Raw genomic sequence first — 72089 nt, forward strand, 5'->3', positions numbered from 1 at the left:
TGTTGTTACTGACTTTTAGCCCCAAATATCAGCAGTTCAGGCTATCACTCTCTCCTTGCTATTTTAGGTGATGCAGTGCGGGGGCTCCAAAAGGATCCAATATCCACAGCAGAGCACAGACAATATTCCTTCCAGGTTTCCATTTACTTCTCCGCCCTGGCATCAAAAACTCCTGGAATTCTAAAGACGTTCTAATGGCGATCACCTCTACTGGGCCTAAGGGTCACATGAACATCCACTTTGTTTCACTGAGGTATGACTGAAAAAGTGGAAGCAGAGTGTACACCATAATCATTTATGTATGCACTGTGAAAGGGTTCCTGGCTATCTGCTTTATTCTCATGCAAGTGCAGGAGAAATGCTTGTTCTCAAGAGAGTGGAGACAAAAATGGAGTTTTTCAGAATAAATGTTTATTTAAGAATTAAGGAAAAACAAAAACATTAAAGCATAGGAATACATTGACTGAATACAAGTGTCTCGTTTGGTCTTAAATCTTGAAAAAGTTACTCTAACTACTTACCTGAGGTAGATTTAGGTCGGCACTGTCTCAAGAGAACCTCCATCCATCCCAGAAGTTACCTTCTAGTTTTGGCTACAGGCTCCCAAGTGGTCTCTCCAACCTCAGGTTATGCTCTATGAAGAACACCAACACCTTTTTCCCCATGGCTAAAGCCCTCACACTCGGACCTGTCTCAGAACCCCAACTGTTCTCCATTGGAGGGATGGTCCATCCTTAATTTACTTAAAGACTAGAGACAATGACCAGTAAGATTAGTTGAAAGAAGGGGCAAGTCATTGCCCTACCAACGATACAAACTCTGTCCCCTTCTCCAAGTTCTAATGACTAACAAGTAGCCATAAGGACTAACTTTCGTCACCACCATGCCATATACCCAATACTATTTTAAGTATTACAACCACCAAACATATACTAGTGACAGGCATGACCTGCACCAAAGAGAAACAAATACATCTTGCATGTTTTAGCTCACTGGGCAACTTCTCGTGGTATAAGAGCTATTTTATGAAAATTACTAAAACACAACAGATCAAATGAACTTCCAGCATTTGTTTTCTAAAAAGAAAAAAAAAAAGGACCAAAAAAACCCAAGAAAACCCCACCCTAGAACCAGATTCCTTATTATCACTATAAGCTATATCCACTGACCCTAAGATTATCAAGCTCATCAACCAGTCGTTAGGATCAAAGCTTAGAGCCATACACAGGCAGCAGTTGGCCACCTCCTTAAGTCTGATGCCAACACTCTCTCGAGTGCAGGGATTTGTTAAAATAAACCAGAGAACCCAGACTAGCAAGAGTATTTACTCACCAGTCTATCGCCCCAAATACTGTAGGAATCTTAAGCATTTATATTAAATGTCTTTTAATCTGAGGGAAGAAAAAACCCCTCAGAATTGTCCATCTATAATCACTGGATTAATTATAGTATTTCTAGAGAATGTTACAGATAATCATTAATTATTCTGTTAAATCGGAGATAAGTGCTTATCCTTAAATGTCTGATAAACCTGACCACTCCTTTTCCCTTCTAGCATTCAGAACTCTACATTCCAAGCCACACAGATACCTTATGTTGTGGTGACTGCAATCCTTTCCCTGGGAATAAAAAGTATTTTCTTTCCTTGGAAGAACTGAAATAAATGAAAGACATATCATTATGGGGCTTGATTCACTAAAAACAGCAGGAAAATGGAGTGAAAAGAACGCCAGCTTTGGAATGTGGGATACTCAAAATCACGAAGTTTTAGCTCCTTCATGAATGACGCATCTTTACGTGTTTTACTTTGTGCCTCCTCAGGCTTAAACCTTTCTTTTGGTTTCCCTTAATCATTCTGCAAGGAGCTGAAGAGCATTTTATCAGTGAAAGAGACAAGTTATAAAAATATGGGATGCTAGCTAGCGACATCAGGACACGACTGTTAAACTGAAATCTGCGTTTCTGAGTTTAAAAGAAATGAATCTCTAAAGCTGAAATTTCAAATGCCAGTGATCCTCTCAAAGATGTTTGAGGAAAAGGAAATTTTTGAGGGCAATGCCTTAACTCACACTAAGTAAAACGCGGAGTATTCTCTTTATGAGGCTGGCCCTCCAAAGGGGGAACTTTTGGGAAGAGTTCTGATCTAGGGGAACTACTCCCTAGCTGTTCAGTTCTTTTCACTACCAGTAAAAGATTCCCAGACTACTGTCAACACACTAGTCCCCATTCTAGCCAAGAATTAAAAATCGACAAAGGCCGAAGCAATATAATCCTTTTCCCCCAATAGGAACACATGCCACACCTTCTATCACAAAGTTACAGTCCTTTTCTTTATTGGATTTCCAAATTTTAAAAAGTGAAAAGTAAAGCAATCATTAAGTGGTTCAGATAAAAGAAAAGCATCTTTACCTGAGTTACCCATCAGGCCTACTGTGACCTGCCCTAGCTCCTCCCAGAACAAGTTTCTGGGTATCTGAACAACGGTTTACATACTGCCTCCACTGAAAGTCACCTCTACCATATGGGTCAACTGTTACCTATTATATGTACACAGTCCACAGCTCGAGCACTCACTGGCACAGAATTCTCCACAGAGCACTTTCTTTGGGACCCAATGAGGGAGGAGTTTCTAGCAAGGCTTTTTTCAGATTCAAGGGGGTTTTTCACTAATGTGAGTTCCCCGGTATACCACGAGAGCTGTTCATTGACAGAAGTTTTTCTCACTCAGAGACCCTGTAAGGTCTTTCCTCAGATTGGGTTTCTTTGGTGCAAACCCAAGGCGGCTCTCCAACTCATGTTTTTGCCACATTCAAGACAAATATACACGTTTTCACCAGTAGGGCTTCTCTGAAGAGTAAGAAAGTCATAAGAAGCCTTTTACACACTTGCTGGGGTTTCTCCCCATTGTGGGCTTTCTGACGTCCATTGTGGGCTTTCTGACGTCCAGTGTGACGTGCATACTGTCCGAAGCTCTGTTGACACTGAGGGCATTTAAGAAGTCCTCTGGTGTGAATTCTCTCGGGATGCGGAGGGCTTGAGCACTGCTAGAAAGCTCTCCCACACTCACGGCATCTGTAAGGTTTCTTACCTGTAGGAATCCCCCTGTGGGTGATCAGATACAAGCTTGGACTAAAGGTTTTTCCCAAGCCTCAGGGCATCTGTTCAGGTTTCTCACTGAAGTGACTGATTTAAGTGTTCTGTGAGGGTCACTCTCTGGGCAAACCATTTCTCGACTTCCCACAGCTGTATTCTCTGGTCCCCACGGAAGTCCGAGCTCTGAGGAAAGTCTGAGATTTGCCCAGAGCTCTTTACTGGGTCCTCTGACATGTTTTAAGTACATTTCTTAGGGTGTTCTAACTTCTGGTCTGTTCAAGACATTTGTGAGGCTTCTGATGCATGGGGAGGACTGAGCTCAAGACCCTTCTCGCCCATATTACAGAGATATGGTTTCTCACCGAGATGGATTGTCTGATGTTGAAGAAGGGCTGAGCTCTGGTGGAAGCTTTTATCACACACACTATATTTGTAATGCAGCTCCTCGGTCTGCGTTCTCATTTTCTGTTGGGCAACAAAGTCCATGCCCAGGAGGAAGCCGCTCTCGCACGCAGACCACTGATGTGGTTTCTCTTCCATGTGAATTCTTTGATGCACAATGAGGTCTGAGCTACAGCTGAAACTTTTCTCATATTCAAGGCATTTAAAAGTGTGAGTGTGAGTTGCCTGATGCCTGATTAGGTTGGCACTCCGGGTAAAACTTCTCATACATTCCAAGCATTTATACGGCTTCTCACCTGTATGGACTCTCTGGTGTACGATAAGGTCGGATTTCTGGCCAAAGCATTTCTCACAGGCACCACACTTATAGGGCTTCTCCCCAGTATGAACTCTTTTATGAACAATGAAGGCTGAACGGTGTCGGTAACTTTTCTCACACTTATTACATTTGTAGGGCCTTTCGCCAGTATGAGTTCTCTGGTGGCTAATAAGATCTGATTTCCCACTAAAAGCTTTTTCACACTCCAGACACTTAAACGGTTTCTCCCCTGTGTGAGTTCTTCGGTGCCTTATGAGGTTTGTGCTTCGACTGAAGCATTTATCACACTCACTACACAGATACGGTTTCTCGCCTGTATGGCTTCGCTGGTGGACAAGCAGATCAGAGCTCTGACCGAAATTCTTGCCACAAATATCGCATGTATAGAATTTTTTACCTGCATGTGTTCTCTGGTGTCCCGAAAGGGCCAGGTGGTGCCAAAAGCTCTTCTCACATTTGCTACATTTATAAGGTTTCTCGTAATTGTGGATCCTCTGGTGTGAAGTAAGATCTGAGCTTTGGACGAAGGTTTTCTCACACATATCACATCTATAAGGTTTCTCCCCAGTGTGGGATCTCTCACACATAATAAGAGCTAAGTTCTCACAGAAGTTTTGCTCACATGCAAGGCACTGGTATATCTGATCATCTATTTGAGTAATCTCATGCACATGAATAAAAATCTTTCTACCCTTCTGAGGGCATCCATGATAGATTTTCCTCTTCTGAGTTCTCTGATTATATCTCTCTTCTGAAGTGAACATTTTCTATGGCTCTCTCCTAGGGAGTTTTCCACTGGTCTTCTTGACCCATCGTGTTCTTCATAGTTGTTTTCTTGGTAAGAACTTGAAAGACACATCTGTCGTAGGCCTTTCAGTCAGGAGCAGCTCGTCTGTAAACGTTTCCAGCATCATATATGCTGATTCCTTACTTGGTATTTCCAACCCTGTGAGACAAAGAAATATGATTAATACTCCTGTAACTAAGAAAAGAATGCTCAAAGTTAAAATTACTGCAGGGAAGACAGAAATTCGCCATCAGACTCCATACGTGCACTACTTTTGACAGGGGTTGAAACCAATTAGTTTTCCTCTTTTCTAATAGTAAACTAGTGGGACGCCTGGGTGGCTCAGTTGGTTAAGCAGCTGCCTTCGGCTCAGGTCATGATCCCAGCGTCCTGGGATTGAGTCCCACATTGGGCTCCTTGCTCAGCCGGGAGCCTGCTTCTCCCTCTGCCTCTGCCTGCCATTCTGTCTGCCTGTGCTTGCTCTCTCCCCCTCTCTCCCTCTGATAAATAAATAAAATCTTAAAAAAAAAAAAAAAATTAATAGTAAACTAGTTAGCAACACATGGGAAAAAGACCAGGAAGAGTTATTTCTTTTATGAATGAGCCCGGGTGATCTCAAAACCAGGGCTCTTCCTCTTTCCCTGGCTTCAACTGAGTAATCAAGGCAGGCCTCATAGTTAGTAGGCTTGCTCAAGAGGAAAACCGCCTTCAAGGAACCCTGGAGAAGGCAGCCTTCTCCTCGGAAGGTTTAGAAGGAAAACGGTAATGGTATTAGAATTCCCATGGGGAGAGAGAAGGGCTTCTGTGGCTCTATCATCCTGGCTGTGTGATGTTGGGCAAGTTATTCAACAACTCTTCCCCACCTAGTTTGCTCCTCCGTAAAATGGGATTTATAACAGAAATTATTTCACATTGTTGACCTGAACAGTAAGTTCAGCGCCCTGCATCTCGCAGTAAGTACACGGGGTTAGCTCTCGCGCTATTATGATAAAGTTCTGATCACGTGAGCACAAACCCTCCTCAAAAAGAAAAATTCTGACGACTACAGATGAAAGCCGGGCTTCAAACCGCTTTTATACCAGGCTTTTCTTTATACAGTGAAGAGATGTGGGAGAATTTCTCTCCTGTCGGAGGCTTACACAAGTATTAAAGTCCCTGGGATTGAGCATCTTGAAGATATAAGGCCATCTACAGAGGAAGATCTTTCTAACTTAACCGGAATCAGCCCTCTCTGCTCAGGCAGCCCGTGCTCCTCTCCTCCTGGGGAAGCGATGCAGTCATCTGCGAAAGAGTCGGAGATCAAGAAGGAGAGCGAGAGGAGATACAGAGATCTTCCAACTGAGGACCTATTTCCACGGAGCTACTCCGGTAGATGAACTAAAGGCGTCAACAGAAATATGGAAAAGCGGGCGGATGCCGTACACTGGGCTGACTCGAGAGCACAGCACGCGGCGTGAAGTGGGCCTTCCATTTATTAGTCGCTCACAATACACCGAAGAAGAAACATCAGAAACAAAAGGAAGAAAAACACCGTTTTCTGTGTCTTTCGTGCTTACTCTTCAATGATCATTTCCATGTCTGACCCTCTCTTCACACATTCAAAGCCCTTCCCTGCATTTAAGGAGTAAAAGCTGATGACGGTGCTTCCCATGCTACTGTGGAAATTTAAGCAAACCAAGAACAACAGAACACAACACACACGCTCAAAACAAAAACATGAACCACCACTTCTCGTGCTCCCGCCACATCAACCAGCTTCTTGTGTGTGTGGTCAGGCACTCTTTCCTTCAGAGGGTCAGTCGTTCTGGATGACGGACTGCCTCTGCTCAGTCTGAGGACAAGCCTTCTGTCAGTGTCCTCGGTTCCATCCCTTTCCTCCAAGAGGACGTCACCCAGCAATTCTACCCTCCCGGTCCCGCACCCGTTCTTTTCTTCCGGATCACACTAACCAGCAAACTGGCTGTTTCCGCTCTCCCGAAGCAAGAGTACAACCAACGTGAAAACCTCTCTTGCCTGCCTCACCCTCGGGCTGTCACCCCACTTCTCTGTTCCTTTTACAGCAAAATTCCTCAAAATAAATAAATCTGTTCATTGTCTCCGACTCTTGCCTTCTAAGGTTTCCAGAACATCCTCCAACCTCACAATCGTCCTCACCACTCTGCCAAAACTGCTCCTGTTGGAAAGCCCCTAAGCCACCTGCCTCCTGCTTTCCGCTCGGACCCCCCTCCCTGCTCTTCTGCTGAGCACACGCCACTTGCCCTGGCCTCCCTGCTGCTGCTCACACCGGCCGGCTCACCCCCACTTCGGGATCTTTGTACGTGCTGCCTCTCCTGGCTAAGGCACTGTCCCCTCTAGATTTCCAAGGTTCCCTCCCTCGCCTTCCTCAAATCTTTGTCTGGCCATCCTACCTGACGCTGCATCCCAGCTGACCCAACCTACAATACTCCCATCCTTCCCTGTTTTATTTTTTTCCATAGCATGTCAGCTCCTACAGGGCCAGGATTTTTGTTCATTTCATTTGCAGTTTCCCTAGAACCTGACACACAGTAGGTGCTCAACGCTAGAATGGAAGTCCTTATATGGCATCTATGGACTCCTAAATAACCTAGGAAAACTGTGAAATTGCCTGCAAATGTTATTTGGTCTGTGTACATTCTTCTAGGGACAGAGTCCACTGTTCTCCAACTGTGAGTGTAGGCCTCTAGGTCTCTGTGTATTCATGTGCAAGCAAACACTATGAGAACGAACTGGACATGACCCTTGTAAGTGTGATGGACCACAACTCAAAACAAAGCAACTATCCAAGCAGCATAAGCAACGGCCACCTGAATTCAGTGGAAACAATGAGCCAAAAGGAACCAGAAGATGGATGACTTTCTGTTTCACCAATCTGCTGACTGGCTTTCCAATTTCCATTCAGCGATTTGTAAACTCTCCATGTGTAAGGCACAGAGACAGTTGTTCTAATAACAAAAAAAAGTTATTTGTAAGTATCAAAAGAAATCCCAAGGCTCCAAGTGTCAACTCAACCATGTTCTCATGTTTTGGTTTTAGGGAATGAGAAAAAACTGGATGGGGTTGGAGTAGTTTGAGTCAAGGCATAGACCATCTACAAGAAATGTAATGCTAAAACCACTAAGGAGGGACAAAAATGAGAGAAAATGGGATATACCACTGGAAGAGGAGTAAAGTCCACAGCTCTGAGAAGGGGAAGCAGGTGAGCTAAACAAAAATGACTCATGTTTATGTTAAATACAGTAACTCTACACGCTAGATTTCAAATATTCGATCACACCACCATGATTGATAAAACTATTAAAGAAATTGCATTTTGGGGTCCAAATTACAAGTTCCAGGTGACTCTTGTAGTATCATACAAGAATCCCTTGCCCTCCAAGATCATTTCTCTCTGTTCATTTGATCATGGATACCCTAGGAAGTAAGTGTACACACCTGAGCTGCCAGTGGACCCCTGCTCCCCAGTGAAGCCTCTTAAACATAAGCACATTTCTGTCCTCATGATACCAGAGAGTGAACACTATTCTATGTATTTATCAAGATGCTGGGTCTCCCAAGTTCGCCTTGCTGACTCACGTCTCTAGTTCTCAGGGGTTGCCTGCCATGGCGGGCACCGACAGAACACACACCTTGATTACTGAGGAACCATGGGTCTCTGGACCAAGAGTCATTCAAAAGCTACTAACAAAAAAAAAGAAAACAAAAAACTGACAACTGTTAAAACAACAGATGATGTACTAAGTACCAAAGTACATTCTGCGGCTGTCACAATCAGCCCCCAAAGCCTATAGTGTCATGAAGAACCCAGCAGCGCTTCGAACTCAGTGCCCTGCGTCTGCTCTCGCCTTACTTCCAGTCAAACAGGAGGTGAGCAAAGCAGCTGCCTGCAGCTAAAATCCAGACCAACTCCGCCACTCCTCTGCCTGATCTCAGTTCTGGGCAAATCCATCCTCTCCTAAACCGTAGAGTCACCCTGTAATCTTCTTGCTCACTTGCCACTTGAGCCATCCCCAAATTCATTCATTCATTCATTCTCAAAACCAGAATGCAACCACCTCTCACGGTGTCTCCTGCTGCAACCCTGGTCTGGATCACACTCATTCTCACTTGCATGATAATAAAACCTTCCTAACTGGTTCCCACCAGTTAAGGGCTGAGTGGGTTCTCCTCCAATCTGTATGCTGAAGCCTTAACCCCCACAATCTTGGGATGTTACTGTATTTGGAAACAGGATGATCATTTATTTTTTTAAAATATTTCTTAAGTAATCTCTACACCCAACGTGGGGCTCGAACTCACAACCCTGAGATCCAGAGTCACATGTACTACTGACTGAGCCAGCTGAGACCTCTGAAGACAGGACCTTTATTTTTATTTTTGGAGACAGGACCTTTAAAGGGTATAGTTGTCTAATCCAATCCAATGTGAATGGTCTTGTCCTGAGATCAGGACACAGGTATCAGGGATGGCATGCAGGGGGAAGACCACATGAGGACAGAAAGTGGCCATCTGCAAGCCAAGGAGAGATCTCAGAAGAAATCAAACCTGGCACTCTGATCTTGAACTTGCAGCCTCCAGGACTGTGAGGAAATAAATTGGCTGTTTAGAGCACTCAGTCTGTGGCGTTTCACCACGGCAGCCCCAGCACCACTGCCATCCTCCAGTCACCACCCTCTTTACACTCAAACCCTCCACCCTGCTGCCAGTGAACTCCAGATAAAGTAGGAGAATAGGTTCTCCTCTGCTCCCTTCGGTGGCTTCCCCTCCTCCCCCCGCCACCAGGTCCTCACGATGGCCTCAAGACACAAGGGCTGCTCTGCCACCCTGACCGCTGTGCCTCTCATTCACTCTTTCACTGTTCTCCCCGCTCGCTGCGAGGACAGACCCACAATGGCCTTCTGGCTGTCCTTGTTCAAACACTCCCCTTAGGGCCTTTGCCTGTCCTTTCTGGAGTCCCCAGCTTTCTTCCTCCAGGGAAGTGCACAGTTATCTCTTAATTCCCTCAACTATTTCTTCCAAGGTCACTTCTCAAGGACACCTCTCCAGACCACCGGATTCAGAACTGACCTGCCCCCACACCTCAGTGGTCCCTAGCTGGCTCTTCTGCTCGGTTTCCTCCACAGCATTTACTACCTTCTGATACACAGAATAATTTGTTTATTGCCTGAAACACTGCAAGGATGTGTATCTGTTTTGTGTGCTGCTCTTTCTTTAGTACACAGGGCAGCACCAGGCACACAGTTGGTGCTTAATAACCACCTGCTGACTGCACCAGTTGGTCCTTGTCATTCCACTTGCGTCCCTACGGTACAGGAAAAGGATCGGATGCCAAAGGCACGGGAGCTGCTCGGTAGGCACTGGCTCGGGTATAGTCGAGGAGACGGAGGGCACAGCTCTGAAGGCCAGAGGAACTGTAGCTTACCCAGAAGCTAACTGGAAGGAACACAGCCTTGACTTCCTGGTCCTAAGAATTTGGTTTCTCAAGGAAGAGCGAGTTCTGTAAGACACAAGAATAAGAAAAGGATAAATAGTTTCACAGGAGCAGATTTAGCCCCAGGTCGTTTCCCCCAAAGAACCTGAAAATGGGTAAACTATTTTCCTTAAAAGAGCAGTTGGGTTTTCTTATATAATCCCTCAAATTCAATTCTAAGGAGGGTGACCGTAGTCTTAAACCTTCCCATAGAACTTTCCAGAAAAGGGCGAACAAAGAACTTCAACGCCATCCGCACCACCTATAGCTTCTCGGGGCCCGTAACAACATGGAAGGCAGCGCCACAGTCCTAACTCTCAGGGGAGCCTGCACAGGCCGGGGCGTCCGTCTCCCCGCGGGAGCCCGGGCGGCTCTCGCCTGCGGGGCCGTCGCGGCCACAGAACGCACCTGCGCGCTCAGACCCGCGGCTCGACCGTCGGCAACGGCCCTTGGCTGGAGCGCACGCACGGATCGCGCTTCCGGTCATTCACCATGTACGACGGCCGAGGGGACCTCTGCGTCCGCGCGAACAGTTCGGGAGGCGGCCAACGCGGGGCCTAAAGGCGGTTCGCGCCCTCAGACTTGTCCGCCCGTTCGCTCTCGCAGCAGCGTGAACCTGCCTTTTCCAGGTCGCCGAGCCTTCCGTTCCCTCAAGGCCCTTTTCTGCTACGGACGATCCGAAGCGAGAGGAGCTGCTCAGCCCCAGACAGCGCGCGGGGACACGTGGCTGGGGCCTCCCGCGCAGCCGCAGAGCGAAGCGGCCGTGGTTCACGGCTCTGGCGCCAGAGTGAGGCGCAGCAGCCGCGGGCCGTTCTCGCGCTCCCTCACGGGGCACCTGGGACACCTGCACAGAACCTCGGGCCGGCTGCGTGAGGACGCCGACAAGTGAACAGCGCGCAGGCCAAGAAGACCAGAATTCAAGCCCAACGCGAGCGGCGGTGAGGGGCTGCCCCGTGCTTGCTCAGGACGGCGCCCGCCGGACCGCCGGACGGCCTGGAACGAGAAGTCAGGAACACTAAAGCTTCATTCAACGGGGATTTTCCAGAAAACCTGTGAGCTTCCATGGCAATGATTTAAACCTGACTTCAGTGCATAGAAAATGGACTCAAAGATGGAAGAACAAACTCCCTCTGGAGGAGGGACAGGGGACACGGTCAGAGAACAGTTCGGAAGGCGGTAATGACGGCTGCAGCAGTCGGGGCTCCGGGCCCAGCCGGGAAAAGCTGTGAGAACAGGAGCAACACAGCACAGCACAGACCCCAGCGGGCCGGCTCTCGCCGCGGGCTCTGCGGGCTACGACTGAGAGCAAGAACCTGAAAACGGGGGACAGAGGAGGGCTCGTGGCACACCAAACCAACCTAGAGTGTCTGCCAGAAAGAGAAAACCCACTCTGAGTCCCAAGACGTGTTTAAAGTTCTGAGCCGAGCAGGACATCCGAAGGGTCTTAACTCCCACAGACTTACAGGCAGTCCTGGAGTGGCAATTCCTCAGGAAAGACAGTAAAAAGGAAGGAAGAGGAGGAACGCTTTGGACTGCACAGTGAAGGAGAAAAGGAGGAGAGAGAAATTTAAGGTCCTTTAAGATGAAGGGAAAAAAATTTTTTTTAGAAAAAAGGAAAATAAAAAAGGCACAATCCTTGTCTCCACTATCTTAAAAAACATGCCATCTAGTTAAAAAAAATAAAACAAAAAATCCACAAGACTTTACCAAGGTGTCACCGAATTAGCAGTCTTATTAAACATGTTATGTTCTGATAAAACGGACACAATCCAACTGAACACCGGGAGGAGGAGAGAGAACAACTGAAATAACCGCATCAGCCATTAATGGCAGCAGGGGCTAAGGGATACCACTAAAAACTGAACACCAGACAACTGCTGAGTAAGAAAATGGGACTAAGGCATTACAAAAGATCTATGCTCAAAGGTAGTCATGGTAACAAAAATCAAACATTCTAAAAAAGTTTTTAATGAAAGAGCAATGAAAACACAAGTAGCTGAATAAACAGGACAAATAAAATAACATGATCTATTGAGATAAAACATATCAAGTGTATCAATTACATGGGAATGGGTTTGGCTCACCTATTCAAATTTTTCTCACTCAGGCTCACAAAGCAGGACCCAACTATATGCTAAATACAAGAGACACTTAAAGATTCAGAGAGACTCAAACTAAAGGGAAGGAAAAAGGAATACAGGCAAATAGAAATAAAAGGTCTTATATTCAAGATATCAGGAAGAGAAGAATTCAGCCTGAAAAACATAACATGATAAAGGACATTTTTTAATGTTGAAAGCCATTATCATAATATAGTAATGGTCATGATTTTAAACCAAACCACACAGCACTCACCCTTACAAAGCAAAAGCTACAATAGATAATAAGAAATACAGACAAAAACATTAATAATAAAACATACCACTATCAGTAGAAAGACCTATAAAATAGAAGAAAAATAAGTAATGATACAGAAAACCTAGAGAATCTAACCAGTAAATCTTATGATAGCTACTGAAACTTACAACCTAATAATAGGAAGTGAACGTTCTTCTCAAGCACACATGAATCAGTCACAGAATTGTCATATATTATGGCATAGAAACAGCATCAGTAAATTCCATAAAGTGACATGAAACTAAAAATTCATTAGAATACCAAATTTAAAAAGCTCCACCTAAATGGGGAAAATAAAACAACTCTTTAGCAAATGGGGAAATGAAACAAAATTTCTAAATATTGATAATTAAAACTATTACTGATTATAATCTATGGAATAAACTTAAAGCAGTGATCAAGGCTATTCATGGTCTTAAATGATTTTATATCAATAAAAAGAATTTATATCAATAAAAAATTTATATCAATAAAAAGAATAAAAGGAATTAAATGAACAAACTAGATTCTCAGATCAAGGAGCTAAGAAAAAGGTACACCAAAAGAAATTAAGGAAGAAAATGAAAGTAAAAATGGAAATCAGTGAACTAAAGAGAAAACAACCTAATAATAAACCAAAATTCTACTTATTTGGAAAAACTTAAAGAAGTGATACACTACTAGCTAACTTAGTGCATACATAATTTACATAATTATTTAATGTATCTTTAAGTATTTCATATTTTTTGTTGTACAGGAGTGTTCTCCATCTATACTATAGTACAAAGTACAAATTTACAAAAAAGAAAAGGATAAATAAGACATATAAAAAGCCCTACATACAGATAACACATCACTTTGCAGATATCTATACAAATAAATGTGATAACCTATGAACTGTGTTTTTTACCAGACTGTGTTTTTTACCAAAATCACCCCACCCGAGACAGAAAGTTTTAAAACACTAATATGCACAGAATAAACAGAAAGTTGTTAAGGAATCAGCCCACAAAAAGCACTGGATCTAGATCATTTCATAAGGGTATTCTAATAAACTTACAAAGACCAAATAAACCCAGTGCTTCAAAAATGTTTTCCAGAGCACTAAAAATGAAGAAAAACTTCTAGTCTTTTGTGAAATAGTTTAAAGTTGACAACTAAACCTGATGAAGAGTATAAAAATGTTTATAGCCCAGTATTAGTGTGAAAAATACTAATAAAAATCTAAAAGCACATTAAAAAAGTGATGTACCATGACAAAGTAGAAGTTATTCACAGAATGCAAGATCTTTCAATATTAGACAATCCATTAATATAAGATCACATATTAACAGATCTATGTGGAGAAGAATCATAATTATCTTTATAGATGCTGAAGGACCTCACAATAGAAATCAACATCCATTCCTGAGGAAAATAGTCAAGAAAATAGGAATTAATGAATTCTTCCTTTCAAATGATAAAATATATCCTTCAGTCTAAGAGCCAGTACCTAAGTGAGAAAAACTAGTCATTTCTGATAAGATCAGGAACAAGTCAAGAATGACCCAATGACCCCTATCTCTTGTTATTAAACTCTGAACTGAAGTATTAAGCAATGCAATTAGAAAATAAAAATCAATTAGCACTGTAGGAATAGAAAAGAAAGAAAATTATATTTCTTTGGATATAGGAGGGTACAATTAGGAAACCCTAGAGAGAATCAACATTAAAACTGACTCAAAGAAATTCAGTAAGGGAGCAGGATATAAAACTTACATACAGAAATGAATAGCCCTTTTCTGTACACAAATAACAACCAACTATAGTATAGATGGAGAACACTCCTGTACAACAAAAAATATGAAATACTTAAAGATACATTAAATAATTATGTAAATTATGTATGTGATTATGTAAAATGAAGAAGAGGAAAACTTCCAGACAGTACTGAAAGACAGGCCTCTAGCCTGTTTATTTATAAAATATTACTGAAACAAGGTAACTCTTATTCATGAATGTATGGCTCATGGCTTCTTTCTCACATGGCAGAGTTTAATAGTTGAACAGAGATCATATGGCCCCCAAAGCCTAAAGTATGTACTTTCTGATCCTTCAGAGAAAAATCAACAATTCCTGAGCTACAGTTATTACTCAAATTCACTTGGAAAAAACAGCATGCAAGAGAAGAAAGGAAACAATGGAAAGAGAGATTTAGGGGTGACTAATAACCCTCTATGACATTAAAATATGCTATAAAACCTCTAATATTAAGGGACGCCTGGGTGGCTCAGTTGGTTAAGCAGCTGCCTTCGGCTCAGGTTGTGATCCCGGCGTCCTGGGATCGACTCCCACATCGGGCTCCTTGCTCCTCCCTCTGACTCTGCCTGCCACTCTGTCTGCCTGTGCTCGCTCTCGCTCTCTCTCTCTGACTAAATAAATTAAAAAAAAAAAAAAAAAAACCCTTAAAAAAAAAAAACAAACCCTCTAATATTAAAAAAATGTGGTCCTGGTACATGAATACATAAAAAGATAAGTGGAATAGAATAGAAAAACCAGAAACAGATACAAACACGTACAGAAATTGAGTATATAGTAAAGAGTGATGTCTCAAATCCCCCAGGAAAAAAATGAACTTTTTAATAAATGATGTTAGAACATCAGGATAGTAACATGAAAATTGATACAATTTGATCTATACCCCATACCATATACTAAAATCAACTCCACATTGATCAAAGAACTGATTACAAACTGAAACCATATGGTATGAATGAATATACAAATAATATCAGCATACAGAAAGGTTTTTTGGCTTATGACAAAAGATTGGCTATTTGACTAAAAAACATTTTATGTCTAAAAAGAAAAGAACAAAGTCAAAAGTCAATGGACAAACTGAAAAAAATTTGTAACATATATTTGAGATAAAGAAATAATATATCTACTATAAAAAGAGCTTTTAAAAACGGAGAGAAAACACCAAAAACCTGAGAAAAATAGGCAAAAGACAATACACAAAGATTAAAAAATGTTCCTTTAGCATATAAAAAGATGTCCAATCTCACTCATATTTAGAAAAATTCAAATTAAAAGTACACGAAGTAACTAGGAAGAGAGGAACTTCATCAACTTGATAAAGAATACAAGAAAACTACAGCAAATGTTATACTTAATGGTAACTAGAAGCTTCCTAGCTAAGACGAGGAACAAGGTAAACATATCCCTTTCTACCACTCCTTTTCGATGTCATACTGGAAGTCTTAGATAACACCATTAAGGAAAGAGGAGGAAATGTAAACTACAAAGAATGGTGAAAAAAATAAAGAACTGTCTTTGCTTACAGATCACATAGATTGTCAGTGTAGAAAATACAAAATTATCAACCAAAAAAAGGGGAACTAATAAACCAGTTATAGCAAGCATGTAGGATACAAAGTTAATATATAAACGGCAATCATCTTCTTCTTCTTCTTTTTTTTTTTTAAAGATTTTTATTTATTTATTTGACAGAGAGAGATCACAAGTAGGCAGAGAGGCAGGCAGAGAGAGAGAGAGGAGGAAGCAGGCTCCCTGCTGAGCAGAGAGCCCGATGCGGGACTCAATCCCAGGACCCTGAGATCATGACCTGAGCCGAAGGCAGCGGCTTAACCCACTGAGCCACCCAGGCGCCCCCAATCATCTTCTTCTATACCAGCAATAAAGGACTGGAATTTCAAGCTAAAAACAATACCATTAGCACTTCTGCAAAATGAAAGTGAAATACTTAGATATAAATCTAACAAGATCTACATGAAAAAAACAAAGAACTCTGATGAAAGAAATAAAAAAGAACTAAGTAAATGAACAGACAGTCTATATTCACAGATAGGTATACTCTATATTGTCAGGATGACAATTCCTCCTACCTTGGATCTATTGACCAAACTCAAATCCAATCAAAACTCCTGTAGGATATTTTACTGATATTAACACACTGACTCTAAAGTTTGTATGGAGAGCAAAGGACCCAGAATAGCCAGCACAATATTGAAAGAGAACAAAACTGGGAGGACCGACATTACTGAACTTTAAGACTTACTACAATGCTACAGTAACCCAGTGTGGTAGTAAAAGAATAAACAAGTTAAGTAGAACAGAGTCCACAAATAGACTCACATAAATACAGCCAACTGATCTTTTGACAAAGGAGCAAAGGCAATACAATGCAGTCTTTTCAACAAATGGTACTGGAACAACTGGATAGCCACATGCAAAAATATAAAATAAACAAAGACTTTATATCTTTCACAAAAATTAACTCAATATGGACCACAGATTTAAGTATAAAACACAAAGCTATAAAACTCCTACAAGATAACATGGGGGGAAAATAAAGACAATGATGACTTCTTAGATATAAAGCCAAAGGCAGGCATGATCTATAAAAGAAGTAACAATCTGGATTTTATTAAAGTTAAAAACTTCTGGGGTCCTAGGATCAAACCCCTAGTTGGGTTCCCAGCTTAGCAGGGAGTCTGCTTCTTCCTCTCCCTCTGCCCCCCCCACCCATTTGTGTGCAAGCTCTCTCTCAAATAAATACATAAAATCTTAAAAAAAAAAAATTGACCAAAATCCAATACACTAACAATACTAAATTCTAATAAGGATATGAAGCAATGGGAATGCTTACTCATAGCTGGTGGGAATGCAAAATGGTACAGCCACCTTGGAAAGCAGTTTGGTGGTTTCTCACAAAATTAAACTTACTCTTACCATATAATCTAGCAACTGTGCTCCTTGTACTTACCCAAAGGAACTGAAAATGTATGTCCAGGGGCACCTGGGTAGCTCAGTCATTAAGTGTCTGCTTTCAGCTCAGGTCACGATCCCAGGGTTCTGGGATCGAGCCCCACATCGGGCTCCACGGGAAGCCTGCTTCTCCCTCTCCCACTCCCCCTGCTTGCATTCCCTCTCTCTCTGTCTCTCTCCATCAAATAAACAAATAAAATCTTAAAATAAAAAAAAAGAAATATATGTCCACACAAAAACCTGCACAAGGATGTTTATAGCAGCTCTATTCATAATTGCCAGACTTGAAAGCAACTAACATGGCCTTCAGTCAATGAAAAGATAAACAAACTGTGCTACATCCAGGCACTAGAATCTTGCTCAATGCTGTTAAAATGGACATGTGCTATCTAGCCATGGAAAGACATGGAGAAACTTCATAGCATTTTGGTAAGTGAAAGAAACCAGTCTGAAAAGGCCACAAACTGTCCAATTCCAAGTACATGACATTCTAGAAGAGGCAACTATGAAATCAGTGAGAAAGATCAGTTGTCAGGGGATGGGGGCAGAAGGATGAATAATGAAGTACAGAGGATTTTCACAGCAGTGAGACTGCCCTGTATGACACGATAAATGGTGACATACATCATTATACATTTGTCAAAACCCACAGAATGTAAAAAACAAAGAATGAACACTAAAGTAAATCATGGCCTTCGGGTGGCAATGATATCTCAATGTAGATTCACCAACTGTAATAAACATAGCACGCTGGGCTGAGATGTTGATAGCTGGGGAGGCTGGGGTGGGTGGGTGAGGGGTGGCAGAGCACATACAGCAACACTATGTACTCTACTCAATTTTGCTGTGAACCTAAAACTACTCTAAATAACAGTCTATTTTTAAAAATGAAATAGTTGAAAAGGGCATGTGAAATACCGTTTCTCACCTATCAAGCTGGCATACGTTGAAAAGTATGACAACACATTTTGTTGTCAAAACCATGGGGAAACAGACACTCTCATATGTTGCTAGAGGAAAAGCCAATTAGTACAACTCTCTGGAGAGGAATCTGACATCTAATAAAACTAGATATGCATTTAGATCTGACTCAGAATCCTACTTCTAGAAATTTACTGTGAAGATATACCTCCAACAATATAGAAATTTAAAGTATAAAGTTATTCGCTGTAGCAATGTTTTACTTTAAAAATATTTAAAACTTAAATGTGTGCCCATATGTAAGAAAGTGGTTGGACAGACTTGGGATATGCACATATAATGGAGAACTATGAAGCTGTTAAAGAATGAAGAAAACTTTTATGAATTGATGTGGAGTGATTTTCAGGACATATTGTAAATTTTTTAAAACAATGGTATAAAAAAGTATCTACATTTTGTGCAAGAATGAAGTAGAAATAAAAAACTACACATGTATCTGTGGGAGCTTGTGTGGCATGTTTCAGCTCAGGTCATGATGTCAGGGTCACGAGACAGAGGCCCGTATTGGGCTTCATGCTGAGTGTGGAGTCTGCTTGGGGTTCTCTCTCTCTCTCTTTCTCTCCTTCTGCCCTTTCCCCTGAGTGCTCTCTCTAAAAAGGTAAAAGAAACTAATGAACGTCATCATCATCACAAAGTAGGTGAAATGGGAATAAAAGGACAGGAAAAGAGAATTGATGTACACAGGTGCAGGGAGGGAGTCACCCCTCTAGGACTATACATTTTTGTAACACACACATTTTTGCTTTTAGAACTGTTACATTTCACATATTCAATAACTAAATAGACAAGATACTAGAGAGAAATGTTAAAAAGCAATACAAACAAAAACAAGTCTGTTTCAAATGAATAACACCCGGAAGGGGGAAAAAACCAACAAATTCAAATAGTACTTAAATACAGTATTAGGACTACAAAAACTCAAGCTAAAGATAAAAAGAACTATGAACAATCACTGAATTCTCATTAGAAGCAGTGGTGGTAAAGATAAACTACTTAGGGGCGCCTGGGTGGCTCAGTGGGTTGGTGCCTCTGCCTTCGGCTCAGGTCATGGTCCCAGGGTCCTGGGATGGAGCCCCACATCAGGCTCTCTGCTCAGCAGGGAGCCTGCTTCCTCCTCTCTCTGCCTGCTTCTCTGCCTACTTGTGATCTCCGTCTGTCAAATAAGTAAATAAAATCTTTAAAAAAAAAAAAAGATAAACTACTTAATGTACACCCTAGGACTACACAAGTAAGTAAATATACTAGGAGTAAAATGGCACACAGATTCCTCACTGTCGGAGAAGGGAGTTATAAACATAGAAAAGGGAATGGCAAGAATGAACTCTGTAGTGTTTAACTGGAATTAGAAGTATCCGCATGAGGCCACGGTTTTACAGTATATATAGAAAAAACAAATGCATGTATGTGTCAAAGTGTGTTTTTATTTTTCCAGTAAGGTCTGCTGAAAGGTCATAAGAAGAATGAAATCCTAGCAGTAACGAGTATACCACACACTCAGGTCTTGGTCTCTAAACACTATTCTCCACTGAAAGTTATCAGGGCTCCTAGGAGAAATGGCTGATTCAGGGTTTAGAAAGTACAATATGATCCCAGAACATTTTGTTGTGCCAGAGGATAACAAGTGCTCAAAAAGGAGTGACAATGTGCCAAAAGGACCCAGAAGCCAGGCCGAAGGGGCTGCTACATTACAGATCTGTAACAAACAGAGTATCAAGATAAATAGTAACTGTAATAAGTTAATAACACAGTAAGAATCCATGAATCTATACAGATCAAAAAAAAAATGAATAAAGATGGAGAAGGAAGTTTTTCTTCTACTAAAAAAGTCAACAATAAAATGTAGAAGAAATGATGGAATTTTAAAAAATCACCATGTCCAATCAAAAGAAGAATATTTGTTTCAGGTAAAAATCTAGTGGGTGAGAAGTTTATGAGATCAGGATATTTACAGCGTCTGAAAATATCTCCCTACTAAATATTTAATAATTAGAGACAAGAAGACTAACTTCACAGTACAGAAACCTGGAAGTTGGGACGCCTGGGTGGCTCAGTCAGATAAGCGGCTGCCTTCGGCTCAGGTCATAATCCCAGGGTCCTGGGATCGAGTCCCGCACCAGGCTCCTTGCTTGGTGGGGAGCCTGCTTCTCTCTCTCCCTTTGCCTGCCACTCTGCCTGCATGTGCTCTCTATCTCTCTGTCAAATAAATAAATAAATAAAAATCTTAAAACAAACAAACCAAAAAAACCTGGAAGTCATCACCTTAACCAAGTGATCAAAGTTACCATTACCAGTGACATGATGTTAATTTGCCTAACAGAATGTAAAGAATAGGACAGTACATCACCTCTGTGCCATCTTGCCAAAAATGTATAACCTTAATGTATAACCTTAACCTAATTACGAGGAAACAACAGGCAAACCCAAATTGAGGGAAATTCTGCTAAATACACGGTCTAACCTCTTAAAGGGGTAAAATAAAAAGTCAATGGGGCGCCTGGGTGGCTCAGCCTATTAAGCATCTGCCTTCAGCTCATGCCGTGGTACCAACGGTCCTCAGATAGAGTTACACATCAGGCTCCCTGCTCAGTGGGAAGTCTGCTTCTCTTTCCCTCTGCCTCTCCCCCTGCTTGTGCCCTCTCTCTTGCAAATAAATGATTTTTAAAAAGATCTTTATTTATTTATTTGACAGAGAGAGAAAAATCCCAAGTAGGCAGAGAGGCAGGCAGAGAGAGAGGGGGAAGCAGGCGCCCTGCCAAGCAGGAAGCCCGATGCGGGGCTCGGTCTCAGGATCCTGAGATCATGACCTGAGCTGAAGGCAGAGGCTTAACCCACTGAGCCACCCAGGTACCCCTCAAATAAATAAATCTTTAAAAAAAAAAAAAAAGGGGGCACCTGGGTGGCTCAGTGGGTTAAGCCGCTGCCTTTGGCTCGGGTCATGATCTCAGGGTCCTGGGATCAAATCCCACATCAGGCTCTCTGCTCAGCAGGGAGCCTGCTTCCTTCTCTCTCTCTGCCTGCCTCTCTACTTGTGACCTCTCTCGGTCAAATAAATAAATAAATTTAAAAAAAAAAGTCAGGGTTATGAAAGACAAAGTCTGAGCATATATATTCCACGAAGAAGAAAACAAGACATTTAAATGAAATGGGGAATATGGATTGATGTTGGCCAACAAAAATCGGTTTTTTCCTTTTCTTTTCTGAAAAGGACACTTGTGAAAGAACTGGCTCAATCTGAATTAGATAATAGTATTATATGAGTGTTAATTTCCTGACTTTGATAGCTATAATAAGAGAACAGCCTTGTTTTTAGAATATAAACTGTGGTGTATTTTAAGACAGGCATTCTTAATTGGTGTTCTAGGAAGAATGAAGCCCTATAGAAAATGATTTAAGTAACTATTTTTTCAATTCTTCCAAGAATGGTATGTAGCTAGGAGCAGTGTACCTGCATAGGAGAGAAGTTAATTCATTACATACTTTAGGACTTTAGGGCTTAATTCTCTTAAGGCTTTAGGGCTTAGTATGTCATAAGACTTTAGGGCTTAGTTCTCTCATAGTCTGAGAAGAATCATATCTATAACCTGCTCTCAAAAGGTTCAGAGGAAAACGTGTATACGCATAGGTATGTGTATACAGAGATACACAGAATCATAAAGCGAATATAGTAAAACGTTAACATTTAGAACCATGGGCAAAGGGTATATGAATATCCCTTGTACTATTCTGCAACTTCTTCCTAAGTCTGAAATTATTTCAAAAATAAAAGCTATTTTAGTTTCTTTTTTAAGAGCGTGGTAGCTGAGAGTCGATATATTATGCTAGTTAAAACTAAATGTTCAAATTCTAGTATCAGATTATGGTTCAAATTCCCACTATGCTCCTCGGTAGCTGTAAGAACTTGGGTAAATTACTTAACTTCCTTCAGCTTCAATTTCCCCTTTGAAAAAATAGGTAAGATACTATTACATGCCTCATGGAGCTGTCACAAGAACTTAGATGTCACCACCAAAGGACTCAGCTCAGTGCCTGTGTCTCAACACTCAATAAATGATAGGTTCTATTGTTTTCTGAATTCCTTCTTCACACACACAGAAGCCCTGTTTATCGAGTCCCTCCTCTGCACCTATCTCTTCGTTAAAGCCTTGTTCAAAATCCATAAAAAATAATCAACTAAATCATAAACAATGTGATTACTCAGCCAGTTAATGATGAATATGGAGATTATGCAAAAACTAGAAAAACATTTATGGAGAAACAGGAGGAGGAAAAGGAAGAAGTCAGAATCACACTTAAATGAAAATATGCAGGCATATGGACAAATAGCAAGTATAAGCTGGTGGGTTTATGAAAGCTTTGTCTTTTAAAATGTGTGTTACCGCTCAGGTCAAAAGGAAAGCAGCATGGAAATTAAGGATTCTGAGATTGATCAGAGCTTGGTAAATGAAATCACAGTACTCTCTAAAGTCATCAGCTCAGGGTATCATATTTGCCCTCAGGAGCCAAAAAATTGTGGGGCACCAAGAAGAAAATAAATCAAACAATTTAGGAAATGATTTTCTTATCCTAAGTCTTTTAGACGTCAGCACCAAGAATAGACAAGAGTCTGGTTGTCAAATCTTAAAGTAGACTGTGACACTTCCCCAGTTCAAGATATTGTAACTGTTTCCTATCAGACTCAGAATAAAACCCAGTTCTCACTGTTTCATATAATGTGGCACCTCCACCTATCTTTAGCCTCACGAGCCACCTCAGAACTTTTGCACTTGATCCTTCTGCCTGGAATGTTCTTCCCCCAGGTAGATGGCTTCTTTATTCGATCCAAGTTTCTACCTTAAAATTAATTCCTCAGGGTGCCTGGATGGCTCAGTGGGTTAAGCCTCTGCCTTCAGCTCAGGTCATGAACTCAGGGTCCTGGGATCAAGCCCCGCATTAGGCTCTCTGCTCAGTGGGGAGCCTGCTTCCCTTCCTATCCCTCTGTCTGCCTGTGATCTCTGTCAAATAAATAAATTAAAAAAAAAATAATTCCTCAAAAGGAGGCACACCCTGACTACTTAATGTAAAACAGCTGTGCCCTCTTATCCTATTGCATTTCTCTTCATAGCTTCTCACCCTCCAACATTGTGGCATGTATTTTATATCTATTAATTTGTTTCTCTCTCCTACTAAAATATAACTTCCATTATTAGGACTTATTCTTTTGTTCACTGCAATATCCCTAGACTCTAGAATATGTTTGTTGAATGAACGAAGAATAAGAATAAATACCGCAGCAAAATAAAGGACCACCATACTCCTTAGAGCCTCCCATAGCAATGCAACAATTAGGCGAGTAGCCCTGGCTGGTCCACCAGAGGACCCTCCTCTAACAGGTTTCTCCTACCTCATCTTAGGAAGAGACTGCTTCTCTCTTCCATGGTTAGGGTCAGAGTGTGCAGAATAAGCAGGCACAAGCAGAGAAGCTGAGTATAGAACTTCAAAGCTCAAGTTTATTCTTATAGTTAAAGGGTGTATGGGACCAGGAAAGTCAATAAAGCACTAATTTAAAAAATAGCTAACGCTTACTGTGTCAGACCTGAGGTGAGGCATTACCTCATTTACTTTTCATTGACTGCATGGATTACCTCCTTGAGTCTTCCCAAGAACTTTGTAAAATAGTATTAATACCAATATTTGCACTAACAGAAAACCTGATGCTTATGGCAATTAAATAATTACCCAAGAACTCGCAGCTAGTAAGTAGCACAGCCAAAATTTAAATTTTAATTTCCTAACTACGGAGCCTAAGCAGTGGGCATACTGCCTTTTTCTGGATGCAACTCAATCAAGAAGCAATTATTACAAGCCTATGTGACTATGTATGTTGGAAAGGAGTAGAAAATACACTCACATTGGTAGAATAGAATCCAGTTTTATCACTCTGCTATCTCAAAAGGTAAGAAAGAATCAATTCCTTTTTCATTTTATCTTCTCCCAATCCTTCTTGTCCTCCCCCAGTACTCCCTCCCCTCACCTGCTCCAAAATCCACTTTATATGGAAACATACAGCCTGGTATGCCACTTACCATAACAATGAAGACTCAAGGCTGTCTTCCTTTTGGCCTCAAAAGGTCTCAAGTCCATGAGTATTCATAACACTCAATTCTTCCCTTTCCTAGAGGAAAAATCAGTAATGTCGAAATTTATAACTTTTTTATGAAATTTTTATTTTTTCTGGAGCTGGACGTCTAAATATTGGTCCCATTTACTCCCCAGTCTGGTTGGCGTCCTTCAAGCACATCTTCCCTCTTCCAACATTTGCTTACGTACTGTTTCTCCTGCAAGAAGTAGCAGCTACCGGGAGCCATCACTTCCTTCCCAACCAGCACTAGACAAAACATCAAGAATCCTTCTGGATAATGACTAACTTGAATTTCTTAAGAAAGCCCTGAGTCCTGTTTTACTTGTTTAGACTTTTCTTCCTGCTGATTGTTTTTTGTTTGCATTATCGCAACTTCTAAGGTCAAGGACCCATTCTTCTACCACTATACACCCCAAGACGGAGTTGGTAAGCGCATATAGTACAATATTATATATAATGCAGTTTTCTAAACCATAGTTATGAATTGATTGACAATCTTCTGTATATAGATTTGAGTACGACATAACTAATTTCTGTCTTAAAGATGGGGGGGGGGGCTTCATTCAATGTCCTTGGGTTTTCCCCAATATGAGAGATATGGATCGCTTAGAAAAGTGCCGGGTAATGTTTACTATTATTCTCTCCGAGAACAGCCGTACTGAGCTGCTCTTCTTTCAACTTTTCATTGACTGCCTCCCGGTGCGCCGTCAGGGGGGTCGCGGACCCCGCTCGGCGGCGAGCGCCAGGGGCTTCTGTGCCCTTGTGCAGGCCGGGGGGCCAGGAAGAGCGAGGGGGGTGTTGGTCCGGTGCCGCCGCGCCCCTCCTCCTTCCCCTCCCCCGGGCCCCGCGGCCGCGCCCCTCCCAGGCCCCGCGGGCCGCGCTTACCCCGGCGGCCGCCGGCACCGCCCCTCCGCCTGGGACCGCACTTCCGGTTAGTCTCGGGACACTCGGGTTTGGGTTTTCCGGCGGCCGCAGGCTTCGCGGCGGTGGACCTCAGGGCCCACCTTCGGGAAAAAAAGGAAAGCAAACCTGGGGGGCCGACGAGAGCCAGGAGCTCTCCCTTTGCGCGGCTCGGGAAGGGAGTTGGGGCCAGGCCGCCCAGTGAGCGCTTTAAGGGCCGACAAGGCCGGCTGCGCGAGTCCTTTCAGCCAGGCTGGGAAGCGGCCGGCGCAGCCCCGCCTCCGCGAGTCACATGACCACCCCTGCTTCGCAGGCTGGGGCGCCCCGCCCCCGGCCTCTGGGCCAATGGAGGCTGAGCCCCTGTGACGGGGTGGGGCCCTGGGGCGCCTGCGCTCCTGGCCTACGGCGTTGCGGGGGCGGGGCGGAGCGGGCGGGGGACGGGGGAGTCTGCGGGGTCCTGGGCTGAGGGTTGGACTCCACTGGCGCTTGGTCTGAGAAGAAACGACGTTGTTTAGATGACAGGGTCTGACTCTGCTCTTTCCTCAAAACCGTTAAAGGAGGACTAGAGTCAGAAGTCGCGGCACGAAGACGAGTGCCGACCCTGAGAGAAACACCCCGAAGGATCCGGGGGAAGTGGAGGATCCCGAAGCGCAGCGGAAGCGCTCGGTCACGATGTGGCCCGCGAGACGGATGGGATGCTTTACCCGGGGTGGTGGTGGCCGAGTGTAGACGGAGGCAGCTGCCGCGGAGGCTACGACTGCTGTGACACCGCGAGGGTCCCCAGTCCCGATTTCGGGCGGGAGTCCACGAAGAGTAATCACTGTTTGGGTTGGAGCAGAAATGGGATTCCCTTCAGAGTCAAGTATCTGTGGAGATCTGTTTAACCTGCTCGGTTGTTCAGTGAACAAAAGTTTTTAAAAAGCCCTCAGACAGCGAAGAGGAAGGATGAATACTAAGAAAGTAAAGGACCAAAGCCTCGGAAACGCAGCCAGGGACTTCGATTGTGAGCCAAGTACTGGGGATGGGAGCCGGGAGACCTGATCTGGGTTTCACCAGTCACGCCTTCAGGGTTAACCAATCATGTTTCTAATTATGGAATTCTCCAGGGGAGCTGCAGTTTATTTTCGGTTCATATATTTTTAAGAGATTTTCATGTATTTAGCGTGCAAGAAGGAAAACGGGCAGAGAGAGACAGTCTCCAGCGTCTCGCACTGAGAGGGAGCCCAACATGGGGAGGGGGGGTAGAGGGTGTTTGATCTAAGGACCCTGAGATCATGACCTGAGAGGAAATCAGTAGTGGGTCTCTTAACGTTCTGAGCCACCCAGGCGCCCCACAGTTTCATATTTGTTTTTAATGAAAGCGAAATAGAGCCAAAGCACTCTATTCAGAGTCTTCTTAATATTTGAAATCATAATTTTTAAATTGTGTATCTGGTATGTTCCAGACCCTGTTCTAAACACTTTATGTATGTTATCTCATTATCTTGTAAGACAAATTCTGATATGTATTATGTTTAAGGAGGGAACTGGTGTATACAGAGATTAAATGACTTGCCCAAGATGAAGCTCAAAGATGAACAGTCTGATACAGAACCTGTGCTTGCAACCAGTATCCTTGTATGGCTACCTCAGTAATGGTGAGTGTATTATGGGACAGTACTGGGGTAAGAGTCAAGCATATGGTTCTGATCCCTGTGATGAAGTTCTAGAACCTAGGTGAGGTTCGGTGGGCTGAGCTCCGGAGCCGATGACCAAGAAAGAATTCTTGAGACCTCTTTGGTGCAAAATGGTGGTTTATTAAAGCACGGAGACAGGACCCGTGGGCAGGAAGAGCTGCTGCCCCAGGTTGTGAGGGATGGCAGGTTATGTACCCTGCTGTTGGGGGAAGGTGAGGGGAAGGGAGGTTTCAATGGAGTTTTCACATGCTAAAGAGGGCCTACAAGGTGCCAGGATGTCCGAGGCCTACCGGAGGCCTTGCCCTGCGGCTTGATCAATGTTGTCTTTTGACCAACCATTAACATTAAGATAGTTGGGAGACTTTTTGGTGGGATGTCACTATCCTGCTATCAATCGTCTTTGTTAGTGAGATTTAGGACATTTGTAAGCCAAGAGAGACTCCTGTCTAGCAAGATTGTGAACTCTTGCAAGTTACGATTTGCTTATTGTTCATGGCAGTCAGGGCTGCCTGAGGGATGCTACACGTAGGACTGAGGGGGAGCGGATGGAGAGTAGGGTGAGGGGGGTGCAAGGAGCCAGCTTTTGCTTTGTCTTCAGTCAGCCTCGTGCTCCCTCATCACCTGCACAGCATGTAGGAAGGTCTCAGTAGGTGGTGAAATCTTCAGCCCTTTCTTTCAAGAGACATTGCCCAGACAGAATGCTCATTTTATTTATTGCTTCATTCACTCAACAAATATTTATGGAGCACTGCCAGTTCGTGAGAATCCATATTGGATATTAGGAATTTAAAGACAGGTAAGACTCAGACTCATTCCTCTAATGGCTCACACCCTAGCATGGAGACAGCAGGTGCCATGAGTGGTATCATAGAGGTAGAAGTTACATATTATAGTCTGGGAGCATAGAGAAGGAGTGCATAACTAAGAATTCATTTGAGAAAAGTTCAGAAAACACTCTGGAGGTGATGGAATTTGAGATGAAGCTTAAAAGACTAGATGCAATGAATTGAAGATGGGACTGGAATGGAAGATGGGAAAAAGATTCTTGGATGTGATTTCAATTAATGGACCTTGTAGGAAATGGAAGCCATTCATAAGATAGCTAAATTATCTCCAGACTTAAAATTCTTTTGAAAGTTTTTATTTTTATTATGTATTTATTCAGAAGATGAGTTTATTTTAAAATATAGAGAGAAACAAAACAGGAAACATGGAGACAAGGATAAAGAATAAGAAGGAGCTGCCAGAAAATTATGAGGAAAATGAACAAACAAAAATAGGCCAGGACAACCAAGGGAGGAGAGTTTCAAGTAAAAGGTTGATGATAGCAGTGTCATATATTATAGAGGTCAGTTGGGAATTTCTATGTTCTAGGCATGTTATAAGCTCCTTATATGTACTAACTCAATCATCCAAGAACCCTTTGCTGTTTAATCCTCTCAACAACCCCATCTTACGGATGAGGGAAATGAAGTAGAAGGAAGTGAAGTGTTTTGTGCAAGATCACGCTGCTGGTAAGTGGCAGAATGGGGATTTAACCCCTGGAAGTCTGATTTTCTGAGTCTGTGCTTGTTACCACCACCTTATACTCCCTTTCTGAAGAGGATTTGTGGAGTTTAGGAATCAAGTTTTTCATCTTTAATAGGGACAGTTTCTGTGGAGTGTGGTAGAAAGGGAAGGAGAGGACACAAGCTGTATCGTATTGATGAAGTCCCAGAACCTAAGTCAGGTTCGGTGGGGTGAGGTTCGGAGCTGACGACTAAAGAAAGAATTCTTAAGACATCTTTGGTGCAAAATGGTGGTTTATTAAAGCACGGGGACAGGACCCGTGGGCAGACGGAGATGCTGCTGCCCAGGGCCTGTGAGGAGTGGCTGGTTATATACACAGGAGTTGGGTAGGTGAGGACAAAGGGGTGTTCAGAAGGGCTATTGGGGTAAAGAAGACTGTCAGGATATGGAAGGCCTGGTTACTGTCAAGCCAAGGCCACTTTCCCTCTAATGAGGCACTAACATAAAGACAATTGGGAGTCTCCTGGTGGAATGTTACATTCCTGCTATCAAACGTCCTTGTTAGTGAGATTTAGGTCTTAAAAGAAATTTAACTTTTTTTACTTTTCCTTCTACCTCCATCTCCTTCGGTTTTTTATGGAGGGGAGGGTGACGTTAGGGCTTGAGGAACTGAGTTATATATCTTTGGAAATTGGGCTATTGATAAGGCAACTTCTTTGTTGTAAATCTCAAGGACATTTGTAAACCAAGAGAGACTCCTGCCTTGCAGGACTGTGATCTCTGCAAGATAACCATTTGCTCTTCTTTTAGGGCAGTCAGGGGTGCCTGTGAAATGTCACACATATTACCAAGGGGAGTGGGTGGAGAGGGGGTGCAAGGCACCAGCCCCTGCTCCATCCTCAGCCAGCCTCCTGCTCCCTCATCAGTATCTTTCCAGAATCTTGGCTATAAGAATGAACGATGGAAGGTCCTCTCTACTGTAGAACATATTCTAGAGAGAATAGGGCCTACAGCTTCAGGGTGAAAGAGAGTTGAATATGTTGCTAAAGGAAAAATACCAATAGAGAGGTTGAAGATTCAGGAAAGGGTTATCTGAGGCCACTCAGGAGATAGGGGAGGCTACGCTTTCAGATACTAAGGGGAATTGATTCTTTAACCAGAGAAGGAGTCTGAGATCAGAGGAATGAAAATACATCTGCATTGCTTGGGTCTTGTTCAGAAACCCTTTTAAGATTTGGAGGAAGGAATTTCAACTAGCCACAGGGACCATATTCATCAGGCTTCCAATTTGTTCTATTAATTAGTCACTCGCCAAAATCCTGATTCAGCGGGGTTATATTCTCACAAATGTATTTTCTCTTTGATCTACTCCAAAGGTAACAACCAACAGTATATTTTAAAAAATCACGGAGTTGATGGGCCAACAGTTCCAAGAGTACAGCATTGCTGTTCTTCATCTCTTGATTTCCTAGAGCAGCTCAGATCTCACTGAAATACACCCAAGCAAGAGGAAAATGAACAAGTGTGTCAAATTTGAGGATCTCATTTTATCTTTTTGTTGTTGTTAAGCCACAGTCATTGCTTCACTGTTCAAAATATTTATTTTCCTAACAGGTCACACAGAAGTTGGGAAGAGAAAGACAGCTGTCAATTAGCCTACATCCAAATCTGGGCTGAGGAGGAACAAAGAGCTGCCTGAAGAAATGAGTATCTGGAACAAACCACAGAGGTCAAGATGGCCACTGGCCAATGGAACCAGCTGCCTGGGTCCACATTCACAAGCCCCCTCCATGGGCACCACTGAGGTGCAGCGAGGACAGCAGAGCTGCTGGGCGCAGTCATTACAACTTCAGGAAAGGGGAAGGAGCTCACTCTTCAGACATGGTCCTCATGCTTCTGTGCTCCTTTGTGGCCTTCTCCCAGTTCGTGTGGTTGAATCCCTCAGCGACCACACTCCACACAGTGTCCTCCTCCAGGCGGTGTGGGGCGATTTCAGGGCCTCCAGGGTGGGAGCAGGGCATGTAAGAGCTTTGAAGGACACCACTCTTAACAGAAGTGTGATGAGAGAAAAACTCTCTGAAGACCTCATACACATGGGAAGCCATTTTATTTTTTTAAAAGATTTTATTTACTTATTTGACAGAGAGAGAGATCACAAGTAGGCAGAGAGGCAGGCAGAGAGATCGGGGGAAGTAGGCTCCCTGCTGAGTAGAGATCCCGACATGGGGCTCGACATGGGGCTCGATCCCAGGACCCTGAAATCATGAACTGAGCTGAAAGCAGAGGCTTAACCCACTGAACCACCCAGGCGCCCCGGGAAGCTGTTTTAAATTTCTTCCTAAGGTAGCATGACTGGGCAGAAACTTTGTTCAAACCAAGAGCCTAATGTGTGCCCCCCTCCACACATACATTGTACATCTGCTCTGTAAATGAGTAGCCGAAGGGAAAACCAGCTTGTCCTTGAGGTACCCATGGATGCTCCTACTCCTGGCATTCCTTTGCATTTAAACTGATTCCTCCCTGTATGCCAATCTAGAATCTTTGAGCTCTTGACCTGTAAAACCTATTCGTTCTCTAGGACATTTTCTTCCCTGTGACAAGTATATCCCTGGCAGGCAGCCTAAGCTGGGCTCAAATAAAACTTTCTCTTAGGGATTCTGACAGGTCTGTTCATTTGGCTGGACAGTGGTGCTGGGCTCGGTGCGCACTGAATGTGTGTGTGCTGATGGCTCCCTTCAGGCTTGGGAGGCCTGGGCAAGGAAGTGTCTGTTCTGCTTCCTGCAGACACTACAGTTGCAACCAGAGAGGAGCAACGTGGTAGATGCCTCCCGCTTGGCTCACTGGGTACTGGTTTCCCATGGTGTCTAGCAGCAGCTTGGTGGCACACTGACTGACGGCTCCTGTAAAGTCTCCTACTGGTCACCAGGGGAGGAGAGCAGCTGTGCGGGCCACCTCCTGGGCTCAGTGACCGCTGGCCCCACTGCTGCTTGTTCCTTGTTCTGGGTGTGCCTCGCTGACCCCAGCTTCCCTGCCCTCTGCCACCGGCTGGCTGGTGGAATGCTGTCTGTGGCTGGTGTGCAGGCCCTGAGGCCACGGCTGCTTCTGCCCCTGTGGCTTGGCGGCCCTGCTGCTCTTCACTAGCAACATTAACTTAGCAACCTTATTTTATCTTTAAAAGTCATGCGCTTTGCACCCCATAATCTAGCTGGGCACTGGCAATAGAAAATAAGAAAAGATTCGTTCCTTACCCTTTAGAAATCATAGTTAAAAATGAAATCAATATATGCCGACTTCAGAGGGGGCAACTCTATGGGGCAAATTGCCAGTCTCCTTGTCATATCCAAGGCAATTGACACCAATCACTTGTGACTTTCTTTTCCATGCAACAAAATGTTAGGCTCGGGTTCCTCCTCAGTGGCATACCCACGGCTTATTAATCAGAATGGGCTTTGATTTGGTAAATCTCTGTGCATAAGAGACTAGTTTAATTTGGTAAAACATGTATTAGAGGAAAGATCTGTGCAAAGTGCACTAAGAACACTGTAGGAAGTGGTGTTTCTGCTTGGGGGGTCAGAGGAAACTTTACTAAAGGAGTTAGGCAGTCTGTGGTTGTGGTGATGGCCTTGCTCCACAAAGTCTGCAGGGACCTGCGTTCCTTCCTATTCATAGACCCTCATCTCTTATCTGGTGGGTAGATTTCTAATCATCACCTTCAGGTTTCAGAAAGATGGAGGAAGAGACAAGAAAAGGCAAAGGGCACGTGCCAGCTCTTTTTAAAGGAAGTCTCCAAAAAGCCACAGGCCAGGCAGCCCACCTGCATCTCAGTGGGTAGACCTTAATCTCATAGCCACACCTACTTGCAAGTTCTATTCCAATAGAAGAAGATGAGTATGGATATCACATGGGGATGGGGGTGAAGGAAAGGGAGGGGAGGTCACATAAATGGTTGTTTTGTTAAGTAAATGTAGGAAGTACTGGATTGAATAAAGTGGTCTCTTTATTTTCAGCATGACAGTTGTATGGAGAATGCCCCCCCCCCACGTGTTGTATATGTTTATACGTCTTCTTCCATAGGACTAGAACCTCAAATAATTAAGTAAATGGACAGTGGAATAGGAATTAATTCCCTTGTAGCAAGGGAAGATGAAGAAATAATGATATCCACTGAGTAAGAGGGGTAAGAGGTTAAAATGAAACAAAACAAGCCTAGAACCAGCTTTTGGAATAAGGAAGCAACAAGAAATAAAGTTGGTAGTATGCAGGATCTAGTACATTGGGAGGGAGTGGATTATATATGGAGGACAGAACTTTCTTTGGGCAACCTGACAGAAAGCAACTGGAGATTTGGCCATGTCCAAAGTCTCCTTTCAAAAGAGCTCAAGTGGGAGGAGTTAACTCAAGTCTGGAGGGGAGAAGTAGCAGAGGGATATTCCTAAGCGCATCTTGTCTTATGCCAACAGTGGCTCCATCCATTCCATCTTCACCAGAACATGCATCTCTCCCAAGAACTCAAGAAATGTCAAGTTTCTGTCTTGGCCCTCAACTTCATGGCCTTCTTCTTGATGAAATAGACATATATGTCCTTAGACTGGGTACCTGTCATGTTCCTTGACAAGCTGACATTCAGCAGGGTCTGGGACATCTGTTTTGAAGGCAGCCTTTGACTTTCTTCTGGTGCAAAGGGTAAGCAGAACCCAGTGACAACTGTAGGGAGTGGTTACTTTATTGTAGGGCAGGTTTTCTATGAGGTGGGTGGTCCTGACCCAAACCGTATGTTGGGATAGTAGGAAGACTCTAGGAAATGCAGGCCTCCAGGCAGATTTACCTCCAGGTAAATGCCAGCAAGCCAAGAGGCTCAGACTGAGATCTCACCCTTACTGAACTCCTCTCATCCCAGAACTCAAACTTCTCCATGTTCTCTACCTTCTTCATCTTCTCTGAGTCCTCCAGCATCTTGTCCCCGAGTTCACCTGGCTCTCTCTGAGTTCTCTCTCAGCTCTGCTCCTCCTCTCTTGACAGTGCGTAAGTATGAGCAGGGCAGGTGGAGGCGGAGGATAGTATGCGAGCTTGGAAGCTAAAAGAATTGACCCCTGTCCCAAGCTGGAATTCCCACTTACTCCTCAGAATATTTGTGACTGATGTTTTAATTGTTGCCATTGAACTCTGCTTCTTATCCCTCATTTTGGTAGCATCCTTACGGACCTTTCCTCTTTTTCTCTTGGAGTTAGCTGTTTTTGCCATCTGGGAATTCACTTCAGGTAAGGGATCCCCATCTGTTTGCTTTGGTTCTAAAGAGTATCTGGATTTGGGGAGATGAAGACTAAAGGACAACCATTGTGAGTAAGGTTGAATGGCTAGAAATTGTGACCTACAACCCTGGACAGGCACATTTCATCAGTCTGAGACCTTTTTCTGAGATGAGACACTAGAAAATGAGATGCCACATCAGTCCCAAGGAGAGTGTGTGATATCTAGGGTTGCCAGATTTAGAAAGAAAACAAAACAAAACAAAACAAAACAGGGAGCTTAGTCCTATTTGAATTTTAGATAAACAATGTTATTTTTAAGCTTTTTTTTACATGGGGTTACATATACTAAAAAATGATTCATTGTTTATCCGAAATTCAAATTAAACTGGGCATCCTGTATTTTATTTGGAGCCCTAGAAGTAGCCTTTGTAGAGGGAGAGATGGATTGTGTGAAAGGAATTCATTTATAAGTAGCAGGATTCATGAGAAGATGAGGCGGAAAATTCCACACCTTCCTAGGATGCCTCTATTTGGGATGGTGAAGAGCTATCACATGAGAGAGTCAGATCCTGTGAGTATTTTAAGATAATGAGATCTGATTATAGGAGGGAGAGATTTATTTCTGTAACTGGGGTCAAATATTTGGAAAGAAGAAGGGTGTGGTGATTTGAGAAAGGAGAAAAGTGAGTCTGGGCTAATGGTAGGTAGGAGGATAAGGCCTTGGATGTGTGGAAGAGAGGAGCAGGGTCAGGGGCCAGTGGAGGTTTAGGGTGTGGGCCATATTTACATGGAAGGGTGAATTTGGATGGAAAGTGACTTCAAGTAGGTAGATGATAGATTTGCATTGGCTGGACAAGCTAGACTAGGCAAGCAGGTCGGCAGGATGGACAGTATGGGAAGGATGCAAGAGATAATTTGGGCAAAGAGATCAGTACAGTGGCCGGGTATGAAATAGGTACTCATTAAAATGATAGCTCTCTAAAGAGCATGGACCATGCCTTCGGTTTCCTTTGGCTCCACACTGTTCTGAACCCAGTACATAACAAATAGAGACTGACAACTGGAGACTGCTTATTAGAATCCATTCCTCTTTTTGTCTCCACTTCATGAGGTCTTCATATCTTGGTGACTTTCTGATTTTTTTTTCTCTTTCTCCTTCTGTTTTTCAGGATTCTTTTCTTTCCAGTACATTCTCAAGCAGATGTACCTGGAGGACTAGCCTCCAGGGGATGAACACAACCTGAGGAGGGTAAACCCTAGGAAGTCTGAGCCTAAAACATATTCCCGGAATAGACTGAATACTTAGGAGATTCCCCACTGTGTAGTGAGAACACCTAGTCTTTGAGTTGCATCTGCCAGCCTCCCTGTGCCTTACCTCTTGTGCCAGGAGTCTGTCTCCTACTTCAGGGTCATTTTGTCCATTTCCTGTCTATTCCTCCCATGGAGTTGGGTTCAAATTTAGACAAGAAGGTGGTTTAAGGAGATTCATTCTCAACTCAGATGAGCAAGTGGAACTTCTGGCACAACCCCGTGTACAACTACAGACTCTCTTTTCCCCATTGTATATCCGCGTCTCCTTTGTCATAGGTTAATTGACCATATACGTGTGAGTTTATTTCTTGGCTCTCTCTTCTGTTGCATTGAACCATGTCTGTTTTGTGCCATACTGTTTTGATAGCTACAGCTTTATAATTATCTTGAAATCCGGGAATGTGATACCTTCAGTTTTGTTCTTCTTTCTCAAAGCTGCTTTGGCAAATTGGGGTTCTTTTGTGGTTCCATACATATTTTAGGATTATTTTTTCTAGTTTTTGCAGAAAATGCTGTTGGTATTTTAACAGAGCTTGAATTGAATCTGTAGATTGCTTTGGATAGTATGGACATTCTAACAATATTAATTCTTCCAATCCATGAGCATTTGTTTGTGTCCTCTTCAATTTGCCTCATCAGTTTTTTTATAGTTTTCAGAGTACAGGTCTTTCTCTTTTTCAGTTAAGTTTATCCCTAGGAATTTTATTCTTTTCAATACAATTATAAATAGAATTGGTTTTCTTAATTTCTCTTTCTACTTCTTCTTATTAAGTGTTCCATTTATTAATTTTGAATCCTGCAACTTTACTGAATTCATTTATTATTTATACTTTTTTTTTTTTTGGTAGAGTCTTTAGGTTTTTTTTTTTTTTTTTTAATATAGTATGTCATCTGCAAATAATGACAGCTTATCTTCTTCCTTACCAGTTTGGATGTTTTTTTATTTTCTTGTTTGATTCCTATGGCTAGGAGTTCCAGGACTATGGTAAGTAAATGTGGTGAGAGTGAACGTCCTTGTCTTTGGGGGAAAGCTCCCGATTTTTCACCATTAAGTATGTTAGCTATAGGTTTTTCACATATGGTCTTTGTTATGTTGAGGCATGTTCCTTCTAAACCCTACTTTACTGAGTTTTTATCATGAACAGAAGTGGAATTTTGTCAAATGCTTTTTCTGCATCTATTAAGATGATTATATGATTTTCATCCCTGTTTTGTTTCTGTGGTATATCATATTGCTTGATTTGTGAATATTGAACCATCTTCACTCCCCAGAATAAATCCCACCTGATTGTGTTAAATGATCCTTTTAATGTTTGGGGTTTTTTTTTTTAATATTTTATTTATTTATTTGAGAGAGAGACAGTGAGAGAGCATGAGCGAGGAGAAGGACAGAGGGAGAAGCAGACTCCCCATGGAGCTGGGAGCCCGATGCGGGACTCGATCCCAAGACTCCGAGACCATGACCTGAGCAGAAGGCAACCGTCCAACCAACTGAGCCACCCAGGCGTCCCATGGGGTTGTTTTTTTTTTTTTTTTTTTAAGATTTTTTTTTTATCTCTTTGAGAGAGATAGTAGGAGAGAGCATGAGGGGTGGAGAGGAGCAGTGAGAGAGAGAGGAGCAGTCTCCCCACCGAGCAGAGAGTCCAACAAAGGGCTCAATCCCAGGGCTCTGGGATCATGACCTGAGCTGAAGGCAGATATTTAACGCACTGAACCACCCAGTTGCTCCCTTTTAATGTATTGTTAAGTGCAGTTTACGAGTGTTTACTTGAAGATTTTTGCATCTATGTCCATCAGGGATATTGGCTTGCAAGGTTTTTTCAGGTCTTTGTCTGATTTGGGGATCATGGTCATGTTGTTTGGCCTCATAAAATGTATTTGGAAACATTCCTTCATGTATTTTTTGGAATACTTTGAGAACAATCAGTATTAACTCTCCTTTAAATGTTTGGTAGAATTCATCTCTGAAACCATCTGGTCCTGGACTTTTGTTTCTTGGGAGTCTTTTGATTACTGATTTAATTTAATTACTTTTTAATGAATTACATTGATTAATTTTATTACTAGTAATTGGTCTGGTTAGATCTTCTATCTCTTCCTCATTTGGTTTTGAAAGACTGTACATTTTTAGGAATTTATACATTTCTTCTAGGTTGTTCAAATTGCTGGTATATAATTTTTCATAGCAGTCTTTTATAATCCTTTGTAATATTGTGGTATCAGTTATTACTTCTCTTTCAAATAAAAAGAAAAGTAATAAAATATTAAAACAAAAATACAAGGGGGAAGCACAATAATGCCAAAAAACCCCACAAAAAACCCAAAACAATGAAGTAGACAAACATATGGCAAGATTAAACAGGAATAATGGACAGTGAAAAAATACACTTAAAAAGAGACACAACCACAGATGTTTCATGATTTAAAATCTAGGAGAAAATGATGAAAATCTAGTGCTAATAAACTTCGAAACTTACATATTCTTGAAAAACGTGATTTACTAAGTACTTTAGTAGAAAATACAATTCTTTGCATAACATGAACCCATGATTTGAAATCTTCCATAAAAAATACATGACAAAGTAGATCTGAGATATGAATTTATCAGATGTTTATAAAGATATTTCTGATCTTATGAAAACTCCCAGAAAAAGGAATGGGAGAAAATATCTCAACTAATTTTGTGACACTAGCAGTAATTTTGATACCCCAAACCTAAGAGAGACTATGCGAGATGAAAAATCAGATTCCACTTTCACACATGAATTTGAGTTAAATTTTAAATAAAACTGAAGAAAACATAAAAGTTCAGGAATAAAATATATCTTTATTAAGTTGAATTTATTATAGATTTATAAGTTTAGTTTTATATTACACTATAAAGCTATAGTTTTATACTCTAAAACTAATTGATATAATTTCCTTAAGAAGAGAGAAAAAACATATGACCATATTAAGAGATACAGATACAGATAAACTGTTAAAATACAATATAATTCTTGGGTGCCTGGGTGGCTTAGTGAGTTAGGCCTCTGCCTTCAGCTCAGGCCATGTTCTCAGGGTCCTGGAATCAAGTGCCGCATCAGGCTCTCTGCTCAGCAGGAGGCCTGCTGTCTCTCTGCCTGCCCTCTGCCTACTTGTGATCTCAGTCTCTCTCTGTCAAATAAATAAATAATCTTAAAAAAATACAATATCATTCTTTAAAAAATGTATAGCAAGGGAAGAGTAGACCTTTACCAGTAAAGGTCATGCTATAGCTAAAATGTCTATATAATTTCCTCAGATGATAACTACACTTCATGGTAAACATTTCATAATGGATAGAATTGTCAAATCTCTACGTTGTATACCTGGAACTAATATATTATGTCAACTGTCCTTTAGCTAACCCTATACAATATGTTCTATGTCTGGAACTAATGTCAACTATGCTTCAATTAAAAAAAAAAATTCTCCTCTTATTCTTCTCCCTCTTCTTTTGCCTTCCTGTTCTCTCCCATTCTGTTTCACTTTTCTTTTCCTCCCTGAGGAATTTAGTAGTACCGTCATTTAGGCATGTCAGACCAAATTAGGTCTGGGGAATTATGATGACCTGGAGTTTCCCAGGTGAAGAAAGTATCCATGTTGTGAGGGGGCATGGAGTGTAGGAGCCCAGGCAGTATAAGGGGGACAAGTACAAAGATGAACAGCTTATTGTTGGTTGTTTAACCCAGGCACGATGCAGAAGGCATTCACTTAGGAACAGGGCCCATAGCATGGTGTTGGAGGGTAGTGAGAAGGGTAGGTCAGCCAGAGGTGTTAAAGCCTAATTAGCATGAGAAAGGTGTCTGTGGGAGGCAGAAGGCCAGCCAGTGATGTCAAATCCTCAGCCTGTAGTACAGAACAAAGGCAATTGAAATAGAATTTATGAAAAGGATTTTGGAGCGAGCTGTTGGCATGTTATTATCTCTGTACATTTCCCCACAGAGAAGAGTTCAGATTGGAGTGTCTTGTCCCTTTTGCTAAATCTTAACTAGAGAGATGTCAACAAGGCCGATCAATGGCACAAAATATGGGGGACACAGTGGAGAAGGCTATGGATAATATCAAGGCAACAGATGGGCAGCTTGACTGCCTGACGTTGATTCTTTATCAAGATTAGTCTGTAGTGTCAGAGCTCTTCAGGGACAATGAGGCATGAACATTTCCCACAACACGTGTGGGAAGGAGGATAGAGGGAGCATTGGCCTGGGGGCAGCTGAAAGCCAGCTTAGATAGGCCAAGTGGAGAAATGAAGGTAAATCAAGGAACAAGAAGCAGGAGGAAAGAGAGAGGAAACATTGTCCCTGGCAACTATCCAAGGAGCTATCGCTCAGCAGCTCCAATGGGTGAAGGGAAAAGTTTGATCTTTATGTCAAATTCATCTAAGGATGAATTTTAGAGGGATACGGGGAGCTCAACATTTTAATTTTGGGATTGAGACTGTATTACTCGGGATAAGTCATGAAACTGTCTAGGTCTTCATATGGAGGTAAGGAAAAATGTGAATGGAAATAAAATGATAATGGAAGACCTAAGTGTATGGTCTCTATTTTTATATCCCATGATATCCCAGGGGATGGTCACACACATATCACTGAGCTTGGAGAGGGCTAATTGATAAAGTTATATGACTGTCACTTAATTAGTTTTGTTATTATTATGACTTTATCACAGTAAGAAAGAACATCTCACGGATCTGAGAGACAGTGTCCCTGTGGGTAATCCAGATGCATATGGCAGATACAGCAATGTTTATAACAAAAAGAAGCCATTTGACATTTCCAATTTCTGAGTATGAGTGTAAAATTATGTCATTTTAATTTGGAAATGGCAAAAGAATTAAAAGCCTTCTTTGATGGGGGTGAGGTTGAGCAAAATGGGTGAAGGGGGGTCAAGAGGTACCAACTTCCAGTTATGAGATAAATAAATCATGGAGATGTAATGTACACCCGGGTGACTATAGTTATTTTATATTTGCAAGTTGCTAAGAGAGGAGATCTTAGAAGACCTCATCATAAAAAATAAAATTCTCATCACAGGAAAGAAAAACATAATCATGTATGGAGACAAATGTTAATTACATTGATTGTGATCATTTTGCAACATACATAAATATCAAGTCATTATGTTGCACACCTGAAACTAATATAATGTTATATGTCAACTCCACTTCAATTAAAAACCTTTTTTTTTTTTTTACACCTCCTTTCATTCCATAAGGCAAGGAAAACAAATTTTTTTCTGGATTAAGACATTTTAATATACATAATGTATAGTACTTCATATAATTTATTAATGTCCTTTTCTATATGCCAAAGCGTTACCTTGTGAAGGAAAACAAATATTGCCAATCATTTTATCTTTCCATGGCCTAATCGTAAGTCAAAACAAATAGCCTTTAACCAAATATGTACTTTACGTTCTAAGTACTAATTGTTGCGAGGTAAGATTTTCATCTCTCATATCTCTCATCTCTCATTATCTTGTTTTTTGGTGTTAAGAAATGTGTGGGGAGATTTTTTTTTTTTCTTAAAGATCTTATTTATTTATTTGAGAGAGATCGTGAGAGAGAGTGTGAGAAGGGAGAAGGTCAGAGGGAGGAGCAGACTCCCCATGGAGCTGGAAGCCTGCTCCAGGATCGTGAAGGGAGCTGAAGGCAGTCACTTAACCAACTGAGCCACCCAGGCGCCCCAGGGGAGATGTTTTTAACATAAAAGACCCCTGGAGTTGCGTGTTTAATGCAAGGTAGGTCTGAAGGTATTGCAGACATGGAGACTAGGGGCTTGTTTTGGGGAAAGCAGAAGTCTCACTGTGCACTCCTAAGGAGAAGAAGCAAGTCACAGGGTCAACTCAGGCTTTTCCTGTTATCTCGGCTTCCCCTGGATTGGGGAAAAGCATCAGGCAGAGTTCAACTATGAATGATTGAAACCAGCCTAGCAATTTTAGGAAATGGTTTAAATAGGACATGCACAATTATGAAATAGTTGGAAGGGCTGGAGGACCCGGTTCCAGGCCGGCCACCATAGCCTCCATATAAAACAGGCCCTCAAGGAGGCTGCCAGGTGGTACCATCAGAGAGGCAAGCAATCGGAAAATGGCAGCTTCCCGTCGGTCTTAGCAGCATTCAGAGATCAGGAAACTGCCCTGCTGTCTGTTAGAACTATGTCAGCCGAACATGGATGCGTGGAAGCCGCCTCCCTCCCCTACAGCAACAAGAGCATTCTAGGTATCAGCAACAAGTCGCATGTGTCCTGATTTCTCGCACCTTTGGAATAATATCTTGTTCTGGCCAATAGCTCCCACTTGGCGGTCTTTAACACGCCACAGTGTAAAAATTGTTTTAAACCAGAGCAGAAAGCAGGTAATTCCTGGTTCATTATCTGCAGTTCCCTGTTTGCACTTGGGCTATATATTTGGAGACACCAATAACTGGTTTCCCCCCCCTCATTTAAGTAACTGTACAAGCTCAAACTGAGGTGTGCAGCAATGCAGAGAGTGGTTTGGGCCCAGGTTTCCCTGCTTCCTTTCACCTTCCCTGCAAAGGTCTAAGATAAGAACTGAAAAGAGTCTGTAGAGGATATAGCATGGAGAGGTTTTGTAAGAGAACCATATTGGACTAGACTTTGAGAAAAGAATGCAAGGACTTCCCTAAATTAAGAAGAAAAAAAAAAGATTCACTCAAATATGAAGAAAGAGAAAAAGATCTCAGAACCCACATAGGCATGGATGTTACAGAACTTCCCCCAAGCAGCCAGGCAGGTAGAAACAGGAGCGGACTTAGCATTCCCTCCCCCTCCCTCTCTTTCCTGGGGTCTGCATTAGATCCCATAGACTTGGCAGGAATCCAAGTGAATAAAAAGGAAACAAACCGAGGTTTATAACTACCTTCAGAACCAGGACACTGAGACAGTCATTCTTCCTGGCCATATAAAAATTGAATCTATGCATACGAGAGCTATTGGATTGTTGAACAGAGTGGCTACACTTCCTTCTAGGTATGGTGACTACTAAAGGGTACTACTGAAAGATACGGCATATCCATACAGAATACTATCATAACAAAACCCATAAGATGGTTACTGACAAGGAGTCACAGCGTTCAGAGAAAAAAAAGACAAGATCATATAAGAATGAAAATACCAGGAATGGGCCTTGAAGTTACAGACCAGACATGAAGTTGGAATTCCTCTATGAGGAAAGGTGTATGACTTTTTAAATTGAGGGGGCTTTAAAATACTCATGAAGGGTAGTAGTGACAGAAAAGGCTGAAAATCTCAGGGTAAAAATTTTATAATTTAAAACATATAAGCATATTATGGGCTGGTTCGTGTCCCACCAAAACTCATATATTGGAAGCCTAACCCTTGGTACCTCAAAATGTGACTGTATTTGGAGAGAGTGCCTTTAAAGAGAGAATTAAGTTAAAATGAGGTCCTTAGGGGCGCCTGGGTGGTTCAGTGGGTTACGCCTCTGCCTTTGGCTTGGACCCTGGGATCGAGCCCCACGTCGGGCTCTCTGCTCGGCGGGGAGCCTGCTTCCTCCTCTCTCTCTCTCTGCCTGCCTCTCTGCCTACTCATGATCTCTGTCTGTCAAATAAATAAATAAAATCTTTAAAAAAAATAAAAAAAGAAAATGAGGTCATTAGAGTAGACCCTGATCCTATCTGACTGGGATCCTTATAAGAAGAGGAGATTAGGACATAGAGAGAAACCAGACATGTGCACACACAAAGGAAAAAACCACGTAAAGATACAGAAGGTGGCCATCCACAAGTCAAGGAGAGAGGCCTGAGGAGAAACCAAACCCGCCGACACCTTGATTTGAACTTGGGTTTGATTCAGCCTCCAGGACAGTGAGAAAAATTTCTATTGTGTAACCTACCCTGTCTGTGGTATTGTGTTAGCTGACTAATACCAAGTGGAAGGGTTACGTTATCAAAACGAGGTATTTTGGAGGATATATTAAATTGTGAGAATGAGGAAGTTTGAAGAATGGGAACTGGGCCTTTGTTTACCCTTTCAGTTCCTGTCAAGGACTGCTCAATTCTCTATGAATCCCCAACCTCAGCACAACGCTTGGCACAAAACATGTTCTCAATAATGAGTAGAATGAATGATGGAATGAAAAGGAAGAGAGATTTAAGAGAGGTTGTGTTGAAATAATCTACTGTAGTGATCCTCAAGCTTTCTGGTGACAGGACTCTGTTTTTTTCTTTTTAATTTTCTTTTTAAGTGGTCTACTGCCCGCAGTGCGGGGCTTGAACATACAACCCAGAGATCAAGAGTTGCGGACTGAGCCAGCCAGGCACCACAGGATCCTTTACACTCTTAAATGTTATTGTGAAACCCAAAGGTCTTTGTGAATTATATCCATCAATATTTACTACATTAAGTTTTAAAACTGCAAATTTAAAAATATTTACTAGTTGGGGTGCCTGGCTAGCTTAGTTGGTAAAGCATGCGACTCTTGATCTGGGGGTTGTGAGTTCAAGCCTCATGTTGGGGTAGAGATTACTTAGAAAAATAATTTTTAAAATTTTGAAAGTATTTGTTAATTTTTTCTAAAATAAAAGCAACCAACCTATTAGATGTTATCGTAAGTAACATTTTATGAAAAAATAACTGTGTATATATTTTTCTTTCACTCTCCTTTATGACTGTTTAGTAGAAGACAGATTTTTATATCTGCCTCTTCATTCAAAATGTCATAAGCATATGAAGAAAGTTTGGCTTCATTCAGATAAACTGTTAGAAAAGGAAAGAGTATTTTATTTTATTTTAAAGATTTTATTTATTCATTTGACAGAGAGAGATCACAAGTAGGCAAAAAGGCAGGCAGAGAGAGGGGAGGAAGCAGGCTCCCTGCCAAGCAGAGAGCCTGATGCGGGACTCAATTCCAGGACCCTGAGATTACGACCTGAGCTGAAAGCAGAGGCTTAACCCACTGAGCCACCCAGGCACCCAGAAAGAGTATTTTAATAGCTTTTTCAGGTAATTGTGCACATTCCTGTCTGATTTTATACCAGACTTGACAGATGGCACCCTCTTTAGGGTTGGTTGTAATGCGCAGTCTGAAACCTCATCACTAACTTTGAATGGGTCTTTTACCCATGCGTGATTTGGTAACAAGTTGGGCACATTAGTCCGTGGGGGTATTCAGCTTTTCAGTATATAATATCAAAGAGAAAAGAAAATTAACACCATCACCAATCTCATCAGAAATGTCTCTAAGCATTGGGAAGCTGCAAGTTACCAAATACTGAAAGCTAATAATTTATCATTGCAAATCCTCTCAATTATTTTCTTTGAATTATTTTTTTTACAGACTGATTTCTTTGATTTTTGAGAAAATGACTGAATATGTAATGGTTTATTCTTTCCAATAAAAATTGGTGTTCCATGAAAACAAAATAAAACATCTAGATCAGTTTGCAAGTTAAAAGTCACCCAAACACTTTTCTTAGACAATCATCTCATTTTTGACACAGCTGGAGTGCTTTTTCTGCACTTACCATTTATTCACATGGTTTATTAAAAAGACATGTATTTAAGGGTAAGAACTAGTCAAGTAAATTTTTTTTTTACTGCTTCATCAAGGATATTCTTAAGTAAACTATCTCCCTCCCATGTGACTGTTATGGACACAAGAGGGCGGGGACCTCCTGATAAACTGCCTTGATCCACAGGAAGCAAGAGCAATTATGTGCTGTTTTTATACCATCAGCTTTTTTCATAACAAATGCAGCTTTGATATTACTATGAAAATATTGTTGCCCTCACATATCTTGAAAGTGTCTCAGGACCTCCATGGTCTGTTTGCACATTGAGAACTGATGAAATAAAGTATCCGTGGGGATTTGAGGGACAAGGGGCCAAGCTTCTCTTGGAAATTTTGAACCCAGTTGTCAAGCATAGGGCAGGTTGTGAATTGATGTTTGTTGAATGTTGAATTATGTATTATGAATACATGATTGTATAAATATGTGCTTACTTGAATGAGTGAGGCGGTGTGGAGAAGAATGGTGGAGAGAATACGATTTAGAGTGGAGAATGCATGCTGTTTGGATTCAGAATCTGCTCTCAAGGTCTGGCTTTGTCACTGAACAGCTGTGGAGCGTTTTATCAGCAAAATGGGGATAGTGATACATTGATTTATGGCAAAAAATTAAGTTAGACAAAATGAAATTATGTGTGTAAGTTTTTAAAGTATAATCCACCCCCCCTAACATGGGGCTTGAGCTTATAAACTCAATATGGGGGGGCCACAGACTCTACCCACTGAACCAGCCAGGCTCTTATGTGAGCAGTGTTTAATAGCATTTTTGGTTGTATAGAGGTGGGGAAAATATGGAAATTTATAAAATCAGTTTGTAATATTTCAAGGGGAATATCTCAGGAGACACAGGTGGAAATGCAGATTTAATTTGACAGGTAGGTATAGACTCTGCACATGTTGGGGAGATTTTTGTTGAACTGCTATTTACTGAGTGTACTCCTCCAACAGAGGAGCCTGTGGACCGTTAAAATATCGGTATCTATGAGGGAGAGGCGATCCAGATCCGTAGGAAATAAGATGGAAAACAGCGGCCAAAGGTCAAGCACAATTATTCAGCAGGTACATCATGGTTTCCAGAAATTACATGATTCCTTTAAAACCTAACTAAAACCTACTTCGCGTCGCCTTCTTAGCGCAGTGGGCAGCGCGTCAGTCTCATAATCTGAAGGTCCTGAGTTCGAGCCTCAGAGAGGGCATGTGTTTTTGTCAGCCGGTCACAAACCCGACTCCTTTTAGAGCGAAGGTGCCTCCCGGGAATGCCGCGCCGATTCGCGGCTGGGATGCAGCTTCTTCCGGTCCTGAACCGAGAAATGGGACGGCACCTGAGATGCAGAGCTTTCCCACAGCAGGCGGCTGGGTCCCCAGGCCTCCTCCGCGGAGCAACGGGGGAAGCCCGGGAAGCCTGCGCGCCCAACCACCTGCCGGGGGCGCGGGGCGGGGCCGCGGGCGCTGCGCTCCGCCCACTTGGCCGCGGGCGCCTCCCCCGCGCGCTGGGGTCTGGGTCCCAGCAGGGGCATCTCCGCGCGCAGGTGCGCACCTTGTACGCGCACGGGGAGGACAGGGAAGTGTGGGACATCTTCGCAGCGTAGGAAATTGACTCTTCCTGTCCTTTTGTCCCGTTTGGCTCCACGCATGGCAGGGCTGGCGATGTCCTGACCCACCTTCCCACCGACTGCGTGTGGCCGGGGAAGGGATACAGAGAAAGAGAGGTGGGGGTCCCCACCAGGGCGGAGGAGCTCGGAGAGGGAGGAGGTCGGCGGTGCGCGGTGCAGCGGGGCGGGAGGCACGCACCACCCCCGTTACAGGCATCCTTGAGAAGTGCATTTTAGTGCTGACAGCCCCTCTCTGCTAACCGGATCTGGGATTTACGTGGGGATTTAACCTGGGGAAAAAGGAAGGCCAATGACGGGGACCGAGAGAAGCTAGACTGTAACAGGCGGGGCCCGAATCTCCAAACAAGTCTGGCTTGAGGAGGGGATTGCAAAGTGCCGGAGAGTCGGGCAAGGAAGGTTACGATCCCCAGTGGCATTGTAGAAACTGAATTCACGCAGGAAGTGTTGGGAAGTCTGTGGTTAACGGAGTGTTGCCCCACCTGCCTGGGACCCCATCACCACCGGCCGGGTGATTACATTTCCGATGTAATGCCAGTCCTGAGCGGTAGCTTCAGAAACCCTTCAAAATCAGAGAAGGAAACAAAGGGGCCATTGTCTGTGCCATACGCAGAACCCAGATAGTTTCCCCCACCTTTTGTTTTCGAAGCTCCTGGAGATGGAAACAAATATGCAAAAGCTTCCCAGCAGAAAAGCAATTCCACCCCGTCCTTTCCCAGAGGTCCAGGCAAGGGGGGAGGGGCGAGGGGGGAGGACTCAGTCAGTGGGACTGGGCAGTGGGACAGTCTCTGCCTTCCAGCTCTTTCTTACATCCTTTTCACATTTTCAACAGGAGCCCGAGCCCCAAGATTTCTAAGGGTGATGCTGATGGCACGAGTAGGTCCTGGGAAAGGGATGGCCCCTGGATAATAAGACTGATCCTGTCTTTTTGATCCACAAATGACTTTTAAGGCCACCCAAGTGGAGCGAGGACCGAATAATCACCCAACATCCCAGACAGTGCCCTGAGCAAGAGCGTGAGCTCTGTCCTCTCCACCAGGGTGCCCGTTCCCAGGGTCACCAAGTATGTTCCATCTGGGGAAGACCACATCAGGAACTGCCTGGTGAGTTAATACAGGGATTCCAGAATCTCCTTTCATATTTTTCAAAGTTGTGATTATCAACTTTGAATGTCAGTGTGGCTGACATCATGGCTGTCTGGGAGGTGGCTTTGGGGTAGGCCATTCCAGGCTCTGTGTTTGCACATCTGTTTCCAGTGTGTTTAGTCCACATGTAAGGGAAAGACCATGAATACAGGAAAAATGATCGTTTATATGCAATTCAAGATAAGCACTTTTAAAAAAAGTTTAAAATGCCAGCTAAACATTCTGTCTTTTAGACATAAAAAGAAATGGTGGGCTTTTTGTTGTTCAAGTCCACTGAGCCCAAGCCAGGCAGGTAGAGGCTGCTGGTTTTCTCTTCCGTCCCCTTTCCCTCAGAAGCTGAACTTTTGGCGGAGATAGAGGAAGTTGCACTTTGTTCTAATCAGAAAATTTAAAAAGAACATTTGCTCCCATTTTCCCCTTTCCTCTTCTTCTCAAGACCACACCTGTAATTACATTTTATTGGATATAGAGCAAAACAACTAACTTAGAAATGGGCATTTTAGGCACAGGCAAGGTCCCAGAGGAACAAAATAAACCGGAATGGAGAACTAACAACTGGTCAGCTTGCGGAGAAGGGAGACTGGAATGACGTTCCAGAGGATAAGGGGCTCTGAGCTCTGTCTTGTCAGCAAAAGGTCACCATTTCACCATTTTACCCTGGACTGCAACATGGCTGAATCTGTGTTTCTCAAATGAGAAACTTTGCCGTTTGTGCAAAAGATAACTTGGGAAGCGATGACGGTTGAGTTCAAAGTTCAGGAGAAGCATGATTGCATCATCTCAGTGGACCTGGCAGAGACACCGAATGGCTTTACCGAGCACTGGCAGTCAAGTTAGACTCATTTATCCCATACAAGGCATGAGGGCCTCTCTCAACTGTTAGCTTCTGGGCCCCACATCACCTAGGAGTCTTGGGGGTTCAGTCACAATCAAGACAGACATAAGCTTCACATTCGTGTATGGGGAGATAGAAGTGAAAACAAAAAACTAAACCATATAATTTCAGATATGATGGAAGTAACTACTTGATGATTCAGGGAAGAGTGCTCTGAGAAGATGATTTTGAGGTGAGCCTAAATAACATGGAAAATGATGTGGGAAGTCTGGAAGACTCCTGAGCCTTGAAGCAGAAGGAATACTAATGCAAGGGCCTCAAGACAAAATTCACCTGAGTTAATGAAAGGGAAAAATGAGAAGAAGCTAGTGTTTCCAATTTAGACAGAAAGATAGAATTGACAGAATGTAGTGAAAAACTGAATGCAGATGATGATGAGGGAGAGAGAAGTCTTTAGGTCTCTGGCTTGGGGCATTGCTTGGATGGTCGTGTTTTTTAAAAAAGTATTTTTTTTCTGAAGATTTTATCTATTTATTTGAGTGAGAGAGAGTGAGAGCACAAGCAGGGGGAGGGCTAGAGGCAGAAGCAGACTCCTTGCTCAGTGGGGAGCCTGATGGGAGAATCCATCCCAGGGCCCCGGAATCATGACCTGAGCCAAAGGCAGATGCCTAACCAACTGAGCCACCAAGGCGCCCCAATGGTGGTACTTTTCTGCAAGACTGATATTCCTCACTAAAGTGGGTTTGGGGAAAGAAATCATTAGGTTCTTGCCATGTCCTATTAGTTCTGAAATATTCATTCATGTGCAAGTGGAGATATCAGTGAGGGATTATGGATAAAGGTTGGGACTCAGGAGAGATGGCTGTCCAGAATATGGATAGTGCTTGTAATAAAGCAAGGAGAAATGAATTGAAACAGGCTGGACCACTCGATACAGTATCCTCCGGTGACAAGTGGCTATAAAGTATTTGAAATATGCTATGAAATGAGATTTGCTATATAAGTGTAAAATAGACACCATATTTCAAAAACTTGACATGAGAGAAAGAATGTAAAACATCTCATTAATAATTTTTCTATTGATTACTTGTTGAATTGATAATATTTTGGATATATTGCTAAATAAAATACAGTATTAAAGTAATTCCACTTCTTTCTGTTTGCTTTTTTTCATGGGACTACTAGAAGGTTCAAAAGTATATGTATGATGCATATCTCTGTTGGATAGCACGGATGTAAGGTAATCGTTCTGAACCTCTTGGTGAGAAGGGGGTCATATTTATAGATCTATTTCCGCACAATAAAAGAATGGTCACAGATCCCCCCGCAATTAGCTCAAGATAAGAAGTGGCCCAAGGACAGAACCTCAGAGAACATTCGTAGAGAAAGATGGAGAAAAAGTGGGGACACAAAGGACCCTAAAGAGTTCGAGAACTCACTGGCCCTGTCTACACCCAAGGAAGAAATCATTCACTTGGCAGGGGGAGAGCTGGAGGGTATTTCAGAAACTGGAACCCCAAGTAAGATGAAATACAGAAGAAATTCCCATTGGATTTTACAATTTTGAGGAGATTGTGGTGGCCTGGACGAAGGCACTTTCAATGAAATGCCACACTCAAGTGACTAGCAGTAAGCTGTGGACTGAGGTATGGTTAGACATTCATGTACATTTCTCTTTCTGGAATTTGGTGGTAGAGATAAGGCTGGAAATATGCGAATTTCTTTCTTTTTTAATTTTATTTACTTATTAGAGAGAGTGAGAGAGAGCGAGCACAAGCAGGGGGAAGAGCAGACAGAGCAGGCAGAGGGAGAAGCAGGCTCCCCACTGAGCTGGACTCCATCCCAGGACCCTAGGATCATGACCCAAGCCAAAGGCAGAGGCTTACGGACTGAGCCACCCAGGTGTCCCGTGCCAACTTCTTGAAAGTGGAATCAGGGAATTAGCTCAAGGAGATTATGTCTGTGTGTATATGGTGGTTGCTGCTAATTAATGAATAATCTTGAATATGATCTAACATCCACATTTCTTCCAGACCTCTGATTGTCACAGACACAACCTCCCTTAACAAGGGACTAAGAAACCAAACAAAATCCACTTTCTTTAATGTTTTAAGTCTCTCTTCATCCATAGGCAATCCCTTGCTTTTCTATTTAAAATGTTATTAGTTGACTAATGTATTAGTTATATTAGTTAACTAATATACTTTATTTTTTGAGCACTTTAAGATTTAAGAAAAATCTAGCAAGAAGTACATAGTTCCCAGTACATAGTACATAGTTCCCAATAAACAATGTCACCCTTCCTCCTGTTGAGTTTCCCGTTATTGACATTGTGCTTAGTGTGAGATTTGTTATAACAGGGGAATCAATATGGATACATTCTTATTATTGACTGAAGTCCAGTTAGCCTTAGAGTTCACTCGTTGTGTCATATATTCTATGGGTTTTGACAAATGTGTAACATGTATCCACTATTCTAGTATGGTACAGAAGAGTAGTTTAGGCCAACAGATTTGCTGAAGAGGCTGCATCTTTTATCCTACATAATTTCCCACCTTGTGGATTTATTCTACTGCCTCTTCTTGGTGGCCCTTGACATATTTCTTGAACTGCTCTATTTCTTGTAAACTGTAGTTATAGGTAGAAGCTCACTTAGCTTCAGCCTCAAATATTTCAACAGTAAAATTTGAGAGGTATTGTGAGCATAACTTTATGAGGTGTGTAATGTCTGGAGTTCTCCTTTTTTATTTTTTAAAAGATTTTACTCATTTATTTGTCAGAGAAAGAGAGCACAAGCAGGCAGAGTGGCAGGCAGAGGCAGAGAGAGAAACAGGCTCCCCGCTGAGCAAGGAGCCGGATCCAAGACTCAATCCCAGGACCCTGGGCTCATGGCCCAAGCGAAGGCAGACACCCAACCGCCCGAGCCACCCAGGTGTCCCTGAATTTCTCCTTTTTAGTCATCAATATTAACATTCATACATGGGCTCAAATGTCACATTCATATCTTGTGTATATAATCACATACTGATACATAAAATTGGTACAAAAAATAAATTTAGACAATATCACTAAAAGAATAACACAACAGCAAGCAAAATATTAATTCTCAAATGAGCACCTTAGAGGAAAATCAAAAGCATACCGTCAGACTCATAAAAATGGGAATTTCAAAGATCATAAAAATGGAAATTTCCAATGACTTATTTCTTAGGTTCTGCAGAAACTGCTCTCTAGTTTAAAACTCTACCCTGGAATACTCTTCAATTATAGAGTACTACAGTAAAAATCCTGTACATTTAACATAAGGAATAAGAAAAAGAAAGTCTCTAAAGAAAGCAAGAAAAAAGAATGCTAAATAGAAACATGGGGATTAGCTGGAATATAGCAAATCTAGTTGGTCATTTAAAAAAAAAAAAAAAGACCTAAAATTGCCATTGAAATGTCAGGAAAAAAAGGAAGATGAAGAAAGCATAAGAAAGAAGCAAAATGAATTAGTGGATATTGTTTAAAGATTTTGGAGATGTGGTGGGATAATATTTTGAAAAATTCATTAGGGTTTGATTTTCCTGCACTACCCACTCCACCCAGTCAAGGCAGTAGCCATGTGAACCTTTGCTCTAGACGCTGGGGCGCAGTGAGATTCAGCGTTCTGTATAGACCGTATCTGAGCAATGAGGAAGTTCCCATTCTAGGAAAGAGAAAAACAAAGCAATAACTTAAAAACCTACTTTCTGGAGGACCTAACGTTTGTGAAGAAGATAGAACTGGGAGCGAGAGACTGTGCACGCAACATTTTAGCTCTACTTGTCTGAAGAAGGACAATTTGAGTTGAGACCTGAGTACTCAAAAGTGCCAAGCCTGGGGCAGGAGTGAGAAGGGAGGGGTGCTGGCAGGTGGACCAAGGGTCTCCATGAGGAGCGGTGACAAGGGTACAACAGAGGTGTCAAAGCTTCTTGGATCTTTTCCCAGGTAAGAAGCTCTGGGTTTGTAAATAGAACAGGCAATATACAAACCAAGGAAGGGGGTTGGGAGAGAACTTCTCGAATAATAAGCATGCGCAGAAGGACCACAGGCCTCTCACTTTCCTGGTTCCTGGGGGCTGCTGGGAACTTTGGGCCTTGAGTCACCAGCCGGAACTGGATGGAGGGCAGAGATGATCAGACATTGGAGAGTGAAGAATGGGAACTTCCTTAGAAAGCCTTGTCAGCACTTCCCAATTTCACTTTCCTGATCTCCTGGAAGTAAAAAAAACACGCTCCAGATGTCGAGACACCGTGTCTATTCCTGCCTGCTCCAGAGTTGGGGTCATTACTGGTCTTTGCAGGCTCAGCTGCCCAAGACAAGCAGTGGGACAGCCTCTCCCAGCCCAGGGCCTCAAGCCTTCCGTGTCACATCCCCGGACCAGGCTGCTGGAAAGTCCTATTCCCATTTCCTAGAGAAACCCCAGAAAACCCAAGACCTAATTCTCTTCAACTTTCCGAAGGTGAAAACTGTGGCCCAGGGTGGGGATGAGAGGAGCGGCTAGGAGAGAATTCTGAGGCCAGTAGGTCTAAGTGAAGCTTTGCTCAGTTTGCTGGAATAACAGTTTTGAGCAAAGGCAGAGAAGGAAAACACCGGCATCAGTCCCTTCCCAGTACTGCGTATCTGTGGGGATAGTGAGTCCGAAAGAATAGTTTGCCATTAGCCTGAAAGAGTGGCCAAGTTTCCCCCTCTCCTTTCTAAAGGCAGTAAACACTCCTCCACTTTTTTTCTTCAATTCTGGATATAGAATCAACACACTTGACCTTACTATATTGTCTGTCGCAGGCCGTCTACTATGGTCCAAGTATCCCATTTAAAGATCTTGATCTCCCTACCTCCATTTCAACATTGATCTGAGCCTCAGTGTGGTCCCCAGGGAGGCTAGTCTGTAGTGGATTTCTTAGATTTCTCAGCAAACCCCATTCCAGGGGCTGCACACAGCGCTCTTCTCCTGTAGGGCTCAGGGAGTGATGAAGAACCTTGGTGGGAGCTAAGATTGTGCCTTGAGAGTCTTAATCTTGTCCTGTAGATTTATTCCTGAAGCCCTTGCTTAGCCCCAGACCCGGAGGATGAGTTGAGTGACCTACACAGACACTGCAGCACGGGTATTAATTTATTGAGCAATTATTACGTGCTATTCCAGGCAACATTCCTAGAGATAGCCTACAGTCTCCATTTCCTCATGAAAAAACTTATGAAAGTTTCTTGCTGCAGACCTCAAGACTCTCATGGCCAAAATGGAGGCTATGCAGGGCTGTTCGAATTCTTCCTCCTCCGTCCACACCCCTCTTTCTCTTGGTCCAACTTGGCTACCACATCTTCCTTAGGTTGTCTAGACCTTCAGTTCAGCCTGCCGCGACAGTAGAGGGACTTTCCCCATGTCATCTTAGCGAGGGCTAATCTGACAGCAGAGTTAATAGGCTAGCCCACTCCTTTCCCCATCCTCCAAATCTCTGTCTTTCTTCTTGATACTTAGCCAACTCTTAGAGATCTGATAGAAGACAAATTGACATCTGCTACCCGACCACGGGTTGTCACTGTGAATAAAATACTAAAACAATACCGCGATAAAAGTTAAGTAGCAAAATTTTATATTTTATAAATATTTTATAAATATATAAAATATAAACTGTGTCTTTATTAAAAAAGGAAAAACATTAAAACATCAGAAAATCCACAATCTCCTGCCTGTGCCTCCTGACACAATTCTCAAGCTATTCCTCACACTTCCGACTCCAAAGGAGAAAGTTTGGTTTTCCCAGACACACAACATTTTTTACCAACTTTGAGCCGAGGCCCCAAAACCTGTGTTTCTAAGACATTCTGCCCCATTTGTTCCTTTTTTGTTTTTGTATGTCACATTTCGGTTTTTCTTTTTCTTTTTTTCCTTCTTCTTCCTTTTAAACCAGCAGGGAAGCACACAGAGGAAGGGCTGAGCTAAAGAGAGGTCCGCCCAGTGCACGTCGCCCCATGCCGGTGAACCCCGGAACCGGGGGAGCCTGGCAGGACTGCAAAAGCTGGAGAATGTGGGCGTCGGTCCCGCTACCTCTGGCATGCTAAGCGAGCGCTCTACCTCTTGAGCTAATTCCTCCTGACATCTCTGCTTTTCTGCCTATTTTTATCACTTTGAGGCAAATTTCATTCCAGTGCCACTTCGTTTCTGGGTTGCTCCCACCCTCAGGAGACCTCCCTACCGCTTCCACTTATTGTTCCTTCAAATAAGTCATCTCTTCTCTGGGATCTATTAATCATTTGACTGTTCCTCCATTAGGGGAGTTGAGATCTGCCGTTGTCTTTCCTTCTGGAGTTAGGAGTTTATCTACTGAATTATACACTGAATCTAGCAATGCTTTCTTAGAGAAGTGACTGGACTGGGGAACTGATTTATGGTGATTTATTTTACCGCGGTCCATACTGTGGTGCCTATTTGAGAAAAGTATCAACATGACGGAAGCATAATCTGTACATGCGCGCATTTCAATGAATTTTGACAAATAAGTACACGCAGGTAACATCCCCGCAACTGCGATATAGGACCGGTTCATCCTACGAGTCTCCCAGGTCCGCATAACAAAATACCAGAAGCCGGGGGTGGGGTGGAGGAGGGGTGGGGGGGTGGGGCTCAAAACACACGTCTACGCCCTGGGTCCCAGAGGCCAGACGCCTGAGGTCAAGGTTTCTGCCTGGCCGTGCTCTGTCTCGCGGCTGCCCAGCAGCACAAGCCTTCCTTGAATCTTGCTCTTGGTTTTCCCACGGTTTGCTCACTCAGCGTGTTCACGCTGCTCATTCTTTTCACGGCTGGAGACAACTCCAGGGTGACGTCCGCTTGCTCTGGGCCTGTCTTGGAACAAGGGGTCTGAACAAGCCGGTGTTGGGTACAATTCAAGCTGAGTTCGTGTCCTTCAGCATGGTGTGTGAACTTCTGTGTTGTGAGTCCTAGGGCTTTCACGAATTCTCGATTTGCTCATTTCTCAATTTGTCCTCTTTACTCACCACGAGGGTCACCCAGCCCAGGATGCGGGGCCGTCGGGGGACCTGGGCTACGACAACCCTCAGCGACTCGAGAAAATGGTCTCCTGTGACAAACAGGAAAGTCCAGGAGTGAAAGGACTTCTCCAACGTTCCACAAGCTAAACAGGGATGGCATGGGACCCCGAGTTGGCTTTGTCAGTTCCAGAACCCGCCGGGTGCGACCCTCTTTCCAGCCGCAGGGATTTGGTGTCCGGAGACGCGCGGGGCTCCGCGGCCCCGGGGCTGAATTCCCACTGGGGTTCGCGCCTGACCCCGCGCGCGCAGAACCCGGCAGTGCCAGCGATCGCCCGCCGCCGCCTTCCCCCCTGGGCCTGGGGTCGCCGGGTGGGGTGCTCTCCCGGACGGTTCTCCGACGGCTCCGCTCGGCGGGCGGGAAGAACCGGGAGCTCAGGTGAGAAGAGGGTAGCTGGGGCGCGGAGCGGCCTCCATCCCCGCGGGTCGTCTGCTTCCCAGGCCCTGCTCCCGGCGCGCGCAAAACAGCCGCCCTCGGTGGAAAGTCCGCAGAGGGCTCGGGGTCCCTGACAGCGTCTCCCTCAAGGCTCCCCTACCGATCTGAGAGAGCGGCTGTCCTTCCTTCCCCTTCCTTCTTTCTCAGCGCTCTTATTGCTATTACTACTGAGGTCCAGCTCACATACCGTGCTATGTTAGCTTTCCGTGTACAACACAGTGATTCGACAATTCTATACATCACTCGGCGCTCATCCTAAGTGTAGTCACCGTACAACTTTATGACAATATTATTCACTATATTCCCTATGCTGTGCTTTTTATCTCTGTGACCTATTTATTTTATAACCAGAAGTTTGTGCTTCTTAATCACCACTAGTTTATTCTCTGTATTTATGAGTCTGTTTTTTTGTCTTGTTTTTGTTGTAGTTGTTTGCTTTTTTAGATTCCACATGTAAGTGAAATCATATGATATTTGTCTTTCTGACTTATTTCACTTAACATAATACGCTCTAGGTCCATCCATGTTGATAGAAATGGTAAGGTCTTTTTTTTTTTTTTTTTTTTTTTTTTATGGCTAATAGTCCTTGGCATATATGTAACCACCACATCTTCTTTATCCCTTCTTGGATTGATAGACACTTAGTTTGCGGCCATATCTTGGCTATTGTAAATAACGCTGCAATAAATATAGGGGTTCATATATCTTTTCAATTAATGCTTTCATTTTCTTTGGGTCATGGAATTACTGGGTCATACAGTAGCTCTCTTCTTAATATTTTGGGGGGAGTCTCCAGACCGTTGGACCCAGCGCCTGCACAGTTTACATTCCCTCCAGCAGCTCACCAAGGTTCCCTTTTCTCCACATCCTGGTCACCGTGTCTCATGTTTGTTTTGTTTTTCTGACGACTCAAAATATTTGTTTCGATTTTTTTTTTTTTTTTTCAGATTCCATGGGTTTTGACCCGCGGTGGTGGGGGGAGGTGGGGGGGGGGGAATGATCACTGGGTTTAGTCACCAAGCTCAACATTTGGAGGCAAGGAGGGGAAGAGCTTTCCTCTTCGAGATGTTCTTTCATGGGGGAAATTCGCAGGCAAGCAGGTGATGCTAAGGAAACGCAGCACAATGCCGGGTTCTCTGGAGATTCTGGAACAGTCGTGGGATCCTGGCGCACGGAAAACTTGCTCATTCCACCCACCGCGTTGGTGCTGAGTTTACAACGCTCATCATGCCGACTGAGCAATAAAGTCGCGGCTGCCCTGCGGTTCGAGGGCGGGAGGGCTCCGCTCGAAGGCACAGCAACCCCGCGGATTCCCACTGTTTTCTCTTTTCGGTCTTTTCCTTCCCCTTTCTGGCGATCCGCCCTCAGACCAGCCGCAAGGCACAGACAGGATATGCGCTTCCTCCATTCATTTTCTCGCAGCTTCCTTTCCTGTTCGCTTTCCGCCTCCGCCCAAGGCTGGGCCGCCGTCGGCTCCGCGGAGGAGGAGGCGGTCGAGGAGGGCGTGGGGGGCTCGAGTGTCCCCGCGGGGAGCGCGTCGGCCGGCTGCGGGAGGACCAGCCGGGGTGTTTGCGCGCGGGGACGGTGTCGGGACATCCCCAAGCGCGGGCGCGGGCCCGCCAGCCGGTGAACAGAGAATTGGAGAGAGTGAGAGTCAAGTCCAAAAGCCACGAAAAGCAGCAGGACCCCAGCAACACGGTCCGGGCCGGGAGGAGGCGCACCTGCCATCACAGCGGGTGATGTGAGCTCCTTTATTTATTCCGTAGTTCGGCACACGGCCACCCTGCCACGCGGTCCTGGGTCCTGTCGTCGCACAGCCGCGCGGCTCTGCACCGCTGCGGGCTCCAGCCCCATCCATCGCGCAAGACACCAGACGCTTCCAGAAAGGAATCGCAGAGAATTCCTGCGCGGGAGAAACAGCCGCCCAAGGCTCCTCCTTGGAGCGGAGGGGGTCCCCCTCGTCCCACCTCCAGATCCGCGGCGCGCCCTGCGGGTCTGCCCCCCAGTCTAAAGGCCGTGAGCCTGAACTTAAAAGCGGAGTCTTCTGTGCTCGAGGTGTCCATGGACTACCTTGTTTCGAGAAGAAATGCGGACCCAAAGACTGCAGTGGGACGTGTTTGTCTAAAGTGACTTTTGCAAGAAGAAGTATGGGCGTGCTTTTCCGAATTAGGTAAAAATGGGAGAAGAGATAAAATTCTGCTTCGAAGGGAAAACGGGTGGAGGACCCAGTGGGAATTGTGCGAGAAAGCACGTGTAGGGGAGCAGGTGGAGAACAAGGAGCGGTGGTTTCGACTTCCGCCAGGGACCCCGTGGGAGTGAGCTCTGGAAGCAAACTAGAAAGGTGGGAAGGAAATGGGCCAGCGGAAGGATGAAGGGTGATGAGGGTGTCTTTTAAATACGGGGCTCACGAAAACCCAAGGTCACGAAACACCTCAGCAGACGACATTTGAACTTTCCTTGTGTGATACTGAATTTTAACTGAGATTTCGGGTTCAGAATGAATCAGTGGTCATAACTCTTGCCAAGCTCAAAGGTGAATTAGAAGGAAAAACTTTCTTTCGAAGTGATTGGAATAATATTGATCTTTGATAAGTAACCAAGAATAGGAAAGCTAGCACAGCAGCTGGCCGGTTAGCTCAGTTGGTTAGAGCGTGGTGCTAATAACGCCAAGGTCGCGGGTTCGATCCCCGTACGGGCCATGTGACGTTCTTTTAGGCCCGCTTCGTAAAAAATGCTGTGTCTAAAAATCCGGGAAAGATTCAGGAAGTAGAATAATGCATGAACGTTAATCTTGACAGGGTGTAGAGAGATCAGCCGTGGTTTTGTGCCTCCAAAGTTTTGTCCTGGGAGATTCAGGGGAGAAGGAAACTGAAATGCAGAGCAATGTGGAAAACAGGGACGGTGGGCTTTCCCGAAAATCTTACATTTCCCGCGATGTCCAGAGATTCCTCAACCGTGACTAGCTCCTCAGGTGAATTTTTCTAGTTTTGCACCTGCTTACTTGCAGGGAAGGCTGTCCTTGGCCCGAGGGGGGCCAGCAAAGCCTTTCAGGGCAACTCGGGTCCCAGATTCACGCCATTTTTCACTCCTATTTCCTCTCTCTCTCTCTCTCTCTCTCTCTCTCTCTTTTTTTTTTTTCCACCTTTGACTGCAGCGTTGCTGGACTTAAAGAGATGTTTCATACAGATCGCCCAAACTTTCACTGCTCTCTGCCTGGCCAGCTACTTGTTAGACCCAAAACCATTCTCCAGGAGGCATCTTGTCCCTGATGCCTCTCCCACTTTTCTGAGGTTGCCTTGTGTTCCTTCCAAAATTCCCAGAGATCTAGAAAAACATCTGTTTCGTGGCATTTACCGAGTTGCAAATGTCTATGGCTCAGCCATCTTCCCCATGAGATTGTAAGAGCCGTGGCAGCAGGGTGCTTATCACCTGGTGCTAAGTACTTTAAAAAGTCTGCATTAATAATAGAAGAACAAAAGAAATGTGCACAGGCCTGAAGGAAAGAGTGTGCCTGGTTCTTCAAATGGACATTATAGGCCTGTGGGATCATGATGTCTGAACACGGTGCACCGAGGTCCACTGAGGAGTAGACTACAGTACATGGCGTTTGGTCCCATTTCTCTGAATGTATCCCTGAGACTCATTCGGAATGGTTTGACGTGTCCCCAGGATCAAGGTGGTGGTACCAGGATCAAAACAGGGCATCTCCTCTAGATCCAAAGTCTGGGAAAGTCTAGAAGGTTGAATTAGGCTGAGGCTGGGAGATGGGAGAGAGGAATCTGTGTCAGAACTCAAGAGGACACGCAAGATCCCTTTTGGTTCCACCTCTTGCAGCCTCCCTGACATTGACAGGTAAATAACTCTTTCTAAACTATCAGTTTCAATCTTCCACACTTTGACCACTCTTGATTTCTTAGTTTTGATATCTTGCTTTCCTCTCAACTCTTTGGTCCTTCTGTCTGTCAGTTATGCAGTTACTGAGGCTCTCAAGGGAGGTGGGGTAGGTCAGGGGCCCATCCTGGCAGCGTCCCGGAGAAGCTGGATCCCACCAGGCAGGCCCAAGATGGTGGCGCCACGACAGGAAACTCTGTCAAGGCTGGGTTAGTTAGGAAGATAAAGTGCAAAACTCTGGATAAATATTCCACCCTATAGTGGACAGCTGTCAACAAGATAGAAACCTAACCCCCAGCGCACCCAGTTTTCTCCCTCTCTCCCTCTCCCCCTCCTTCTCTCTCCCGTCCTCTGCCCCCCCCCCATATCACTAGTGTGTACTTTTCACTTTAATAAACTTTCATGCTTGTGTTATTTATCTGATGTGCTGTGTGTCTGTCCTTGAATTCCTTCTTCTGACAGGACCAAGAACCTTCGGCAACTCCTTCAGGTCTGGCAACTCCTTCAAGTCTGGCTGTGTCAAGGCCCCAAGACCCGGGGTCCTGGCAACATATCGATCTTGTGATTTTGCTTTATAAAGTCAAGTAGACCCACTGGTGAAAGGTGTTCAGTTCTTCAATATGTCTGTTGATTTGTTCTTTACTGGATCCATCAAACAATGAGAAGTACTGAGTCTGCAGTTATAATTGTGGACTTTTCTATTTTTCTTTTCAGCTTTATTAGCTTTTGTTTATGAGTTTTGAAGCTCTGTGGCCAGGGGCATAGAGTGTGGGGGTGGGTAAGGGGAGAGGCCCCTGGTAGGGCCTGGTCCCAGAACCCAGAGATTGGACGCCTGAGCCAAAGTCAGACCCTTGACTCTGTCAAGGCACCCAGGTGCTCCACCTCACCACCCTTTATCCTTCTGCACTAACCTCTTTATGTTATGTGTGTCATACATGTAGCTATGATGAGAAAACCATTAGACGATGTTCTAATTTCACTTTCAATCATCAGCCATACTTTAAAGAACTCAAGAGAGAGTAACAGTGGTTCCTTTTACCCAGATAATTCCTATCTCTGCTCTTGTTTATTCATTCTTAGTATCTAAGTTCCCTTCTGGCATCATTTTTGCTGTCTCAAAGTTCGACTCTTTTCTAGCACTACTACTAGCAATAGATTCTGTTTTTCCTTTAAATGAGGATGTATTTCTTTCCCCTTTACGTCTGAAGGATAGTTTGGCTCTACTTAGCTTTCTGGGCTTAATGTGTCTTTTCTTTCAGCATTTAATAAATGAGATGTCATTTCTTTATGACCCTATGGTTGTTTTGAAACTTTCAAGGATTTTTTTCCCTATTGTTTCCAGGAGTATAACTGTGATATGTGTGGGTGTGGATTTGTTCAGGGATATCCTGCTTGAGGTTTGCTGAATTTCTTGTATCTGATTTATGTCTTTTGCCAAATTTGGGAATTTTTCAGCCATTAAGAATTCAATTATTTTTCTTTTTTCAAGAAGCTCTTTCTCCTCTTCTGGGTCTCCAAAGATGTAAATAGAATTTGTTATTTTCCTACTTGTCCCTGAGGCTCTGTCCATCTTTTAAAAAACTCTTTTCTCTCTCTCGTTTAGATCGGGTTGTTACTATTCTATCTTCATCTTCACTGAACTTTACTCAGTCATCTCTTGCTACTGGCACACTCTAGTGCTTCTGTTCATAATTTTGGCTAATACATTTTACAGTTCTGAAATTTCAATTTGGATTTACATCTTTGGATGATTTGCTAAGATTTTCTAACAATTCACTTCAAAGAATTCTCGCCCTGAATTCTTGGAGCATTTACTCATCACACCTTTGAAGTGTTTGCCAGATGATTCCAGTACCTGTGCCATCCCAGAATTGGTGCCTGTTGATTCCCTCCTCCCAGTGATTTAGAACTTTCTTGGTTCTTCATGTACTGAATAGCTTCAGACTATAGGCCATTTATATGTTGTAAGACTTCGTGTATCACTCAAATTTTATGGCGAATGCTGCCCATTTTGTTTTTGTAGGCACTTTGCCTTGTGTTCACGTTCCCAGTACAAAGCAGCCTTCTAAATGTTGTGGTTTCAAAGTCCTTTCCATTTTCAAAGCCCTTACGATTCGATTTGGAGATTTCCGGAGTGTGCACAGCCCCACGGCCAGTGTGGACTCGGGCAGTGGGCTCCTGCTGCAGTTCTCGAAGTCTGTAATGTGTTGCTTAGGGTCAGAGGCACTTGCTCAAGCTCAAGAGTGCCTTCAAGAGCTCATAAATAACTTTACGTGTTTGCTTTCCATGTGTCTTCCCCAGTATTGTCTGGTCACCCTGGGGGCTCGCCGTCTCAGTCTGCTGACAAGAAGGTTGGCTGCTTCCTTCCCAGCTCTGCCCCGCATTTCTCAGGACTGAGCCACATAAGGCCAAGCTGCAGGGGACATGGAGAAAGAGAGCAACTGGCTACATCCCTCAGGACCACAGCTCCTCTGAAGAAACAGAAAGTAAATGATAAATTGATAGATCTGCTTACCCAGTGCAGGTAGGGAGTGCAAAGGCCTGTCTTTGAACTTGCCTGGAGGGCATATGGGAAACAAGCATCCAAATGACTGTGTTCAAGATGTCTAATATTTTCTCAATTCGTTCAATAAGCTGGAAGATGCAGGGTTGTGAGCCGGAGATTGGGGCGAAAATGGTAAAATCTGGAGAATGTGGGCATCAATCCCACTACCTCTCAAATGCTAAGTGAACACTCTACCACCTGAGCTAATTCCCTTGTCCTCTCTGGTTTCTTCTCCAGGTTTTCACTTTCCCCTGTCTCCATTTCATTGTTCACTATTCTGAGCAGCCTGAAATATGGGAACCATCAAAGCCATTAATATGAAAAGAGGGTGTATTTTCTCCAGCATGACCGGGACCAGAAAGCAGTGGGTACTATTTCTCTGCCAGAGTAAGGAGAAGAAAGCAGCCATAGGAAAACTCTAGCATCCCCCAAATCGCATGGTTTAGACTGCAGGACCAGAAGAGGACATGGGGGAGGGAGGGCTCCCTCAGAATGTTCCCGCTCAGGTGTCACAGCTAGCTCAGGATGGTTATCTGCTTTTTTAAAGAAAAAAAACAAAAACACAACAACCAAAGGTCGATCGTGACTCATTCCTTTCAGCTGGAGCTGCCCAGAATAGAAAGAGGAGGTGATTTCACCCCAAGACAAAAGAAGCTACCTGTTTCCACCTGGGGACCTCCCACGTGTTAGGTAAGCATGATAACCACTACACTATGGAAACTCGCCTCCTGAAAAAATCTGAAATCAGTGTTCAGTTCTTGCTAAGGCATGTCATGGAGCGGTGCCCTATGCACAGCATGGGAGAGAGCTGAAAAAAAATTACAAACAAAACAAAACCCCCAAGCAAAACACACCCTTAAAACCAAACAGGCAGAGACCTACAAGAAATAAGAGGAGAAATCATATCAGAATGAAAAATAAAAAATGGACTTGGAGGGGTGCGGATGAGGAGTGAACATAGGGTGTATGTAGGATTTCTTGTGTTAAGAAATATACCTATTCCGTTGCAGTGGGGCGTGTGTGTAATAGACACGGAGAGTTTGTTAAGGAGAGGTGTATTGTGGAGGCTTAAAAACCTTTTAAAAATTCCCAGCAGGTGGCTTACACAATCGAAGTAACATTTTAGGAAAGGTTTTTAATTTGGAATGCCAAAGAGGCTGGAAATGAGGAAACTAGAGTTGAAGAGAAAGGAAAGAAGTTATAGAGCTATGGAAGGGCAGGGGTTTATCCTGTTAACTCGTGAGAATATCAGTAGCAGGAGTCTTTCTGTATGGTCTGTTTGCTGCGTGGCATAGAATACATTCTCCACGAACACCACGGAATGGATGAAGGGATAGATGATTGAGAAGACAGAGAAAGATTCTGGAGAGGTATGTGGGGGAGGATTTACAGTATTTGTCAAGACACTGGGTGTAGAGATCTGAGGGAGAAGGAGTCAAAGGCACTTAGAAGTCTTGAACCAGGAGGGCAGATACAGAAGAGATCTTGAATTCATGTCTGATAAATGGAAGAATAAATCCACTCATTTAAAAGTATCTGTTACATGAATGAATGAGTAGGTACTGGCACATAGGTTAGGAATCTCCTTAAAGAAGAACTACCCAAAGATCTTACTTCTATTCTCTTTTCACGGCGTTTCTCTAAGAATTTCCCTAGTTCCACAACCTTTTTCCCCCCTGACAGTCTGAGTCTGTGTGATCCCCTCTGGACCCATGCTACTCAGAGACCTCAGACCAACAAATTCTCTCTGGCATCCTGTCTCTCTCGGTGACCCTCACCAGACTTCTTTGCATCCCCAGGCTGAGTGACCCCATAAATCTCAATTACAAAGTCACGGAGAGGCATTCCTCTCATCAGGGTCTCTCTGTCCAGAAAACAGGAGTAGGACATCTACCTTTACTGCTAGCCAAAAATTGTGAATCTTGAGTTGGAAATGCCCAGCATGGCCCATGTGGATGACAGTCACTCTCTTTACAGCGCTTTTCAGCTCTTTTCTTTTTCTGTAGCTCAGTGACAGAGAGAATTGGTCAAAGACTAAGCCTGAGCTGCCTTGTGTGTGAAATAAGAATCAGAAATGTATAAATTGCTATTTAAAAAAAAAGTTCCAATATTTCTTGGAGTTGAATTCAGGAGAGAAGATTTGGGGATCACAGGTGCCTATGAAGAAGGAATGAAGGGTCCTAATGGAGAAAACAGGTGTCCTTCCCACCAGCTCTGAGTGCAAAGAAGGCATTCTGACATTTGACCCAATTCCCATGCTTTCACCCTCTTCTTGACTTGCGGTCATTCTAAGCACATGCCCTAACTAGTTGTATGGGTCTAACTAACCTGGTACCATTGGGTTACTTCATTGACATCAAAGAGGACCCGACTAAGGGTAGATCATCTCAAACATGACTTCAGCACAAGTGAAAAACTAGGAATCCTATCAGGGATTGTGGGGGCAAAGGGCGACCTACAGTATGTCACCATGGGAATGATCCAGCACTGAAACAATGTCACTATCTTGAATGACAGAAGGCAAACGAAAGGTTACAAGTGGGTGGGGGACCCAGTTGAATGATAGGGCTCTCCCAGAAGTTGTGTATCTCACTATAAAACAGGATTGTGATTGTTACCTGATTTTGAAATATGGAGGAGAATGTGGGAAAGCATCTCTGGGCTTCTCACCTACACCACCATCCCCTCCCAATGTGGCCCAGGTCACTGGAGAGGGCTTAATCCGTCTCCTAACTTCCAGAGAAAGAGAAGACTGGCATAGGGAGACACTAGGATCCTTGACAAGGATAAGATGGGGGGAAGGAGGAGGAGGAAGCATTTTTAAGAGAACATTACAACTGGCTTTTACTCAGCACTTAATTTTAAAGAAATTTAAAAATGGTCAGGAAAGAACAACAACAAAAAAGTTGATGTTCTGGGGGTCAGAAATCCCTTCACACTCTAATCATCTGTCAGAAATAGTGAGATTTTGTATCAGGAATGAAGGGGAAAGGCTTTTTCTCCACCACGAAAGAAAACCTTAACATTACTTTTCTTCCTTTCTTGCCTGAGCTCAAGAGAGAAAAATGCAGGTGCATATGCCTTTCAAACTGTGGAATGAAATCAAGAAGGAAGGAGAAAGTATCTTCATGGTGAGGGCTCTCCTCTTCCCAGGAAGTAGAAGGAGCCACCTCCACACTCCTGACCCCTCAGCTGGCTAATGATCATTCCAGAGCAAACATTATCACTATTTCATTATGCATTTTTCCTATTTGCTTCTTGTCAATTTCCCTTACACCTCCCAACTAGGATGGAGTTCCAGGAGGGAGGCAGTTTTTGCCTTGTTTTCACTCTGTGATTACTGCACCCAAAACCCTCCATTAATAAGATAAGTAATAAAGAAATATGTGTTGAATGATTAAGAGAATAAATGATTTTACACTTCTTTCACCCCTTAACTGGTTGGGTGACCTTCAGAGCAGGAAGTGGGAAGAGAAATTTCCCTTGCTTCTTCCGTAAGACAGAGAGGAAGACTGCAAATACAGCATAGCTTGTAGTTTCTGATGCAATCTAAATTACTTCGCCTTCATTTTCCTGAAACTACTGGGAAGCCCAAAGAACTACAAAACTGATTTAACCATCCTCTGCAAATACTGCGTCAGTCTTCAAAATTCCTTACCAGGCAATATTCGATAACTTTATTTTCTGTTCCTGTTTTTTAACCATAATAACCTTAGCCCGGCAGCTTGTGAAGAAAAATAGTCCAGCCTGCCCTCTCTGAGGCTCGAACTCAGGACCTTCAGATTATGAGACTGACGCGCTGCCTACTGCGCTAAGAGGGCGGCATGGCATAGCTCCTCCCATTTAAAGTGAAATATCAAGTATTATTTTCCCAACACCGCTGCTTTATTAGTTTCCATCATTAAGGAATACAATCAATGCTACTTGAAAACTACTCCATAAAAGCCAATGGTGCACCCAAAGGATTTCACACCCATGACCAGTGAAATCCAAGCCTTTCTGGGATTCACGCAAGGATAGGTCCGTCGGGGCTGCGGGACTGGGGGCAGGTATGCCTGTCTTTTGCTGCTCTGGTGTTCTAACGATGTGGTTTTTCTGCCCTCAGAGATCTCAGGTGATTTTTACACCTTCCGCGGTCTCCTTTGTTGAAAGTAAACATAGGAGGCGCTTAGTTAATATTAGTTCACTGATTGGTTGACTGAATGAATGAATAAGCGAATAAATAACCCTCACACTTGCCTACAGCCCAAACTTCTCTTAGACTGTTTTATCTCCACTTACATCTAGGTGACAAGAGACATTCTCCCTACAAAACAAAGACGCTGAAGTTAATAGAAATCTCCTGTTTGCTTTGCTTTGTCAGGAACTATTAGTTATACTGAGAGATTCATGGAGATTATCTCATAGGGTCCAATTGGATTTTGGCAACAAAACTATCAAAATCTGCACTTCCCAGATATAATGGAGGTTCAGATATGTTAAGTATTGCTCCTAAGTGGCAAAACCTGACTCCAGAAGCAGATATTTAGGTTCCAATATGTAAGCTCTTTCTCTGCTCCAAATCAAGACCTCTCTGTTTTCCGCAGTGGTTCATTCACTGATACATAAATATCTAACTTTCTGCTTCCTGTATGCTGGTCTTTTGGGCTTAGACTTTCAAGTCAATACCAATTCATTGCCTCCTTCAAATCCCACCAGTGACTTAATAATTACTGAACATTGTTCTTGTGCGATTCTTGTGAATCTAGGACCTCTTTTCCATTCCTTTAGTGCACGTTGGCTGGAGAGCTGTTCTTTGCCAGGCACTGTGCTAGGCTCAGGGGATTCAGAAGGAATCTGATGAGTTCCAGACCTCAAGAGATGGAAGGGTGAGTACGGACAAGAAAGGATCCATTCCCAGGTTCACCGCTTTGTCTTCCTGGCATCTACAGATAAATAACTCATTCTAAAATATCAATTTTAATAACATCACTCTCTTTTGCACACTGCCATTCTTGATTTTTTAGTTTCAATATGATGTTGCTTTTCTCACAGTTGTTGGCCATTTTTTCTTACCTACATCGTAATTTTGTTCTATAAGGTCAATCCGTGGATGGTGGTGTTTAGTTCTTCAATCTATTTGATTTGTTTTCTACTAAATTTATCAATTGATAGAAGGTTTTTTTTTTAATTTTTTTTTTTTAGGATTTTACTTATTTATTTGAGAGACAGAGCATGAAGTGGGGGAGAGGCAGAGAGAGAGGGAGACGCCGATCCCCATTGAGCAGGGAGCCAGAAGTGGGGTTGGATCCCAGGACCCTGGGATCATGACCTGAGCCGAAGGCAGACACTTAACTGACTGAGCCACCCAGGCACCCCCAATAGAGAGACTGTTAACATCTGCAACTATAATTGTGGATTTTCTTACTTTATCTTTTTTTTTTTTTTTTAGGTTTATCAACTTTGTTTCAGTTTTGGAGATCTATGGCCAGATGTGTAGGCATTTAATACAGTTTTATCTATTTGGTAACATACACCAAATAATTGTATAACATCTCTCTTTCAATGCAGAAAATTTCTTTGCTTTGAAATATACTTTGTCTGATACATGTTTGTATCAGACTTTTTTTCACTTTGTGGTTTAATTTCCCCCATTCTTTTACTTATACTCTATCTAAGCCATTTTGTTTGAGGTGAGATTCCTATAGTCAGCACATATTTGGGCCATGTTTTATTTTTAATATGGTCTATGTCCAGTATGTAGCTGATGTATTTATACTAGTTACATGTAACATTATCATGGGTATGTTTGTATATAAATCTATTATTTTTACTTTGTTTATGGTCTGCTCCCTCTGTTTTTCATTCTTCTATTTCTGTCTTCCTACTTCCTTTTGGCTTTTTAAAAACACATTTAGTATTCTATATATATATATATATTTTACTATATCTCTTTGTATAGCTATTTAGCAATTAGTCTAGGTTACTAATAGTGACTGGTATGTGTATTACCATATACATACTTAACATTTTACAGTCTATTTTAGAATGAGTGTTATACCATTCAAGTCAAATATAGAAACTTTATCACCGTTTATCACCTTTATTCTAACCCCTTTGTGTTGTGTATATAGTATATTTATATGATGTGTTATAATTTTTGCTGTCAGTCATCAAGAGCTTACTTTAAAAATAGTAAAAAACTTGAAAGAACTCCGGAGAATAGTCGATTGTATCTACCCAGATATTTCCTATTCAGCTATTGTTCTCTTGTTTCTGATGTTCTAAATGTCCTTTCAATTCTCTTCAGTCTTTTTTAAAAAGCTGTTCTGCTACCAATGAATTTTCTCAGTGTGCTTTCAAGTTAGAATGTATTTATTTCACCTTTATGTCTGAAGGATATTTTTGCTACCGATAAAATTTCAGAATGAGTTATTTTTCTTTCAGCGTTTTAAAAATATTCTTCCATTCCTTTCTAGCTCTGGTGGTTTCTGATAAATCCACAAACATGCAACATCTTTTCATTTTCCTCTGGCAGCTTTCAATTTCTTTTCCTTTCTTTAATTTTTAGCGATTTGTGATGTGCCCAGACGCGATTTTTCTTTGGATTTATCCTTCTTGAGCTTTACTGAACTTCTTGAATCTGATTTATGTGTTTTGCACTTTCTCGGACTGGGTTGAATTTAGGGCCAAGTTGCAGGGCAACACAGGGAGAAAAACAGCAAGAAGAGGGTATGCCTCCTGCTTTCGGGATCGTGTCTCCGCGGAAGAAACAGGTCTTACAAACCGGCCGTCTGCAGGCCTACGTTTGGTAGGGCCGTCACTAGCCCCGGCTGGACCATGCCCAGCCGTCAAACTTCAAAGAAACGGCCAAAACACTACTGTGTTGAAAATGCCCGCCACTTGCTCATTTTTTTGAGGGCGCTGGAAGGTCTGGTTTCCTCCCGAAGCGCCTCGGGCGGACAAAAGCTGGAGAATGTGGGCATCGATCCCACCACCTCTCGCATGCTAAGCGAGCGCTCTACCACCTGAGCTAATTCCCCTACGACATTTCCTGTCTTTTCCAATTTTCCTTCCAGGAGTCGATGCGCGAATCTCTGCTTCGTTACTCACTGTTTCTTTTCTTTTTTCACTGTTTCTGGTGCCGAGAACACAGGGCAAGTCAAGGCCATTAACGCAGAACAGGATTGAGCGCAGAGCGCTTCTTCTCCAGACGACCCCGGGCTGGGGCGGCACGGGTTCCTCTGTGGGAGGAAAAGGGGAGAAAGTCACCAATACAAAGAAACTGCCCCTTGCGTGTTTTCCCGGAGAGTAGTGCGCTTTCCCGCAGGGCGGCCGTGGGGTTGTCCGGCGCTGCCGGGATGGGGACCGCGGCTCCGCGCAGTTACGGCATCCGGGAGCAGGCGGTGGAGACCATGCTGGGTTGGGAGCAGGCGGTGGAGACCGTGGTGGGTTGTGGCGGCAAAAGGAACCAAGTGTTTCCGCCCGGTTTCGAACCGGGGACCTCTCGCGTGTTAGGCGAGCGTGATAACCACTACACTACGGAAACCGCTTGCTTAGAGCCCTGTTTCGTACTTCTGAGATCCGCGTTCGCCGCGGGAAAAGTGAGCCGAGCCGCAGTCACAGTAGGACCCACGAAGGGCTCCCGAAGAAGCGCGCCAGGAAGCACGGGGGCATCCGAGCGCAGGAACCAAGGCTGAACCGTGAGGGACGGGGACGAGGAGGGAACCCGGGGGAAGCAAGCCCGCGCGGTAGTAGGAATTGTTCGGGGTGGGGGTGAGGGGAGCGATGCCTGTTGAATTATTTGAATTAAAAACGAACGGCCTCGGAGCCTGCGGGCTGCTGGAGCCGGGCCGCGGAGCGCGCTGCACTAGGCGGGGGGTGGCCGCGGCGCGCCAGCGCACTCTGTGCCCACTTCCGCGCCCTCGGGTCCCCCGGCCGGCGGCGGGGTCTCCACCACCCGAAGACAACCGCGGGGCCTCTCCCCGGAACCGCAACCGTGGATCTTTCTGGTTGTTTTTTGTTGTTGTTGTTGTTGTTTTCCCTCCTTCGTGAGCGCACCCGGGACGGGGTAGGCAGTGACTTCGCTCCCACAGAAAGTGATGGGCTGTAGGAGGTGGCGGAAGGCGGGGAGTAGCCTAGGGGACGCTGCAGGTGTAGGACTGGGATCCCGGGGAGAGAGAAGGCGCTCCCAGTCGCGCCGGGAGGGGCATTTTTGTCTTGGGCGCTGAGCGCCCTCAGTTCCAGGGGATCAGCGCGGACACCCGTTCCCGGTTCCCCGAACCGAGGGGAGCCGGTTTCAGTAACGGCAGGAAGGGCTCTCGGCTCCTGGAGATTGAGATTCGTGAGAAGGTTGAGCCTGGGAAATAAGAAAGGGAAAAACGTGAGATCCAGGTGGGAATGCGTGGACCTGCGGCACGGAGAGATTACGTGACATCCATCCGAGAGCGCGGGAACCGAAGTCTCCGGCACCTACCAGGTAGGTGCATACTCCTAGACTCTGGGGCGTGGGGCGTCAGCATGCCCCCTGGGATTCAGGGATAGCTGCTTAGGTGGCACTGGCCCATGGCCCTTGGGTGAGAAACCCTTTCAAAATCTGACCTCATATTGAATTACATGGAGAGGTACTGAGGAGCCACTGCTCCTAGTGGAGAAATGACATTCCCTAAGGCAGCGTGGCACAAAGGAAGAGGAATTGGGGCTCGGTTTTGAAGTTGGAGGCAACAACTCTGTCCAGCAGAGTTTTGGGTGGAACTTAGCTCTTCTGGTCTAAAGATCCCAGTGTGGGGGTTTCAAAGCGAGTTTATTTTCTTGTGTACAAAACATCAATCGACTTATCTGTTTCAAGAACAAAATGAATCCAATCAACAGAGACTTTAAGAAAATATACACCCCCACAGTCCCTTTTACAAATAGCAGGTTTGGGACTGCAGTCCAAAGTTGAGGCACATTAAAGAGAAGGTAATAAAGTCTTCTAGTTTCTAAATGCATTTGAAGGGGGAGGTAGAGTCCCTCTAGAATGTGGATTAGTATTCACCATTCAGGGAAATGCTTGAGAGATCTGATGATAGTGTTAGTTTTCTTAAAGTTTGATTGGTTACAGCACGCTGCTAATACCCATGGACCTGGGTACTGGAGATAGCCATGACCGTGTTAGGAATTTCTAAAGCAGACTCAAACCTAAATACAATGGGAGGTCTGGTACCAATGAGACTGAAAGTAGAAAGGCAGTGCCTGAGCCAATTCCTCAATACTTTTCTTCTTCAGGGAACATACCAGTGTTATTAATGGTGGTCGTCACTGGCAGGGCGGTGCTGTTGGTGGTGTCTCAGTTTTGACTCCAGGAATGTGTCTCCTCTTCCAAGCTTTAAAAGGCTAAGTTTGGGCTCCATTATCCTACCTGGTCATAGCAGAGCCAGGATGGAAGGCGCCACGGACCCCAGACCCTTCTTTCCTATTTCCTGACACTCAAATTCTCTGGGCTTCCTCCCACACTCTTCCAGCGCCCGTCTCAAACTAGGATAGGAAAATTCATCCTTTTGCTGGCCAGCATCTGTTCTGGGCCCTTCTGTCACCTGGCCTGCTCGCGGGTGCCTCTGTGGCCCCGGCGGGGACGAGTGCTGGCGGCGGGAGCCGCGTGGAGTGGCTGTTCTGCGAACACCTGCTAGGGAACCCCTGTTGCACTTTGGGCCGCCACCGGCTCCCAGCCGAGCCCAGCCCGGTACCCTGGTCCCTTGATACTCACGAGGCGAGTCCTGTCGCCTTGTCAAGGGCTCATCGTCTCCCAGCTGCTGCTTCCTCCCGGAGGTTTTTCCTCCGGATCTGTGATTCCCGCGCGTTCTGCTGTCATCCTACAGCAGCTTCTCTGCTCTGTCGGTTATGGGACGGCGGCAGATTGTGTTGGCCTGGGCTTGGACAGCTGAACCCTGGAGGAAATGAAGCGGGATTCTCAAGAGAGCAGTAACAAAGAGGCAAGCGTTCCCGAACGGGAGACTTTCTCGTGCAAAATGCGCTGGTACAGAAGATAG

At 43.7% G+C, this 72089-nt stretch overlaps 2 long non-coding RNA genes across 5 annotated transcripts; one reads left to right on the forward strand and one right to left on the reverse strand.

Annotated features, from left to right (window-relative positions):
- Positions 1-394: 394 nt before the first annotated feature.
- On the reverse strand, positions 395-25535 carry LOC309865316. Its single transcript, XR_014312022.1, has 4 exons — positions 25220-25535; positions 24279-24367; positions 10042-10116; positions 395-4760 (listed from the first exon to the last, which is right to left on the reverse strand). It is a non-coding gene; the product is annotated as an uncharacterized lncRNA (long non-coding RNA).
- A 71-nt stretch (positions 25536-25606) lies between these two features.
- Positions 25607-31077, forward strand: LOC309865319. 4 transcript variants are annotated; one of them, XR_014312024.1, is made up of 4 exons: positions 25607-26871; positions 28285-28424; positions 29796-29941; positions 30034-31077. It is a non-coding gene; the product is annotated as an uncharacterized lncRNA (long non-coding RNA). The 4 variants fall into 4 exon arrangements; XR_014312027.1 differs by having other exon boundaries at positions 25607-26843; positions 28328-28424; XR_014312025.1 differs by lacking the exon at positions 29796-29941.
- The last annotated feature ends 41012 nt before the right edge of the window (positions 31078-72089 follow it).

Source organism: Mustela nivalis, assembly GCF_964662115.1.
Source record: "Mustela nivalis genome assembly, chromosome: 5".
Lineage (NCBI taxonomy): Eukaryota > Metazoa > Chordata > Mammalia > Carnivora > Mustelidae > Mustela > Mustela nivalis.